At 47.1% G+C, this 61,570-nt stretch overlaps 2 protein-coding genes across 2 annotated transcripts in view; both read left to right on the top strand.

Annotated features, from left to right (window-relative positions):
- The first annotated feature begins 20,541 nt into the window (after positions 1-20,541).
- LOC141408716 (SH3 domain and tetratricopeptide repeat-containing protein 1-like) lies at positions 20,542-49,195 on the top strand. Its single transcript, XM_074018091.1, has 3 exons — positions 20,542-20,750; positions 45,776-45,817; positions 47,539-49,195. Exon 3 carries the CDS (start codon positions 47,922-47,924, stop codon positions 48,240-48,242), a length of 321 nt encoding a protein of 106 aa, XP_073874192.1. The 5' UTR covers positions 20,542-20,750; positions 45,776-45,817; positions 47,539-47,921; the 3' UTR covers positions 48,243-49,195.
- Positions 49,196-53,516: 4,321 nt separating this feature from the next.
- LOC135967594 (SH3 domain and tetratricopeptide repeat-containing protein 1-like) overlaps positions 53,517-61,570 on the top strand; it is a 9,441-nt gene continuing 1,387 nt past the window's right edge. The window contains exons 1-5 of the mRNA XM_074018075.1: positions 53,517-53,527; positions 54,233-54,382; positions 57,364-57,625; positions 58,332-58,488; positions 59,453-59,649. Of these exons, the coding sequence (XP_073874176.1) occupies positions 53,517-53,527; positions 54,233-54,382; positions 57,364-57,625; positions 58,332-58,488; positions 59,453-59,556 (684 nt within the window). The 3' untranslated portion in view covers positions 59,557-59,649. The remainder of the gene's footprint in view (positions 53,528-54,232; positions 54,383-57,363; positions 57,626-58,331; positions 58,489-59,452; positions 59,650-61,570) is intronic.

The following is a 61,570-nucleotide window of genomic DNA, read 5'->3' as shown; positions in this document are numbered from 1 at the left end:
CTTCCAAGGCAAGTCCCACAAGCAAGAAGCAAGACTCTCTTAAGACCCCCAAGGTCTTAAACTCTTCTGATGCTCCTTCTCTGGGAAAACGCATCCTCTGATTGGCTTCCCCTTATATAGGAAAAAACAATTAATGAACCTAATCAGCACTACATTCCAAGAGACATGCCCTGATTGCACAGATACTGAACCTCATCAAAACTTCATTCTGGAGACGCACCCGGGTCAATTTGATTGGATTTTTGAGACAACTACTAAAAACCCCACATCAACTTGGAAACCAAAGAGTTAAGGCTATTTTGAAGGAAAAATAGGAAGATTCATTCCTTTTTTCATTCATAAGTACTTTTTTATTTTATTTTATTTTTTTTTTTTTTGAGATGCAGTCTTGCTCTGTCGCCCAGGCTAGAGCGCAGTGGTGCGATTTCGGCTCTCTGAAAGCTCCGCCTCCGAGGTTCATGCCATTCTCCTGCCTCAGCCTCCCGAGTAGCTGGGACTACAGGCGCCCGACACCACGTCCGGCTATTTTTTTGTATTTTTTTTAGTAGAGACGGAGTTTCACCCGTGTTAGCCGGGGTGGTCTCGATCTCCTGACCTCGTGATCCGCCCACCTCGGCCTCCCAAAGTGCTGAGATTACAGGCGTGGGCCACCGCATCCGGCCTTATAAGTACTTTTGAGTGTATTATATGTACTAGAAAGCATTCGCAGTCATGGGGTACAGCAAGAAACCAGACAAACTCGAGTCTTATGGAGACTCTATATTCTAAAATTATTTGGAAGTAAACTGGACTTGAAAACAAATGGAAAGTGAATAGATCTAAAAAGTTTCAATATTCATGATGATGTAAAAAAATAAAATATATTGCAGAAATGAAGTCAGGAAGTGTTAGGGGGCATATGGTACTTTTAAGGCCATTGGTATCCTCTGAAATTCAAGCAGGCTGAATACATTTGCATAACTAAAAGGAAAGCAGATGCTAATAGAAGACAATGAAGAAAGAGCCTGAAAGACATTTCAGAGACCTTGGCTGGTGGCAGCCCCTCCCTTCAAAGGTCTGGAGGCCTATAAGGGAAGACTGGTTTTGTGGGCTGGGCCTAGGGCTGCACCACCCAGGGCAAGCGCAGGACAGTGCTCACAGCATTCTACCTCCCAACCACTCCAGCTCCAGCCATGGCTAAAAAGGCCCCAGACACAGTTTGGATCACTGCTTTGAGGGTGCAAGCCATAAGCCTTGGCAATTTCCATGGGATATTAGACCTGCAGTTGCACAAAGTACAGGAGTGTGCTGCTGATAAAGACATATCCGAGACTGGGCAATTTACAAAAGAAAGAAGTTTCATTGGACTTACAGTTCCACATGGCTGGGGGGAGGCAGAAGGCGAAAGGAATTTCTTACATCACAGCAGGCAAGTGAGAGAATGAGAGCCAAGCAAAACTGCTTTCGCCTCATCAAACCATCAGAACTCGTAAGACTTATTCACTACCACGAGAACGATATGGGAGAAACGGCCCCCATGATTCAATTATTTCCCACTGGGAACGCTCACAACATGTGGGAATTGTGGGAGTACAATTTGAGGTGAGATTTGTGGGGGGACACAGAGCCAAACCGTATCAGAAGCCTTCACCTGGATTTCAAAAGATGTATGGAAAAGCCTGTATGTCCAGTAGAAGCCTGCTGGGGTGGAGACCTCATGGCAAATGTCTACTATAGCAGTGCAGAGGGAGAATATGGGGTAGGAGCCCCCACAGAGTCCCCCACTGGGGCACTGCCTAGTGGAGCTCTGAGAAGACGGCCACCATTCTCCAGACCTCAGAATGATAGATCCACTGACAGCTTGCACCCTGAGCCTGGAAAAGCTGCAGGCACTCAACGCTAGCCCTTGACAGCAGCCATGGGGACTGACCCTTGTATCCAAAAGAAAATAATTGTTCTACCATAAAGACATGTGCACTCATATATTTATTATAGCATTATTTGCAAGAGCAAAGACATGAATATTTTCTCTATCATTGGATAGAGAAAATGTAGTATATGTACACCATGGAATACTATGCAACCATTAAAAAATTATGTCCTTTGCACCAACATGGATGCAGCTAGAGACCATTATTCTAAAATAATGCAGGAAGAAAAAACCAAATACCATACGTTCTTAGTTATAAGTAAGAACAAAGCGCTGATTACACATGGATGTAAAGATGGGAACAACGGATACTGGGGACTGCAAGAAGGGGAAGGGAAGGTGGGGACCAAGACCTGAAAAACATATACACCATGAAATACTATGTTTTCTACCTGGGTTACAAGATCATTCATACTCCAAGCCTCAGCATCACACAATGTGCCAATGTAAAATCCTGCACATGCATTCACTGAATCTAAAATAAAAGTTGAAAATTTTTTTAAATAGGTGAAGATCTGAATAGACGTTTCCCAGAAGAAGAGATGCAAATGGCCAACAAATATATGACAAAATTCTTACCATCTCTAATTGTCAGGGGGATGCATATAAAAACCACCATGAAATGTCACCTGACACCTCTTAGAATAGCTGTTATCGAAAAGATGAATAGCAAGTATTAGTGAGGATGTGGACAAAAGATAACCCTTGTATACTTGTGGTGGAAATGCAAACTACTATGGCCATTTTGGATAATAGTATGAAGGTTTCTCCAAAAATTTTTAAATAAAACTACCTGCTGATGAGGCTGTTGAGATATAGGAACACTTTTACACTGTTGGTGGAATGTAAATTAGTTCAACCATTGTGGAAGACAGTATGGTGATTCCTCAAAGACCTAGAACCAGAAATATCACTTGACCCAGCAATCTCATTACTGTGCATAAACCCAAAGGAATATAAATCATTCCGTTATAAAGATACATGTACACACATATTCACTGCAGCACTAGTCACAATAGCAAAGACATGAAATCAACCCAAAGGTCCATCAATGATAGACTGGATAAAGAAAATGTGGTACATATACACCATGAAATACTATGCAGCCATAAAAGGGAATGAGATCATGTCCTTTGCAGGGACATAGATGGAGCTGGAAGCCATTATCCTCAGCAAACTAACCCGGGAACAGAAAATCAAACACTGCATGTTCTCACTTACTAGTGGAAGCAGAACAATGAGAACATATGAATACTGAGAGGGGAACAACACACATTGGGGCCTGTTGGGAGGCAGGTGGAGGGAGAGTATCAGGATAAATGGGTAATACATATATGCATTGGACTATTATTCAGTGTTACATAATAATGAAATCATGTCATTTGTGACAACATGGGTGGACTTCAAGGGCATTATGTTATATGAAATAGGCCAGCCACAGAATGACAATTACTATATGATTTCACTTGCATTTGAAATCTAAAATAGACAAACTCACAAAAGCAGAGAGGAGAATGGTGGTTGCCAGGGGCCCTGGTGCAGGGGAAATGGGTAGATGTGGTTAGAGCACAAAGTTTCAGATATACCATAGAAGTAAGTTCTGGAGGTCTCATTTACAGCATAGTGCTTAGAGCTAAGAATACTGTATTGCACACTTAAAATTTGCTAAAGGGTGGATTTTGTGTTCTTACTAAAATTTCTTACCAGTAATAATAATAATAATGGGGGGGACTTTAGGAGGTGAAGGATATGTTTCTAATCTTAAGGGTAGTGGTGTTCATGATGTATACTTATCCCCAGACTCACTGAGATGCATACCTTAAACATGTACAGCTTTTTAAATGTAATCATAGCTCAACAAATTGGGTTAAAAAAATAAAAAGAGGGGGTTGGTTAAAAAATTTAAAAGGAGGGTTAGATGTCCCCTTGTTTTTCTCTCTTGGCTATTTTCTTTCCTGTTGCCTGGAATTAAAAAATGATAAGTGGGCATTTAGCTGCCAAACTGGAGCCCCTTCTAAAGTACAGCAGAGCAGACAGCTGGAAGGGGCCTGCGTCCCTAATGAATTTGGCAAGCATCTGTACCAGCCATGATAGGTGTAACTATAGATTTAAGTGAGAAAGAAATAAACTTCTGCCTTGTTTAAGCCACTTTGTTCAGACATTAATTTCATATGCATATAGAGAATATATGCTCCTTATGAGTAGGAAAAATGTTTATGCCATATGGTCATAATGGCTGTTCAGCAATGTAGGATGATGCTGATTATGATGACAATGATGACAAACAGCATGAAATAATAAGTAATGAAAAAAAGTGGTTTAATAGTTGTATATGGTTACTTTATTTAAAGATTCTGCTGCTAATATCATTCAATGTATTTGTATGCCGGTGGGAGTTTTATCAGATGTAGACTAAGAAAGTTTACATTATTTAATGAAAAATACTAGATCAATTTTAAAAAACAGTAAAAATATCATGAGATGGAACTAAGCATCTGTATTACAAAGCAACTGTCCCAGTTGATTTTATGCATAATAATGATTGAGAATCCCCTGATCTAGATCCAAGAGATCTCAACCTTTATAGGTGCTATCAAGGAAGCACCTAAGGAAGACAATTTTCCTGACTATATCCATACCTCCAGTTAGTAATAGATCTAGAGATCTAGAACCCAAATCCAGACCTCCTGCTTCCATGTGCAGTGGTCTTTCACTGTTTTGTTTTGTTCCACTTGGTGAAGAGGATTTGAGAATAAATGGCCGCATGATTCAACTCCCTCCTCTGCTCTGAGGAATATAACCTTGTCCTAGCAAGCAAGAAGCTCATACAGTCGTGGAAGAGGCAAATATACATTCACTAATCTAACATACAAGGCAGTAAGCACTGTAACATCAACAAAGCACTTTGGGGTTTCAGACCAGGAGCAAGTGGGGTGATTAATTCTTAGCAAGGCTAGTAAAGTCTGGGAAGTGTTCACTAACAAAATGTCTGGTCATTAACGAAAGCAACTGGTTTCTCAACACAGTCTAATTTATTGTAACAATATAAATGGTTGTTTGTTCATAAACTTTCATCTTTTGCCAAAATGTTTGTAGCTTATGTTCCCATTTAACAAGGTTTTCTGGCCAAAATTGTGCATCCACATCAGTCCTCCCATCAAAGCAATTGTGCATGCATAGAACACCTCTATCTATGAATATCCCCAATGAGGTACAGAAAGGCTCTTCTTGTCCAAACAGAGACATTCCACTGGTGCTAGAGAGCCATGGACGGAAGTTTTCTCTGCCTCCTGGAAATGAAGCCAAACTTTCTTCTTTCTTCAGCCATGAGGATTCCTGTCCTCCTCTTCACCATTTTCTTCTTTATGAGCCAAGTTCTACCAGGTAACAAAATAAACTTGGTAAGAATGGAGCGCCTAACACCTTACAGGGATTCAGAGCAATCACCATCATCTATGACCAGATAGGGGATCTCATAGGAAATCTGGAAGACACACCAGTCTCCGGCTCCCTGGTTAGGCCCAGTTCTGTCCAACCCACCTGTACAGGCCCCGCACACCCAGTGCCCACCAGGTCCTGTCAGCCAGGAGGACCCGTGCTCATCCCCTGAAGTATCCGTGGGAGCCTGCATCCCACAGGGACCCACATCTCGGGGCCAACCTCTATGGGGGCCTCTTGGTTATGGTGGCGGGGGAGGGTAGTTGACCTCCAGCCCTCCCATCCTGGCCACTGTATTTTGTGGGGATCATTCAGTCCTGGAAACTTCCTGGGGACCCCAGAAGGTAGAGAACAGGGTGGTCATGGCAGCCTCAGCTCCAGGCTCTGGGCCAGAAGTTGATAACGACCAACTGAGAGCAACCACTGAATTCGATCCTCTTACAGATACACGAGAAGTTGGCGAAAAACTGAATGTCGACCATTCTGTGGTCATCCAGCATTTGAAGCCAATTGGAAAGCTGAAAAATCTTGATAAGTGGGTGCCTCATGAGCTGACCAAATATTTTAAAAATCATCCTTTTGAAGTGTCATCTTCTCTTATTCTATGAAACAACAATGAACCATTTCTCGATCAGATTGTGACATGTCACGAAAAGTGGATTTTATACAACAGCCAGCTCACTGGTTGGACTGAGAAGAAGCTCCAAACCACTTCCCAAAGTCAAACTTGTACCAAAAAAGGGTCATGGTTACGGTTTGGTGGTCAGCTGCCGGTCTTCTGATCCACTACACTTTTTGAATCCTGGTGAAATCATTACATCTGAGAAGTATGCCAAGTTAATCAATGAGATGCATGGAAAACTGCAGCACCTGGAGCTGGCACTGGTCAACATGAAGGGCCCAGTTCTCCACAACACGTGACCACATGTCATACAACCAGAACTTCAAAAGTTGAATAAATTGGGCTATGAAGTTTTGTCTCATCTGCCATATTCACCTGAACTCTCACTAACCAACTACCACTTCTTTAAGCATCTTGACAACTTTTTGCAGGGAAAACACTTACACAACCAGCAGGGTGCAGAAAATGCTTTCCAAGAGTTCATCGAACCCTGAAAGCATGGAATAAACAAGTTTATTTCTCATTGGCAAAAATGTATTCAATGTAATGGTTTCTTCTTTTTTTTTTTTAAGACCTAGTCTCACTCTGCCGCCCAGGCCAGAGTGCAAAGGTGCAATCTTGGCTCACTGCAACCTCTGCCTCCTGGGTTCAAGAGATTCTCCTACCTCAGCCTCTTGAGTAGCTGGGATTACAGGCACTTGCCACCACACAGGCTACTTTTTGTAATTTTAGTAGAGATGGGATTTCACCACGTTGGTCAGGCTGGTCTCAAACTCCTGACCTCCTGATTCACCCGACTCAGTCTCCCAAAGTGCTGGGATTACAGGCGTGAGCCACTGTGCCCAGTCCATTGTAATGGGTTCTATTTTGATTAATAAAGATGTGCTGCAGCCTAGTTATAAAAATTTAAAATTCACGGTCCAAAACCACAATTACTTTGGCACCAACCTAATAATAGAAGAATTAAAAGAGGCCTTTATATTAAAGAGCCCATGGATCATAAAATAATAAAGAATATTACAATCTCCATAACCCACAAACTTGGTAAATTAGACCAACTGGATGAATTAAAAGACACAATCTGTTAATACTAAAACATAGGAGAAATAGGTAATCTAAAAATATTGATATCTACTTTAAAAATGGAATCAATACCTAATAACCTTACAGAAAACCTATATATTCCAAAAACCTGACATTCTGTCATGTTATTCTAACTGGTGGTATTTGGGGATTTCCATTTTGATAAGAACATAGGTGAGTCGCACACACTTATTTTAGTGCTCATTGGTCAGGAAACCTATGTCCACTATAGGATACTGCAGAGCGATGCGTTTTGGAGAATTTAGGCAAGATAATATTATTTGCAGAGTTAAAGGAAGGCAACCTGTTTTATGTACAGTAATTCCTCATAATATCACAGGGGATACCATATTTAAACTTTGGGGTATCCCCAGGTATAATGCTTATTTGAGCCACATGTGAATTTCAGATACGGAGGCTTCCCGACTTTGGTGGCTTTCAACAGATGTAGAAGTTAATTCACAACCTACTTTGTGGAGGCATAAAATTCAATGAGCACTCATTTAGCATTTTATTTGAAATATTATTTTTGTAAACTTTGCATTTCCAATTAGGTGAAATTTTAAACCTGCTTCAGTTCTTATCCACTTTTTTTTTCCCCCCTGAGATAGAGTCTTGCCCTCTCACCCAGACTGGAGTGCAGTGGCATGGTCTTGACTCACTTCAACCTCCACCTCCCAGGTTCAAGCAATTCTCCTGCCTCAGCCTCCCAAGTAGCTAGGATTACAGGTGCCCACCACCACGCCCGGTTAATTTTTGTATTTTTAGTAGAGATGTGGCTTCCCCATGTTGGTCAGGCTGGTCTTGAACCCCTGATCTTGTGATCTGCCCACCTCGGCCCCCCAAAGTGCTCGGATTACAGGCCTGAGCCACCGTGCCTGCCCTCTCCACTCTTTTTAGGCAGAGGGGAGTAAGGTTTGCTTTAAGTTAGGAGGGACTCCCGTGTACCCAATCCATTTGTGTAAATTTCTTCCTTCAGAGTTCTTCAAATCAGCATCACCATTGTTGAAGGCCTCCCACATGGTAATAATTGTGCTACAGGGTTTTACGCACATGAAGTTTATGTTTGGCTGAATTAACCTCCTTGCTGTGGTGCAAGGGGGCCATAGGTGTTTTCACCAATTATGAAGCGGGTTCACTGTGTAATGGCTACCAACTTTTCTGAGTACAATGAGACCAAACACATTCATACATAAATTCCATAAAGTGAATTTATTACTTACAAATAGTAAACAAAAGACAACAGAAGCCTAGGATTCAATATGAACCGCTACCACAAGATCAGGAAGGCTACCCAGAGCAGATGGATGGAGTTTTGACTGTAAATGCTTCACTTGCACTACAACTGAGGGACCCCAGAAAGCAGCCCACCTTGGGTTTTCTCCCACGATGTTGTTTGCTGGACACAAGCGTTAAAGGCCACTCTGTTTCGAGCAGGGACTCTAACAGAACCTGCGCTGTTCTGACCAATGTCCCCTGATTATCAGGATATTGCATTCCCAGCATATCATACAGTTATCTTGAGAACTACCAGTAGGAAAGGGAGGAAAATGGCCCTGCACCCTTCAAACTGAAGGATCAGGATATTTGTTGTGAGAGAGGCACAGACAGTAGTGACAGAGTGTTCTTGTGAGCCATCTACTAGTTCTCTTGAACCATGAGGCACCATGGATGTACACCTCATCAGGAGGGTGTAGGGGACAGCGGCAAGGGGAGCAGCAGCACAAGAAACAAACAAGGCCACTACTTCTGCCTACATAATTGCTATTGTCTTAGAGTGTACAATAATTAATAATGTTCACATGGCTGCCCTCAGCATACAGAGATGGTGACCAGAGTAGATGCAGGGACTACAGAGATACAGCCTGATTCTTGCTAATTAGGACTGAAGTGTCGGCTTATGTGCTGTGCTTCTGTGCATTAATAATCCAGGGCCTCAAAACTGCCTGTTAAGCACAGATCAAATGTCATGCTGGGGTGCAATTAAACATTCATGTCTAGGAGATGAGAGCATTTTAGTGTGGGAGAAGATGACAACACCTGAAGACCACAAAACACTGTGCAGAACAAAGGGAAGGCCCTTCGTCAGCTCATGGTTCTGACTCAGGTGACTGCTGATGTGTTACGGAACCATCAGCCGACAGCAGGTAGGTCAAGTTGAGCAGGTGTCCTGCATGAGGGCTGGTCCATTCCATTCGTGTTGCGTTGCCAATTGTTTCAATAGCGTCTCATGCACCCCACTGGTGAGGAAGGAATGAGCACCCTACGTTTACTGGCACCGTTAAACACATAATATCTATTACTAAACAGATAAGCCAGACATCAGTTATTAATTACATACAGAAAGATGGCATAAGCTCCCACAGGCCCAAACAGGGATTAACTTGGGAGCAGGGAGTGGTATCACATTAAAAAAGTGAGGATGTTCCTTTTTTTTTTTCCTTTTTTTTGAGACAGAATCTCGCTCTATCACCCTTGCTGGAGTGCAGTGGTGTGATCTCGGCTCACTGCAAGCTCCGTCTCCATGTTCATGCCATTCTCCTGCCTCAGCCTCCCTAGAAGCTGGGACTACAGGTGCCCACCACCATGCGTGGCTGATTTTTTGTAGTTTTAGTAGAGACGGGGTTTCACCGTGTTAGCCAGGATGGTCTCAATCTCCTGACCTCGTGATCCGCCCGCCTCGACCTCCCTAAGTGCTGGGATTACAGGCGTGAGTCACTGTGCCCAGCCGAGGATGTTCCTTTGTTCCTACAGGAGTACGTGATTGGTTTGTCTGTTGGCTGGTAGGGAACTGAATCATGTGACACTGACTGGTAAGACTGTAATACTCTAAAATACAATATATAAACTATCATACCTTAATGGTGTAATACGATCTACTACAATACCAAAGGGATCGATGAAAATCCCAACGCTATCATATGTGACTGAGAGACTGAATGCTTCCTCCCTCAGATTGGTTACAACGTATCGTCCTATCACAGTCCTCTCTCCTTCATTCAAAGTGAACGATCCAAATAACAGACAGAAATAATAAAGAATAAAGGGCAACAGATGCAAAGAACTCATGAGATGATACTCCATGATAAACTTTATGTACTTAGGAATTAATACCAACTCAGTATTAGTAAAAAATAAACATCTTTACATCAAGAGTATTTTTCCTTTAATAAAGAAAGGTGGAATGTGTATAATGAACAAGGTATAATCAAAGTTTACCAAATGAGGCTAGTAAGACTATCTCAACAATTCATAATCATTATTCACTGGTTCATTAATCACAGGGCAATACATACAAATGAAACTTACCTGACCGGGCACGGTGGCTCATGTCTGTAATCTCAGCACGTTAGGAGGCCGAGGCAGGCAAATCATGAGGTCAGGAGTTCAAGACCAGCCTAGCTAACATGGCGAAACCCTGTCTCTACTAAAAAGACAGAGAATTAGCTGGATGTAGTGGCGGGCGCTTGTAGTCTCAAGTACTCAGGAGGCTGAGGCAGGAGAATCGCTTAAACCTAGGAGGTGGAGGTTGCAGTGAGCCGAGATTGCACCACTGCACTCCAGCCTGGGCAACAGAGTGAGACTCCATCTCAAAAAAAGATAATAGTGAAATAAAAAAATTGAACTTACCTACATATTAGAAAAACATCAAACTTCAACCATGAATCCAGCAAATTATCAAATGAATAGACAAAAATTCTACCAACAAACTTAATATCATTATCTATGAAACTCAAGTACTACTGCTTAAAGAGCATCTACAGAACTCTCACGTCAAGGTTTCCCTGCAAAACAACGAGAAATGCATACTCAAGAATCTTTAAGAATGAGTCACTGATAAAAACAATATACTTGTAACTTGTGTAACATTTCATACACTTTTTTCAAACACTGCACGATAATTAATTTGCATCTGGCTTTCCAAATTAGAAAAGCTTCACTTATAGAGCTTCTTTCCCATGGGAGTTTTCACATGACTTTTCAAGTAAATGTGAAAACTGAAAATATTCTTGCAGTTTCTAAACTATTAGAGTTTTAATCCTGTGTACGTTCTTGTATTTACAAGGTCCAGCCAGCTACAGTGTGCATTTTCATATGTCCTTGAGTGGGTATGAGAGAAATGAAACATTCCCATTCTGGACATTCATAGGGTTTTTCTCAGGAATGAGCTGATGTCTTCAAATGGAACTAACACAACTGAAGGCCTTACCACAAATTTAAATTCAAAAGGCTTTTCTCCACTCTGAGTCCTCCCAAATCTTCCAAAACAGGAAAATCTGAAGGCTTGACCACATTTCCTACACTCTTAAGGTTTCTCTGCAGTGTGAGCCTTTTCATGTTTATGAGAGAATGGGAAAGAGTAAATGTTTTACCACATTTCTTACATTCAAGGGGCTTTATTTATTTGTTTGTTTGTTTATTGATTTATTTATTTAGAGATGGAGTCTCACTCTGTCACCAGGCTGGAGTGCAGTGGCACAGTCTCGGCTCACTGAAACCTCCGCCACCTGGGTTCAAGTGATTCTCCTGCCTCAGCCTCCTGAGTAGCTGGGATTACAACCATATGCTACCACACCCAGCTACTTTTTGTATTTTTAGTAGAGACGAGGTTTCACCATGTTGGCCAGGATGGTCTCGATCTCCTGACCTGGTGATCCGCATGCACAGGGCTTTCCCCCAACCCCCTGTTGCTTTTTATGTCCTTGAAAAAGAACTAAGACCACTGAAATGTGCCACCATGCCCAGCTAATTATTTTTATTTATTTATTTATTTATTTATTTATTTATTTATTTATTTGTTTGTTTTGAGACGGAATCTCGCTGTGTCGCCCAGGCTGGAGTGCACTGGTGCGATCTCGGCTCACTGCAAGCTCCGCCTCCTGGGTTTACGCCATTCTCCTGCCTCAGCCTCTCGAGTAGCTGGCGGGAGCCACCGCGCCTGGCATTATTTTATTTTTTGTAGAGACAGGGTTTCACCATGATGCTCAGGTTGTTTCACATTGTTTTAATCCAAGCTGGTTATAAACTCCTGGGCTCAAGCAATACACACTCCTTGGCCTCCCAAAGTGCTGGGATTATAGGCTGAGTCACTACACCCAGCCTCTATATCATGACTTCTTTCATGGCGAGTAAGGCGACTGGAACGAATGTAGGCTTTACCGCATCTCTGACATTCATAGAGTTTTTCTTCAGTATGAATTCTTTCATGGAGGTGAAGGGAACTGAGGCGACTGAAGGCTTGGTCACATGGTTTACATTCATAGGCTTTCTCTCCAGTATGAGTACTTCCATGGTTACAAAGGGAACTCAAAGGGCTAAAGGCTTTGCCACGTTGTTTGCATTCATAGGGTCTCTCTCCAGTATGAATGCTTCCATGGTCATGAAGGGAAGTGGAACAGCTGAAGGCTTTATCACATTTGGTACATGTATAGGGTCTTTCTCCAGTGTGAGTCCTTTCATGCGTCTTAAAGGAACAAGAAAATCTGAATGTTTTTCTACATTCCTTACATTCGTAGGGTTTCTCTGTAGTGTGAGTTCGTTCATGTATTAGACAACAACCGGAAATAGTGAACGCTTTACCACATTGTTTACGTTTATAGGGTTTTTCTCCTGTGTGAGTTCTCTGATGTCTTTCAATTGAATTGAGAACATAAAAAGCTTTCCCACATATCGTACATTTATAACTGGATTTCCACTGTGCATTATCATGTGTCTTCTAACACCTGGAACAGAAACGAAGAGTTTCCCACACTGTTCACTTTTATATTGCTTCTCTCCATATGGTTTGTATCCTGAGTGAGCTAGGATGTGCCTATTAAAGAGAGAATGACGTACAAAGACTTTTCCACAAATACTTCATTCACATTGTTTTAATCCAGGAGAAATGCTCTCATTCAGATCAAGCTTTGGAATTTGGCTGACAACTGTCCATACTGACTACCTTCTTTGCTTTCACGCAGTCTCTGTATCATATAATTTCTGTAAAAAAAAAAAGACAAGCACATTATTATTGCTTGGTTTAATAACTTTCTACTTATTAATAGGTCTTTGACTTACACTGCTACCAATACCAAGGAAAATGCTTTTTATTTTTTATTTTTTTGCCATGACTGAATTATTTGAAAGTAAATGGGTTACTACTGAAAACACAGCTACCACTTCCATGGCTATGACCAAATTAGTAACATTCATGTACACAATTTTGTAGTACATTTTCAAGTAAACTGTTTTCCAAACACTGACTGCTACGCTGAAGTACATTACATTTTGGGTGAAATTTTTCTAAAAAGAAATAAATTTCAAGTGACTCTTATTTGTTTTGATCGCTTGTTTTTAAGTTCATGACAAGCTAAGATTCCTTCAGAGGACTTTATTTCCTCTTCTCAGTGCAAATTATCTTATCTCTTTCCCAGATTTTTCAAAGTGATCTTCAATATTCTGGCCTTTCCATTTGTTTCCTAAAATACAGACCCACAAAATTATCACAAATTATTACAAACTATAGAAACATTACTAGATTTAATGTTCATTGTACATAGTGCCCATGCCTGATTTCTTCACCAAATCATTCCCTTGCCACATTCCAAATCACAAATAGCACTGATGATAGGGAAATAGTTCTGTAATTAAGTGAAATGTGTTCTCATTCTCACCTACAGAAGCCAGGTTCCTGCAGGTTTCCTGCATCACTTCTCTGGAGAGAATCTTCTGAGAAGAATCTAGCAAAGCCCATTCCTCCTGGGTAAAGTTCACAGCCACATCCTCAAAAGCCACGGAGTCCTAGAACATCCCACACATGTGGATAGAAGGATGGGTGGGACTGACAGCACTGGGAATCTATAGTCAATCCATAAGCTGTTTACATGATTCTAAAATTTCCAAGCATTTATTCTGTGACTTGATTGTCACAACTCTTACTCTGTTCACACATACTCCCTCCCACACAGCAATACTAATGCTACAATTGAACTATTCAAAAAGGCAACAGCAAAGTAGAAACACCCATCTTATTAGAGAATCCAGGGAGTAAGATGTGCTGCTAGGAGTTACCTTTTACCTTCACTTTGTACATTTCTAGTATCTGTCATAATAAAGTCCTACCTGATGTGCATAAGGGAGTTAATATTATCAGTCCTGAGACTACTTATTCTTAAAAACGCCTGCTCACAAAGTTTCATCTTTGTTTGTATTAGTAACTTACATTTTGAAAGGGATTCCACCAACCCAAGTAATAAGAATGACTCACTGCATCTAAATGGCTTATGCAATATATTTGCCAAAACTTTTTCTGCTGAAGGTCCATTATATTGTGTCACTGCAGTGGTGCTTAGGGAACCAGACACCAAAACACAGTCTGAACACTAAGTGTTCAATGAGTTTCCCTGGTAGACAATATTTTACACGTGCTGTCACTTGTTAACTGAGGAATTGAGCCCATTCCATGTGATTACACCAAGACAGAGTAGGCTCACTAAATTTAACTGAGTAGTAAATTAAACCAATAATTGATATTTGGTAATACTAATGCCACAATTTTAAAAATTTCCATTGCACAATATCAAGGTAGAAAAGAATAAGAGGAAATGTGACTCATGTTTTTTAAAATGACATTTATATCACCACTTCCAGATGTAATTCCTATGAAATCACATAAATTCCCAACTCAGGTTGTTTTTAGGCAAGAAAAACTACTTTTTCTTACGTAGTAAAAATGACAAATGTCTAATGATTTTTAGTCATCTAAAAAAAGAGTGATGGCTTGTCTAACATACTTCTAAGATTTTCAAACGAAAATATTCAGGACAGCACAGTATTAGCAGAGAGATGAGCAAGCAGATCAAAGGGAGAAAAAAGTGTTAATGACCCAGCATTCATATGGAAAGTTGATGAATGATAGAGTAGGCACTATAGAAGAGAAAAAGAAATCACATGGTTTTTAAAATATGAGACAAACCAGGCTGGCATCTACTTGAGAAAATGCATTACATTCTTCTCTATTCCATGAACCATAATCAACTTATTATATATTCAAATATGAAAGATAAAACCAGAACACTTTCAGAAGTCACAGGAAGATTTTTTTTTTTTTTTTACGAAGGATTAGGCAGAATTTCTTTTCTGTAAGAAAACAGAAATAAAGGAACAGACAAACTCAAACATATTAAAATTTAGGGAATAAAAAGAAAATAGAGTGGGCAGGGCATGGTGGCTCACGCCTGTAATCCTAGCAGCTTGGGAGGCTGAGGAGGGCGATCACCTGCGGTCAGGAGTTTGAGACCAGCCTGACCAACATATCAAAACCCTGTGGTTTTGTTGTTTGTTCGTTTGTTTGTTTTTTGAGACGGAGTCTCACATTGTCGCTTGGGCTGGGGTGCAGTGGCAACATCTTGGCTCACTGCAACCTCCACCTCCCAGGTTCAAGCAATTCTCTTGCCTCAGCCTCCCGAGTAGCTGGGATTACAGGTGCCTGCCACCAGGTTCAGTTAATTTTTTTGTATTTTTAATAGAGACAGGGTTTCATCATGTTGGTCAGGCTGCTCTGGAACTCCTGACCTCATGATCGGCCCACCTTGGCCTCCCAAAGTGCTGGGATTACAGACCTGAGCCACTGTGCCAGGCCTAATACCCCGTGTTTACTAAAAATACAAAAATTAGCTGGGTGTGGTGGTGGGTGCCTATAATCCCAGTTAATCGGGAGGCTGACACAGGAGAATCACTTGAACCTGGGAGGCGGCGGTTGCAGTAAGCAGAGATGGCGCCGTTGCACTCCAGTTGGGCTGCAGAGCAAGACAGTGTCTCCAAAAAAAAAAAAAAAAAAAAAACCCTCAGATATCCAGAGAAGAGGATACAGAGGTGTCCACTGTCATTAATTCTTCACCATGCTACAAGAGGGAAACTGACATTTTGGTGAATCTTTGTAAATCATCAATTTATCTATCACACTTTTATTTCACTGGTAGCATTGACAAAGCTAAGTCCTACAATTCCATTTGAAATCACCCTTGAAAAGAACAGACCTTTAAAACTTACTACACTCACTCCGGGGAAGAAATAAATACGAATTTTTAGCAAATAAAATACATCATTTTACTTTGCCTCTTTGGAAATAGTATGTTTATCTTTCAAGCTGTACAGGTAAAATGTATCTTACAGTCAATGAAAAACTGAAACTCAAATCAGCGGACAAGCCTTTTCAAGGTAACAAATTCAGGGAGAGGCAGTGCTGACTACAACACAGACCTTTGTAAGTGTCACGGCAGCCATTCTATCCCTCGGGACACCCATCCTGTTCAGTAAAGTACTCAGTGACCACCTAGGAGGCACTGGCACTGCTCTTTGTCCTCCTGTGTGCCTTCAGTGCATTTTCATGTTCAGGTTGTTGCACATCCTCTCTGTTGTGGGTTTTCCTTGTCCTTTGGGACAGTTTTTCTCTCTTCACAAGTCTGAGACAATCTAGAGAGCAGAAATCATTTCTGCCTTTTCCTCTCAATATCAGCATCCCACTGGCAGACCATCAATGTGTCTCCGAGGAATAAAAACTCTGGCTGGAGGAACAGTTTTAATGACCTAGCTTTAATGACATTACGTTGTATTGTCCATTCATTTTAATGTCCTAAAATTTTAATAACCCTAAGGGGTCACCATTTTAGATGAAATTATACCAGGAGATTCCTGTAAGGCCAAGAGCATCCAGCTACTCCCCTGAGAGACTCTACCCCCTACCTCAGGCTGTCCTTGGCGATGAGATGACCCCGGGGCTGATAGTCACTAGACCCTCCAATAGACATGGCCACTGTGGGTATCCTGGGTCATCCCCAGACAGTTCTAAAACTCCAGGAATAGGAAAAGACAGGAGGGTGGCTGAGAACACAGCACCCTGTAAAGTTTTCACAGGGGGACCTCAACCTAAAGACATTTTGGTAATATGTACACTTAGGAAAGATGAAAAGAAGAGAGGCACAAAGATTTTTTTTTTTACAGTAGAGTGTCAGATGATTTATTCTCCGCTTTCCTCTCCTGTAAAGTGCTTGGAAACAGAAAAATATTTTGGCCAAGGTGGTTCGTGCCTGTATTCCCAGCACTTTGTGAGGCCGAGGTGGGAGATAAATTAAAGTCAGGAGTTTGAAACCCACCTAGCCAACATGGCAAAACCCTGTCTCTACTAAAAATACAAAAATTAGTTGGATGTGGTGGTGGAAGCCTATAAGCCCAGCTACTTGGGAAGCTGAGGCAGGAGAATTGCTTGAACCCGGGAGTTAGAGGTTGCAGTGATCTGAGACTGCGTCATTGCACTCCAGCCTGGCTACAGGGCGAGACTCCGTCTCAAAAAAAAAAAAAAAAAATATATATATATATATATAAATATACATTTAAAAGTATTACATGTAGATAGTATTTGAAGTTATGGGACTGACTGTAGGTAGAAACAAGAGAAGGCAAGGAAAGTTTTTATATTTATATTTATATATAATTATACAAAATTAATATACATAATTATAATATATAAAGATATCATATAGGCTGGGCACAGTGGCTTACACCTGTAATCCCAGCAATTTGGGAGGCCGAGGTGGGCAGATCACTTGAGGTCAGGAGTTCGAGACTAGCCTGACCAACATGGAGAAACCCCATCTCTACTAAAGATACAAAAATTACCCAGGCATGGTGGTGTGTGCCTGTAATCCCAGCTACTCAGGAGACTGAGGCAGGAAAATCACCTGAACCCGGAAGGTGGAGGTTGTGGTGAGCCCAGATTGCGTCATTGCACTGCAGCCTGGGTGACAAGGGTTAAACTCCGTCTCAAAATAAATGAATAAATAAAACAAGAAATATATATTTACGTCTAAATACATAATTGTAATACATAAATGTATATATAAATATACATTTATTATAAATTTATTGATATATGAAATATGTTTATTTCTGAGATAGTGTCTGGCTCTGTCACCCAGGCTGGAGTGCAGTGGCACTATCATAGCTCATTGGAGCCTTGAACAGATGGCTCAAGCGATCCTTCCACCTCAGCCTCCTGAGTGGCTAGGATTGCATGCACACACCACCATGCGTAGCTAATTTTAAAATTTTTTGTGGAGACAGGGTCTTCCTTTTTTGCCTAAGCTGGTCTTGAACTCCTGAGCTCAAGTGATCTTCCTGCCTCAGGCTTCCAATGTGTTAGACGTGGGCCACTGCATCTGGTCTAATGCATTTTTTAATTTGCGACTTCATATTTTTTGATATTTTTAAGTAGTGAATGTGTTGAACAACCAACTTGCAGAATTCTTGAACAATGGATGGTCAGCTCTCATGTCCTGGTTCAAATCGCCCCAGCACACCATGGCTAGAAACCTTTCAGCCAACTTCCACTTATGTGTCCTGGGGCAGGACAATGTCACTTGGCCAATCCCCACTAAGAGGGACTCCAGAAAGGCAAGAAACTATTCTGTTCTCTATAATGGAACCTGACCAGGGAGAAGGCAGCTGGGAGGGCCAGCTGGGTCCTCCAACCAGCAGCGTCCACCATCGACCCACTGCCCTAGAACTACACCGTGCTGGGCATTTGGGGCGCTGTTATGAGCAAGAGTTTCCATTTTTCTTCTCATGGGACCTTCATGCTAGTGGCAAGAGACAATTTTTTTTTTTTTTTTTTGAGAGCGAGTTTTGTACTTGTCACTCAGGCTGGAGTGCAATGGTGTCATCTCGGCTCGCTGCAACCTCTGCCTTCTGGATTCAAGCAATTCTCCTGCTTCAGCCTTCAGAGTAGCTGGGATTACAGGATTGCACCACCACGTCTAGCTAATTTTTGTATTTTTAGTAGAGATGGGGTTTCACCATGTTGGCCAGGCTGGTCTGGAACTCCTGAGCCACTGCACCCAGTCAAGAGGGAGATTTTAAATCAATAAGTAGAATTGTGATGAATGCCAGAAAGAAGAATGTGTGTGATGGGGAAGGGACCTAAGTTATTGTCTCATATTTTAACACTTTCACAGGCAATAACTAAAAACTTAGAAGCTTAAAACAACACACACTTTTAAGCCAATTTTGGCAAACTAGGAGTTGAGCAGATTTTAGTGGGTCCTGTGCTTGGGATCTCACGCTAAGCAGCTGGGCTGCATCCTCATCGAGGCTCCACCAGGGCAGAATCCATTTCCTGGGACCCAGTTGGCAAGGGCCCAGCTTTTTGCTTCCTTGCCTACCGGGCCCCTCTAAAGGTCTTTTCTCAGCACATTATCTCCCTCCGGCAGCGCCTGCAGGCGGAACATTTCTCTCAAGTGTGAGAAGATGACGCACTGTGACAGTGACATCCGATTGCTTTTGCCAGGCTCTATGGGTTAGAAGCCAGTCACCGGTTTTGCTCGTACCCAAGGTCAGGAAGACTATACAAGGGCATAGGTTATTGGGGGGTCAGCCACTTTAGGGTGTGGCTGCCACCACAGAACTTGGTGAGAATTTAAGGGTTGGTAGGAGCTGGCCAGGTACAGGGGTGAGGGTGTGTCAGGCAGGAGTGAGGGCATGGAGGGGGATGCAGAGGCCTGCACCCTGGAATGTCCTTTCACTCCCTGAGGTTTTGTTCTCCTGATCCCTGAGTACATCCCAGAACACGGTGGGGCCCTAGCAGGGGAGAGGTAGGGAAGCATGTGTTGTTCATCTGGGGAGCTTGTTAGGCAAATCAGATTAGGGGCCAGGCTTTCAGTGGTGGGTGCGAGCGTGGGAGTGATGAGTGTTCAGGTGTGTGTGGGAAGAGCGATGGGGATAGGGTCAGCCCCAGCCACCATGAAGACCCTAACTGTGCATCCACCCATCCCAGCAGCCTCCCTGAGTGAGTGCCTTCAGGGTGCAGGTCCTGTTTTACACAGGTCCCAGTAGCTGGGACCACAAGTATGCGCCAGCACGATCGACTAAGTTTTTGTATTTTTAGCAGAGAAGGGGTTTCATCTTGTTGGCCAGGCTGGTTTCGAACTCCTGGCCTCAAGTGATCCACCTGCCTCGGCCCCACAAAGTACTGGGATTACAGGCGCGAGCCACCGCGCCCGGCCCTACTTCACTCCTAAAGCCCACCATACGTGCTTCCAAATGTTTGCTGAATCACAAAGTGAACGAGTGAATGGGACTACGTGACTTCAGGCAGCAGGCAATCCTATTCCTTGGACCTCAGTTTCCCTTTTTGTAAAGCAAGCCTGTCTCTCGCTCTCTGCCCTAAAAGCCTGAGTTCTGGGCTTGAGATGAGCGCGTCCTGTAGACCAGACTGCAGGTGGACGTTGAGCTGGGGCTTCTAGGAGGCCAGGATCCGGCCAGCTCTTGGGTCCGGTCCTCCCGCGGAACCCTGTACGCCCAATCCCAGCGCCGCCCCGCCCAGCCTCCATTTGTTCCCCTAGGCCCCGCCCTCTCCGCGCGGCTCGCTCCGCATTGGCCGGGGGGCGGGCCCTGGGCGCCAGGCTCCGCTGGAGGCGGTGCGGCGGGCGGCAGGCGGGGCCCTGTGCCCCAGCATAGTGTGTGTTCCGGCCGCAGCCTCGCGCCAGCTGCAGCTCCTTGATCCGAGCCGGATCCTGAGCGTGGAACACGGGCTGAACCCGCGGCAGCGGCCCCGCCCCGGCACTCCATTGTTGAGCCTGCCGCGGCTCTGTCGGCTGCTCAGCTGCGCTCCAGTCGGCCCAGGCGCCGCGGCGAGGAGCGAGCACTCGGAGGCGGCGGTCTGAGGTGAAAACGGGTAACGAGGTCTCTGGACCGGGCGGGGGTCTCTGCCCCGGGCGTGGCGGCTCCGAGCTGGGCTCCGCAGGGTCCGAGATCGGGATCCGGGGTCCTTGCGCCTGGGCTTTGTCTCGGCCTCGGGTGGCACCGGGGGCTTCGCCCCTGCTACGATACCACGTGGGCCCGCGCGGGGGTCCCGGTCGCCCTGCCGGTAGGGGCCGGTCCCCACTGCTCCCCGGCTCCCCGCGTCTGCCGCGGAGGGGGCTGCATGGACCCGGGTGCTGGCTTCTGAGCCGAGATGACGTCACTGCACTCCAGCGTGGGCGACCGAGTGAAAAAAAAACCTGGTCAAGTGTTTTACCCAGTGTTTTTTTTCTCGGGGAAAAAAAAACCTGGTCAAGTGTTTTACCCAGCCTAGGTACGTGTGGTAGAGCCGAATGAAAGCTTAGAAAACGATGACTTGAGAACTAGCCCAGCAGAGGAATCAGGCGGGATGTGTTGTTACTAAGTGAAATTTGCACCTGTTTTCTCCCAGGCCTTCTTGAGTTGTGTATAACAGAGAGCTCAGGTGTTGGGGGCAGTTGACCGGTTGAAGAATGCATTACCATTATGTGAGAAACATTGGCCTTTGAAAAAGCAGAACTGGATCCACGTTCTTGCCTGGTAACTCTAACTATCATCTAGTTTGTAAAGGGGAATGCAGTTCACTGAAAAATTCTTAAGACAGTGGGGAAAGGATTGGGGTGTCTGCATTGGTTTGTGTAATATAGGTCATATGAAAGAGCTTTTAGGCTGGAGAGAGACTTTTCACCTCTCTAACTTTACTTTCACAGGACAATTCCATCATGATTTGAAGATTTTTGGGTGAAAACTACATTGTTCTGCTATGTGTTTCGGAGCAAATTTCTACATACAATTTGCTTAAATATTTCAGATGATACAAGAATATATGTGTGGGGTAAAAAGCTGAAATTTGCATTCCCCCTTCTCTAGAAGTAACCATTGTGAATAGTTAAGTCTGTTTTCCAGCTATTTTGTATACTATAAATACACTGTGAACATTTGAGTGTATATAGACATGTATGTTACACACAGTTTTAGAGATGGAATATTTCTCTGTTGCCCATGCTAGTCTCAAACTCCTGGGCTCAAGTGACCCTCTCGCCTCAGCCTCCCAAAGTTTTGGAATAACAGGCATGAGCCACCGCGCCTGGCCTGCATGAGTATATTTAGTAATTACTAAGTTACTTTGTTCAGTACGTGTCTATTGAAGTCCCCCATGTACCAAGCATTATTCTGAATACCTTATATGCACGAACTGACTTAATTTTTAGAGCAGCTCTCTTATTGTGGCCGTTTTACAGTGAGGAAACTGAACCACAGAGAGGCTGGGGACGTCGTCTAACATCACACAGCCGGTGCTGTTGGAATTGAGGTTTGAACCCAGACAGCTGGCTTCAGATCTCTTAGCTGTTATCATAGATGGCACACCCAAACCTTAGGGCCGCCTCCCAAGCCTTGCCTGAGCTCTGCCTGAGCTCTGCGAGAGCCGTGTATGTGAGGTTTCTTTCCTCTTTAAGAACACAAGTCTTGGGATTGTCCCAGACCCTGGTAGGACCTCTTGAGGACCAAAAACGGGGATTCTTCAAGCCTGCCCCAAGGGCCAGATCTCTGATTTAGCTACTTGGAAGGTAGACGTGGAAGACAGTAATTTTACCAGAACAAAAAGTCAGGATGGCTGGGCTGACTCGGCCAGACGCAGTGGCTCATGCCTGTAATCCCAGCACTTTGGGAGGCCGAGACAGGTGGATCACCTGAGGTCGGGAGTTCGACAGCAGCCTGGCCAACAAGTTGAAACTATGTCTCTACTGAAAATATGAAAATTAGCTGGGCGTTTTGGCGGGTGCCTGTAATCCCAGGTACTTGGGAGGCTGAGGCAAGAGAATTGCTTGAACCCGGGATGCAGAGGTGGCAGTGAGCTAAGATTATGCCACTGCACTCCAGCTTGGGTGACAGAGGGAGACTTCGTCTCAAAAAAAACAGAAGGAAGGGGAAGGGGAATGCCTGGGCTGACTCACAGGGAAGAGGCCCTACAGCAGCCGTAGGACCTTGGCCACTTGGGTGGAAAAGAAGGAAGGAAGAGCTTCACCCATGGCGGTGACCTGGACTGCAGAAACCACACTAAACAGTCCACATCCTGGAGCCTGGCCACCCCATTTGCTTCTCTTCTCCTTGGGTAGAGGGCGTGGGGAGCTTTCTACCCTGGAGGCTGAGCAGCGCAGCCTCTAACCAGGGTAGGCGTTTGTCTGTCCCTGGGAATACAGACAGCATTCTCATAAGCAGCCCAAATCCTCCTGAACAGCTTTTTGTAGGGTGGGGCGGGGCAGAGGATCATTTTGACTCGTAGGTACATTTTCCACTTTCACTGCTGATAACTGTGTTACAGATTAAAGTTTTGTTTTTGACACTGAAGAGGGCTTAAGAGAGCGAGCTATTATGGCACATCTAAGTCTCCTAAAATAGAACCACAGGGTAGTGTAGGAAAATCTCTTCTAAATTATGGATCATATATGGTGAACGTTAGAAGCCATGTGTACCTAAGTTGAAAAATCAAACCATGTCTTGTATTTGGGTGACCCCGGTAAGTCTGGATGTCACTGCGCCTTGTGTGAACACAGGATGCTGAGGTGTAGGGATCAGCAGGCTTTTTCTGGACATCTTCCGCTTCTCTCTTGGGGTAAAGTGGGGCGGCAGTAGCAGCGCACAGCTGTTGGGCCCCTGATATTTGTCAGCTGGTTTACATGTGGGATTCCATTTAATGCAATCTTGGAGGTAAAATTATGTTATTGAAGATGAAGATAGAGGCTTAGAGAAGTTAAGAAAATTGTTCCAGGTCACATCATTTGTTTTGTTTCGTTTTGTTTTTGAGATAGTTTTGCTCTTCTTGCCCAGGCTGGAGTGCAATGGTGCGATCTCGGCTCACCACAACCTCTGCTTCCCAGGTTCAGGTGATTCTCCTGCCTCAGTCTCCCGAGTAGCTGGGATGACAGACATGCGCCACCATACCAGGCTGATTTTGTATCTTTAGTAGGGATGGGGTTTTTCCATGTTGGTTACGCTGGCCTTGAACTCGCAACTTTGGGTGATCCACCCGACTCAGCCTCCCCAAGTGCTGGGATTACAGATGCGAACCACCACGCCTGGCCAAGGCCATGTAATTTCTTAAGTTGAAAGATGAAGTACTGGATGAACTCAGAAGTTTGACTTCAAGGCCCTTGATCTTTCCATAACTCGTGGTTCCTTCCCTGGTTGGTGGGAGTGACTGAAGAACTCCAGGAAGCTGTGTTTTGTGGAAAGAGGACCTGAGGGGTGTATGGTCTTTCCAGGCTTGGAATCTGGCATGCTGGGCTTCTGAATTGTATAGCTTGACCATATAGAGAAGCCCCTCATTTAAGACTTATTCTTTGGGGAAAATGAAGGAAAGCCGCCCACATGAGACAGGCAGAGGCGACTTTCTCAGAGCTGCTGTGGCAAGAGAGTCGGCACCGTCACTTGCGTGTGGCAGAGACTGACATGCAAGTGAGTGGCGGATGAGGAGTGAGGAAGCTTCAGGATGGAAAGAACAGCTCCCAGTGGAGGCTGTTGTGGGGGCCGGAGGCGGCTGTGCAGAGGTGGGGTGTCCTGTGTGATTGGGTAGGGGCATATTTGGCTTTCTCTGAATGATCCTAACTGGAAACACTGGGCCAAAATTAGGGTGGCTGTCAGTTTTGAGTCAAGTCCTGGTCACCTGGGACAGAGTTGTGGTTTAGTTTCTGGGTTGTGGAGAGAGAGCAGTCTGGCTTTCTGTCTGATGTGCTAGCCTGCCTGGCCTCCTGGCTGTTGACTGTAGATAGGGGATTGGTTTCCTGGGTGGGCAGCTACAGGTTGTGATCTGAGTTCTGTCTTTCTACATATGATCAGGCATGGTCTGTTTGTATATTCAGTCCCTCATTTTTCTTGTCAGTAAAAATATCAAGTGACAAATTGGATACATTGGGAAGATTTTAGATGTCTGTGTCCCCTGGAGGAAGTTTTCACATTCACATTGAATCAGAATGAATATAAACAATGGGACCATTTATCTTGAAGATTTAAAAGAGGAAATCTTCAACAATACTACCTCGGCGCCATTGCCTCTCTGTCCATCGTTAGGGAACGTGTTTTTATGCACCGCCAGCTCATCGTCCACCAGTTTGTGGTTGATCCAGTTCTCTATACGTCTTACCTTGTGTGTATCTCATTGTTTGCTAGTGTTACCTTTCCCCTTCGTCAGTGTAGTTTATTTGTGTAGCCTCTGTTGGTAGGAAGTTATTTGTGGAATTTGTGAATGGAAGGGACCTTGGAGGTCTGCTAAGTCAACCAAGTGATTTTAGAGATAAACGGAAATACAGGGATATGTTCCAGCTTTTTTGGTGGCAAAACCAGGAATAGAAAGCAGTGTTCTTTGTGCCACAATGTCATTGGAAGACAGTTCAATGTGGGCCTAAAATGCAGAGTAACTAACTTTCATTTATCTCTGCTTCTGACTCTTGTTATCAGACATTTTAAATTGACCTAAATGTGTTAGCAGAAATATGAAAAGTCTTGACTTGTTTACATATAAGGTACTTTGTCGCCTACTCATTTGGTTGTTTTTTTCAACAGGATTGAAAAGACATTGTTATAAACTGAATGTTTATGTCTCCCCCAGATTCTTGTACTGGAGCTCTAACTGCCTGTGTGATGGTATTAGGGGGTAGGACCTTTGGGAGGTGATTAGGGTTAGATGAGGTCATGAGCGTGGGCCCTGGTCTGACAGGATTAGTGCCCTTAGAAGAAGAGAAACCAGGCCGGGTGTGGTGGCTCACACCTGTAATCCCAGCACTTTGGGAGTCCCAGGGAAAGGGGGCATGGAAAGGAGGTCTCTGAACAAACCTTGCAACATCCATTTCTGCTGAGTCCGGTCCGAGGTCTGGTTCTTGACATGTACACTGTTCAGAGATACTTGGTTTCGATTTTTATCATGGCTCACCTGAGCAGCAATGGTTTCGAACTGCCTGGAGATGTGGTCTGGAAGGCCAGTGCTATGGCCATCCTTCCTGCTCCTGCAGTAGAGGAGTCATCCTGGGACTAGGGGGCTTCGCCTGTAATCAGCTATCTCATAATAAGTGGATTTGATGCTGGTTTTGCTAGGTCAGGAAATTTCCCATTTGGAAGGAAAACGGATACTTGTTTTTGGGTTTTGCTAAGGAGCCACAGAGTTTAGAGCAGGGAGTGGAAGTTTGTTGAGACACGCGTGAGTGCACTCAAACATCTTCCATGAAACATGGAAATAAAGGCAGTGTTCCAGAGAGGTCCTTGGCTTTGGGATATAAATATTTCTGTAACAGAATGGCACTGGATGTCTGCTGTATTTTTTTCTCTGCTATTTTTGCAAGTTTTATTTGGGTGTGTGTCTCCTGTACAGAAAGTATCGCATCAGTTTTTGCCACCAAGTATTTACAGCCGTTGGTTACCTCCTATGTGGGTCACTTTTGTGCCGTGGTTTCTTTGGGGAAATTGTAGGTCTCCTACCCAAAGCACATTGCCCATTTCAAGGTGCTCCTGGTTTCTGAACACCTGTGGCAGTGCCTTCCACGTGGGTGAAGCCCGCCGAGAAAGTACCCCTCCCCAGGAGGTGGGGACTGGTGATTGCCTGAGTGAGGAGGCCGGGGATGAGCCCTGGACTAGAACTTGTGACCGGCTGCTTTTTCTTCCCCTCGTCTCCCTCCTATTTTTCTACCACCCCCACTTTTTAAAAATTTCTTATAAAAAATTAAGCAAGTATTTTGGTTTCCTTTATTCGCTATTCCTTGCTAATCGTATGCAGAATGAGCCTGGGAAAGTGGGAAAGAAAGTTGTACTTAGGTTCAGATGATCCTACCAGCCCCGCATTGAGGGGCTTCCGCCAGGCGGCATTGTCAAATGGCGTTGTGGAGGTTCTCCTTTCAGTCCTCAGCGTTAACCAGCAGAGGCAGGTGGCACTTAGTCCTGGTTAATGTTGAGGAAATTGAGCTCAAAGTGGCTAAGGGAACTTCCCAAAGTCACATAGGAAGTGGCAGAGTAGAACCAAACACAGATTGTCTCTGAATCAGGCAGGTCGTCAGATTCCAACATGCGCTCTTAATTTTTGGAGGTCAAAAAGCTGAACAGACAAAGCTATTTCTTTTTTCTTCTTCTTCTTCTTTTTTTTTTTTTTTTTTTTTTTTTTTTTTTTTTTTTTTTTTTGAGCTAGGATTTCGCTATGCTGCCTAGGCTGGTCTAGGCTCAAGCTGTCCTCCTGCCTTAGCGTTCTGAGTGCTGGGCTTACAGGTTTGTGTCACCACACCCAACAGAACAGACATTTCTTTAAAGAAGACATACAAATGGCCAAAAAATATGTGAGAAAAATGCTTAGTATCACTTTTAATCAGAGAAATGCAAATCAAAACCACAGTGAGGTATCATCTCACCTGTCAGGATGAGTATTACCAAAAAGACAAAAAATAACAAGTGCTGGCGAGGATATGGAGACAAGGAAGCTCTTACACACTGTAGGGGGGTGTAAACTAGAGGAGCTGGCTGGGCGTGGGGCACACGCTGACATCCCAGCACTTTGGGAGGCCGAGGTGGGCAGATCACCTGAGGTCAGGAGTTTGAAACCAGCCTGGCCAACATGGTGAAACCCCGTATCTACTAAAAACATAAAAATTAGCTGGGAGCGGTGGATCACACCTGTAATCCCAGCACTGTTGGGCGGCTGAGGTGGGTGGGTCACTTGAGGCCAGGAGTTCAAGACCAGCCTGGCCAACGTGGTGAAACCCCATCTCTACTAAAAAATACAAAAATTTTCCAGGTGCAGGGGCGGGTGCCCGTAATCCCAGCTACTCAGGAGGCTGAGGCATGAGAACCACTGGAACCCGGGAGGCAGATGCTACAGTGAGCAAGCCGAGATTACACCACTATACTCCAGCCTGGGCAACAGTGAGACTCTGTCTCGAAGAGAAAAAAGAGAAAGAGTAAGAGTAAGCTAAGGCACCCACTATGGCAAACAGTATGGAGGTTCCTCAGAAAACTGCAAATGAAATTACAGTGTGATCCAGCAGTCCCACTACAGTGTAGATACCCAAAGAAAAGGAAATCAGTGTCAGAGGGGCATCCACACCTCCGTTTCCTACAGCACTCTTCACCATAGCCAAGATATGGAATCAGCGTCGGTGTCCAACAGCAAATGATGGATAGAGAAAATGTGGTCTTCATACACAGTAGCATACTATTCAGCCATAACACAGGATGAAGTCCTGTTATTCTCAGCAATGTGGATGGAACTGGAAGATATTATGAAATAAGCCAGAGACAGATAGTTACACAGCACATGTTCTCTTATGTGGAAGGCAAAAAAGAGTGGATCTCATGGAAGTTGAAAGTAGAGGATCCTAGAGGGTGAGAAGGGTGTGGGAAGAGGGAGATAGGGAGAAATTTGTTAAAGGATACAAAATTATAGCTGGATAGGAATAAGTTCTAGTGTTCTATAACATAGGATGACTATAGTTAACAAGAATATATAGTTTCAGACTGGGAGTGGTGGCTCATGCCTGTAATCCTAGCACTTTGGGAGGCTGAGGTGGGTGGATCACCTGAGGTCAGGATTTTGAGACTAGCCTGGCCAATGTGGTGAAACCCCGTCTCTACTAAAAATACAAAAATTAGCCGGGCATAGTGGTGAGTGCCTGTGTAATCCCAGCTACCAGGGAGGCCGAGGCAGGAGAATAGCTTGAACCTGGGAAGCAGATGTTGCAGTGAGCTGAGATCACACCACTGCCCTGTAGCCTGGGCAACAGAGGAAGACTTTGTCTCAAAAAAATATATATATTTATATATATAGTTCCAGATAACTGGAGGAAGGGTATTGAACGTTACCAACACAAAGAAATGATAAATATTTGAGATGGTGGATATGCTAATTATGCTGATCACCTACAATACATGTATTATAACATCACCATGTGTACTACATACATATGTACAGTACACAATTATGTGTCAATTAAAAAAGAAAAAACTGAACTTAGATTGGAATGGCTATGAAGTAGCTAGCTTTTTCATATTTTTTATATAGACCCTAGGCATTTATTTTAAGTAAACTACGCTTGGCTTCAGGAAATGTGTAGTATTTGAATTTTAGCCTTGCATTTTATAATACAGAGAAGTAAAACTGTAGGCTTGCTTTAGATACAGTCACAGGGATTTGCCGTGATGACCTTTTTATGTAATAAGGGGGAAATATACCTTAATTAATAGGCATACATGCTCAGTTTTCTCCCTCGTACACATTTTTAGTTGTTGTCCCGGCATTGTGATACTTATGTAAACTGTATGCGATATCTTAGGTAGGAATCAGAATTTTAAGGTAAGAATACTTAAAGTTATGTATTTTTCAAACTTTCAAACTGGATATTTTACATGTCCATTATATAACTGTAATTAAATTATCAAAAAGGCAATACCTGTCTTTAATATGGGTGATGCTCTAGCTTTTCTTTTTCCTTTTTTTTTGTTTTGAGACAGGGTCTCACTTTCTTCCAGGCTGGAGTGTAGTGGTGCGATCATGGCTCACTGCAGCCTCAGCCTCATAGGCTCGAGAGATCCTCCCACCTCAGCCTCCCAAGTAGCTGGGACCACAGGTGTACAACACCGTGCCCAGCTAATGTTTAAAATTTTTTGCAGAGACAGGGCCTCCCTCTGTTTCTCAGGCTGGTCTGGGATTCCTGGATTCAAGTGATTCTCCTGCTTCATCCTCCCAAAGTGCTGTGATTACAGGCATGTGCCAGTGCCTGGCCCCATATAAGTGGGATGATGACTTGAGCCTAGGAGTTCCACACCAGCCTGGGTAACATGGCACAAGACCCTGTCTCTACAAAAACTAAAAAAATTAACTGGTCATGGTGGCACCTGCCTGTGGTGCCAGCTACTCCAGGAGGCTGAGGCGGGAGGATAACTTGAGCCCAGGAGTCAAGGCTGCAGTGAGCTCTGATCTTGTCATTGCATTCCAGCCTGGGTGACAGAGTGAGACCTTGTCTCTTAAAAAAAGTTACTGGCTACCTGATTATTCATAGGAAAAAAACCTGAACTCTGCTCTAAACCTCATACCTAGTACAAAAATTAACTCAAAATGGATCATGGACTAAAATGTAAAATGCAAAATAAAGATGAAAAGAGGAGCTAGAGACTGGGAGAAACTATTCGCAAACCACATGTCTGATAAAGGACTCATATCTATAATATATAAAGAAGTATCAAAATTCAGCAGTGAAACTGAATCATCTATTTTGAAAATGAATAAAAGACCTGAAGAGACATTTCAGATAACATATAAGCACATGAAAAGCTGTTCATCATGAGCAATCAGAAAAATGCACACTAAAGCCACGTCACTATACACCTATCAGAATGCCTAAAATAAAAAGTAGTAACAAGACCAATGCTGGTGAGGACGCAGGGAAACGGGATCACTCACACTTGGCTGGTGGGAATGGAAGACGGTACAGACATCCTGGAAAACAGCTTGACAGTTTCTTAAAAAACTCAATGTGCAATTGCCATAGGATGCAGCACTCACATTCATGGGCAGTTATCCCAGAGAAATGAAGACTTATGTTCACACAAAAGCCTATATGTATCTGTTCATAGCAGCATTATTTATAAAGGCTAGAAACTGAAAACAACCTGGAGACTGCTCAGCAGGTGAATGGTTAAACAAACTGGTGCACCCAGGCCCCAGATACCACTCTGCAGTAGTTAATGACATCCTTGTTCATCAGTCTTTCAAACTAGAAACCACTATTGTGTTTACTCCCCTTGTTTCCATCCTGGGTCTGAGTGGACTTCATTTTGCATTTCTTTCCAATGCATTTTCCCTCTGTCCTTTCTGGTTGCACCTCATGCCTCATTTGAACCATTGTAAGAGCCACCGAATTGTTTCTCTGCCTCATCATGGAATCCTTTCTACACTTCATGCCCCACATTGTCATTGGAATAATCTTTCCAAAACAGGAACAAACTAACTTAAAAGAAATATCCCAGGTAGCCTTCCAAATAAGTATAAGCTTTCTGTTAGAAGTTTGACTTCTTGTCTATAGGGAACCCCAGGACTGTAGAGAGACGGATTTGCTGTCTGCATTTTCAGATCAGCCAGAAATCCCTGGAGGGGCCCATGTGGAATAGTGGCACAAATACCGGTTCTAGAATCAGAAGCCCTCATATCCTGGTTCTAACACTAGCTGGATGTTCTTGGGAAAGTTTTGATTTCATAACCTCAGAAACTCCATTTCTTAAGAAATGGAGATGAGAAAACATACTCAAGGGATCACACAAGGATACTGGGAGGAGCAGATGAGGGGCATGGTGAACATGCTGTGTAATCCGTGAAGTACGTCGTATGTGTGAGAAGTGGAACTGTGTGGATAACGGTTCTGGAATCATTGTATGAAAACGATGGAAAGCACATTCATAGTTCTGCCTGATGATAGCACTGGGCACCTGTGTTGTACATGCCTGCAACATGGGTGAGGCCCGGGTCAGTACAGCTCACAGTTTGGTTTTCATGCAGTTAGAAAGGCCCGAGAGGACCCTTCCCCTCTCCAGCTGTAGGAAGGAGGTGGCTGTCTCCTGTCTCTATTTGGTGGGATTGTCTGTGGCTCCTTGGTGACAGGAATGCAGGAAGTGGGGGAAGAAAGCCGGCCTGACTGCTCACTAGTCAGCCTTCCCCCAGGAAGGAGTGGAGGGGTCATTTCGTGGTAACTTGCCAAGTCGTTCTTAACCCATCTGCTCTTTGACATGACCAGCATGACAAGTAAAAGACCCATTAGAGACAGATGGGCTGTGTGTCCCGTGCCTTTATGGCTTTGTGGCCTCAGAGCTGCCAGAACTCGATAGCTTTCTGGGGAACGGTGGGTCAACCAAGGGGCTGAAAATAGTGAGAGGAAGAAAATTCCCCCTCGCTGCTCTGGTCTGGGAGTGATTACTGAGGACAGCATCATGGAGGGCCCAGCCGTGGGGTCCCTCTCAAGCACACCCTCATCGCATTGGGAATGCGGGTCTCAACCTCCCTAGGCCTCCGTGATTTTCGTCTGTCACATACTCACCTCCAGCAGGGACGTCTATGGTAATGAGATGAGGGAGCATCCTAGCACATGTGGCACTTAGTAGGCTTGCGGTGAGTGGACGCTGGTGTCAGTGGAACAGGAGACTGGGAGCTGCATGTGGACGCACTCACGTGCTGGTGGTATGGGTGGACAGAGGAGAGAGGGGCGCTCTGCAGTTCTCCTTTTGGTCTGTCACCCCTCCTTTTGTGAACAGAATACGTGAGTGTATTCTGTTGCCCCAGTCAACTTAGTAGGCTGATTGCTCAATTTTCTGCTTCCACTTTTGATTTCTTAAGAATGGGAAAAGGAATACTTCAGTTACTTTTCTGGTTGATGGCATACATTCCTTGATATCACCTTAATGCTTTTTGATTTCTGTGTATTTTGGATGCTGGAGCTTGCCTGACATCTGTGTTTTTATGCCTCACACTCTCGCGTAACTGTTGGCCACACCAGGACCAGAGAGAAGTGACCAGACCGATTGATAGCAGGGCTAGGACTGGAATTCCCCAGCCTATTGATGCCCAGCAGGCTCTGTTTTCTGTATTGCACTGCTCTTTCCTGTTTCGACCCCTGTTAGGACAGTGGATGTGAAATGTAGCTGGGCGCTTTTGGGGGTGTGATACAAGTATGGCAGATGCCTCAGACTGGCATTTTTCTCTGACTCTGAATTCTCATGGCTCAGAGTCAGTCTCTAGGCTACTGACCGGGAAGATACAGGAAGCTGTTCTGTATGGCAAACGATGCCAGGGCATTTTTTTCACCCGGCAATTTGTTTGGTTTGGACTGGAATAAATCTCTGATGTTGGTTTCTTTGCCAATATTATTAGGGAGTGGAGCCTGACTTGTTAACTTAGCCCAATTCATAGTGCTTAGAATCTCAGTGAGTGTGTGTTGAACTGAGTGGAAGTGTGAGAGCATCTTGGACAGTGGTTTGCAAACGTAGCTGCATCTGGATGGCTGTGAAAAAAGCATGCTTGCTTACTCCCGACCAGTTGAAATAGAATCTGCAGGAATGGAGCCTGGGCAGCTCAAGTGCTGTTAAAAACCCCCAGGTGGTTCTGATATACCGTAAAGGTTGAGATCCACTGATCCACAGTGAATTGGAGGCCTGGATCATAGACATGCCTTACGCTTTCACCAGCTTAGAATGGCTCTTGTGCTTTAGAACTGTGAAAAAAAAAATTGTCACCCAAACAAATGTGGAAACAGCCTAAATGCCACATCCTGTTACTACCTGTCATGAAGTATATTTAGCAGTTATTCACTCTATTCTGATCTCTACCCATTCCACCTTTTCTTCATGGAACAATAATTTGACAGTTGGTTATGCAGAACCAGACTAAGTCTAGTTTGATTGGCGGGAAACGATTTTGGGTATGAAGTACCCTTTAGGCATTTATTGAACTCTTGTTTGTACCACCGCTGTGCTGGACAGTTTATAAATATTACTTCTTTAAACAAGGCCTATTGAGTCAGGCTGCCTGGGTTTTGCTAAGTAGTTGTGTCATTTGGGGTAAGTTTTTAAGCTTATATAAACCTGACTTTCATCTATGAAATGGGATGACAAGGGGTCATTATCATCTCACAGGATCGTGCAAATGTGTGTGTAAAGTGCTTAGTTTCGTGCCTAACACATAATAACTAGTTAATAAAGTTATTACACCATCGTCGTCATATTTAAATGTAAATATTAAGAGCTGATAAATTTGTAAAAGGTACTATACCTTTACCCCTTGACTACTTTAGTTTTAAGTGGTTGGGTTAATTTATCCCTTAAATATTGGCCTCTTGAATACCTTGAATTTCAATTGAACGTAGCCAGAGGATTTCATAATTGGACCGTTGCCTCTGGAAGTTGGAGCTTTGTTTGTTCGTTTGGTTTCACTTCCTACACTAAGCATGTGGTTGTGCACACCTTTATGGTGACTTCTGGTACTGGGGAATCAAAGCTTCATTCGCTTCTTTGGAGGAGATGATCTTATGTTGTATGAAGCACTCAGACTTTGTTAACTGTGTACCATCCAGACAAGACCAGGTGCTTCCCATAGCAGCCTGTCCTTTTCTTAGCTCTCTCATCAATCTAGCCTGTTCCTTCTATTCCTCTTTATACTAGAACTTCTCTTTGAACAAGGAATGTTGTTTTGTCACTGCTAGGTCCCCAGCAATTTGTAATACCTAGCACATACTAGGTGCTTCCTGAATGTTAATAGGTGATAATCTAGCAGAACACAAGATAAATCCGCAGGTTGAGATTTAAGCTGTGTGGTATGAACGCTGCATTGGCAAACTTATTAAATCAATTTTGTTAATACAAATTTAACATATCTTAGTAACTGACTTAGTTCAGGAATCATTTACTGAGTGTCTTCTAGGCCAGACATTGGGGACAGAAAGGTAATAATATATGATCCCTGCCTCATGCACAGGAAGTCTAGTGTGATGGAGGGCACGTGCCAATGGCTGCCATGGAATATGGTGAGCATTAATATAAAGGGGCACCCTGTGTGCCCTTGGAGCACAGAGCAGGGTTTGAGTTCTGGGAACATGAGCTCCATGTGAAAACACAATTTAAATTTTCTTTCTTTCTTTTTTTTTTTTTTTGAGACAGAGTCTTGCTCTGTAGCCCAGGCTGGAGTACAGTGGTGTGATCTCGGCTCACTGCAACGTGCTTCCCCCAGGTTCAAGCAATTCTCGTGCCTCAGCCTCTCGAGTAGCTGGGATAACAGGTGTGCGCCACCACGCCTGGCTAATTTTTGCATTTATAGTAGAAATGGAGTTTCACCATGCTGACCGGGCTGGTCTTGGACTCCTGACATCAGGTGATCCTCCCACGTCGGCCTTCCAAAGTTCTGGAATTATAGGCATGTATGTATTCATCCTTTTAAATATCTGCGGGTAGAACTTCACTTTAAATGGGTACTAATTAAACTATTGAATGACTTCAGTATGGATTGAATGACTTTGCTTGGGCCTCGTTTTTAATTTCCTTCATTAGAGAAAAAAAAAAAAAAAGCACGTTGAATATCCCTCATCCAAACTGCTTGGAACCAGAAGTGTCTCAGGTTTCTTTACATTTTTGGATTTTTGAATATTTGTATTATACTTGCTGGTTGAGCCTCCTGAATTCAAAAATCCAGAGTCTGAGCTGTTCCAATGAACATTTCATTGAGCGTCACGTCGGCACTCAAAAGTTGTGGATTTTGGAGTTTCTGGTTAGGGAGACTCATCCTGTATGGGTGCTGGGTTGTTGCAGGAGTTCTGGACCAGAGGTTGGGTGACTAGGGTTTGGTTTTCGCTTTGTTACTAAACAGGCTGTTTTCTTCCATAAGCTCAGCTTTAGATCCCCCGGTTGTCAAAGAAGGGAATGGGCCATCTGATGTTTAAGACCTCTGTTAGTTCTGACTTGGAGACACCTGGCTTCAGTTCATCTTCCTTAGGAGTGGACAAAGAATATGGGAATTTTGAAATTGTTAGTCAACATCTACAGGGTCGTTGCAGCCTGGTTTTGGGTAAAGGTCATCTTTAGTGAGCCCAGGGAGAAACAGTGGTTTAGCTGTCAGCTGAGAGGGGTAAGCGGTCCTATTAATTTTCCTCTGTGTTAGTGAAAGCATTGTTAAGGGTCACAGCGTTAGTGGAGCAGGCTGGAAAGAGGAGGGGAACTCACTGTTACAGGTCATATTGAATGTCTTTTCAGTCACTAAATGCTTTTTATGATATGTTTTTCAGGATTTCAGTGTGGTATGATTTCTCTGTGTTAAGCACAGGAAATTTAACATCAGCAAAAGAGAATGCTCTTTCTTTTTTTTTTTTCTTTGAGATGGACTTTCGCTCTTGTCACCCAGGCTGGAGTCCAGTGGCGTGATCTCAGCTCACTGCAACCTCGACCTCCTGAGTTCAAGGGATTTTCCTGCCTCAGCCTCCTGTGTAGCTGGAATTACAGGTGCCCGCCAGGATGCCCGGCTAATTTTTGTAGTTTTAGTACAGATGGGGCTTTGTCATATTGGCCAGGCTGTTCTTGAACTTCTGACCTCAGGTGATCTTCCTGCCTCGGCTTCCCAAATTGCTGGGATTACAGGCATGCGCCGCCATGTCTGACCTTGAATGTTCTTTCTATGGGAATCTACGAAAGCCAGCTTTTGAGTCTAGAGGCAGAAAACCTCTTCTTCATTGTTGAGCTATGCTGTGAGCTTGGAGGGCTTCAAGCCCAGCTGAAAAAGCTGTAGTATTTTATGTCAGTTGGCTGTCTTGGAGAACTTAATGAGCACTGGGCTGGAGTGATACTGTCAGAGTTCATGAGCTGTTTGAGACTCTCAAAGCCTAGATACTGGGGTTGCCCAAATACATTGGCTGGACTCACTATTTGTCTCGGGAGTCGGGGGATGGAAAATGCTGTGGTCTTAACTCTTCTCTTAATTTTACAGTGCTGTTATTAATGCTAAGAATGATTTCATACGGTTGCATTTTGCTTTGTAATTCACAGAGAATTTTAAAATCCATTATCTGATTTTATTCCCTCAGCAGTTCTGTGAAAAAGGTAGAGCACTTTCATATCTTCTGTTTTCCCGTGATTCTCTTGTGGCTCACAGAAGCTAAGAGCCTTCACCAAGGTCATCGGGTGAATGAGTCGCAGAGCTGGGAGCAGAGGCTCAGGTTTCTAGTGACCCTGTTTCTTCCTTGATAGCTCGCTCTGGTGGCGCTATGTTCAGGTAACTGCGCATGTTCGGTTTGGTCTTTTGTAAATCCCTGCCCCATTTCGGGGGAGGTTCTTGGGAGGCTTCTATTCGTTTTGGAGCATTTAAGTATCTTGTCCTCTCTCCCTCTTCCCAGATGCATGGGCATTTCTGCAGGCCCCCAGGCTGGCCCTTGTGCATGGGGACGTCTCCTGCCTCCATGTTGCTTGCACGCCCCCTTCTGAAGGTGCTTTTCCCCGCATGGAGCCCCCTCGTGCCTGCCTCCACACTGCAGGCTGTTCGGTAAATGTTCCTAAGTCAGCATCGTTGTTTTCTAGAAATGGGACGGGGTATGGATGCCAAGTTCTTTTCTGTGTGAAGTCTTCGATTGTATCATCTTGCCTTCCCCGTGTGTGCTCCTTGAGGGTGTCGCTGTGTGGCGGTCATCTGTGTTCCCTAGGGTGCCTCCCTTGGAGTCCTGGCCGTATTAGACATGCAGTCAGTGTTCATGGCCTAAATGAGAGAAAGGCCAACAGAGTCATTAAATCTGGAAAATGACAAGTGAAGGAAAGGAATTTTTATTGAAGGCATGTGAAAAAGAATCTTTTTAGAAAAGTTGACCTGTTTCTCAACTGGAGTTGAATTTCAGCTCAGAAAAACAGCTGTGTGCCCAGAGGGCTTTGGGATTTCAGTTTGCGACAGATGAATTGAATTTGTTGTTGTATGAATGTGTTATCCTTTTGTGGTTTTATTAGGCCTTTCTCCCAAATGGAATCGATTTTTCTATAAAACTCACACTTCCTTTTTGAGAAGTGTAACACTAATTGTATGGGATGGTCTCCCAAGAAATTACCAGCCAGGAACCAAACACACTGCCTCAGACTCACGGCCCCTGGTTTCTGCCTGTGCAGCTGCAGGGCAGAGAGGCACGCTCGAGCCGAAATCAAGACGCATGTCTGCATCTTCCCTTTCTTGACTGCTGTTTCGTCTCTGAGCTGGCCTGCCTTCAACGTCTAGGAGCTTGGTGGGTGTAGACACATTACGGTATGAAGGAGGGATATGGCGTTGCCACAGCCAGGAGACTCGCTGAAGTCTCTGTTCTCTTCCTGCTCACTGCTCTGACTTTGTATAAGTCACATTTGTAGGGCTGTGCACAGTGGCTTACACCTGTAATCCCAGCACTTTGGGAGGCCGACCTGGGAGAATCTCTTGAGCCCAGAGTTTGGAACCAGTCTGGGCCACATGGTGAAAGCCCATCCCTACAAAAAATAAAAATTAAAAAATTAGCCAGGTGTGGTGGCTCATGCCTGTAATCCCAGCTACTGGAGAGGCTGAGGTGCGAGAATCACTTGAGCCTGGGAAGTCGAGGCTGCAGTGAACCATCATCACGCCACTGCACTCCAGCCTGGTCAGAGCAAGACCTTGTCTCAAAACAGACAAAAACAAACAAACAAAAACCCATGTGTAATAGTGGCAGTAGTTAACTTTTGAAAGTTTGAAGAAAAGTTTCTAAATCACCTGTGACCATGGACAATTTACTTAGCCTTTCTATGCCTCAGTTTCCTCATCTATGAAAAATGAGAGAATATGGTACTGATCTTACAGGATCATTAAACCATTGCCCAGATTGCTTATAGAGCTAGAGCTTTTTCCTTGAAGTACATGAGTATGACTGTCAGACATCTGAAACCCGAAGCCATCTTACAACATCATTTGGATGCTACCCCCTCTCCGCCCTTTTTTTCCATTTGTAAGGGACAAGGATCCAGGAAGGAAAGTATCAGCTTACAAAGGCTTTTGTTACAATTAATCCTTCATGTTCTTTCTTTTGGTATCTTATTCTCTGTTTACATTTTTTTTTTTTTTTTTTTTTTTTTTTTTTTTTACATTTTTTGAGACAGAGTCTTACTCTGTCACCCAGGCTGGAGTGCAGTGGCACGATCTCGGCTCACTCCAACCTCTGCCTCCCAGGTTCAAGTGATTCTTGTGCGTCAGCTTCCTGAGTAACTGAGATTACAGGCGTGTGCCACCACGTCCAGCTAATTTTTATGTTTTTAGTGGAGACAAGGTTTCGTCGTGTTGGTCAGGCTGATCTTGAACTCCTGAACTCAGGTGATCTGCCTGCCTCAGTCTCCCAAAGAGCTGAGATTACAGGTGTGAGCCACTGCGCCCGGCCGCTGTTTCCCTTTTGTAACACTAGCGTCACCCCAGTGTAGGGTGGCTAGGGGTATTCTTCTTTCCTGTTTCCTGGTGTATTTTCCTCTACAGTCTTGATCACTCTTTAACATACTTTTTGGTTGTCTGTCGCTACCTACAAAAATATATGTTCGCTGTTATATCACCAGTGCCTGGCACATAGATAGTCAATATTTGTTGAATGAATGAATGAATGGGCTGAAAGAACCTTATTCTTCTTTCTTCTGTCACTTTACACCAAATGCTTTTGGAAAATGTTATGTGAACAGGGATCGTAAGCAGCAGAGGTTACACACACGGCTGTGGGATAGCCCATCATCCTCAGATACTTGTCTGGAAGGAGGTGGAGTACTTGAGTAGAAATGATACAAGATAACTTCTGCAGGAAATCAGCCAAGTGTCACAGCTTTTCACACAGGCGTGTGATGTTAGTGTATGTGTGTATGAAGAGCTGTCGTGGCCTAGAATCACGGGCCTTTGGATCCCTTGTACAGATAGAAAAGTAAAGGCGGAGGCCCAGGAATGCTGTAGGCCACCGAGGTAGAGTCCCTGTCTGTCCTTCTCAGTGTCCGGTCACTTCTCACTGCACTCCCCTCTTTACTCCTAAAGCCACTTTCCCTGACTCTGAATGTGTAACCACGAGGGAGAAAATGTCCTCCAGGCTCACAATTTGTGGAGAAAAAGCCCAGCACCTAAAAATAATGTTCACAAAGTTTGTACCTAGAAAACGTGGCCATTTCTATCATGTCTTTGATTTTCCCTGTTTCTCATAAATTTTATAAACAAGACAGTAGAAGGAGATTCGTGAACAGCAACTTTAGAACAAGGGGGAAAAAATCAAACCTAGAGCATTCCAGTTTCTGTTTTCTTCTCAGTTTAGGGCTGAGGCACTTTAGCTTCCTGTCTAAGGGACTACTCAAATCTGATTAGAAGCCATTGTGGGCTGGTAATTATCCATAATTTTAGGAAGACAGATGTAGCACCAACTCTGTTCTCTAATAGCAGGCTTATTAATTTTAAATTTGCATGGCAGGAGAATCAGATGGCGAGGTGAGATAAGCATTCAGATGCTTGGTCAATGATAGCTGTTTACTTCCATGTATCACATGGGGATTTGGGACCGGGGAAGCCCGCTGAGAACTGATGATTATCTGTCCGCTAACCAGCTGGGTTCTTTTTCCTCCTGAGCTCAGAAAGATTGCTCCTACTGCAGCCAGGGAAGACAGGTTGTTGACTGGTTAGAAATCATGGTAGGTTATTTTCTCCACTCGCAGTTTGCAGTTGGAAAGCAGAGCTATCAAAAAGTTGTCTCTGTTGTATTTCAAATCTGGGTGTTTAAAAAATTATGTAAGCAATTTAATCATTTCTTTAACAGTAGTTGTGTGTGTTCTTGATGCGAATGAGAGGTGCATTCCCTTGTAAAATCCCTGGGACTTTATAGGAGGATGTGAGCCTTAGAACAGAAGTTGGTTTTCTAGATGATGATGTAGACATGATGCTGAGCACTAGACAAAGATGTTGATCGAAGTGATTTAAAAAAATTTTGTCTGAGTTCAGATTTTACACCAATATTTAGAAAATCAGCAAAAGAACTTGGAGGAATGTTCTCAGGCATCCAGTTCAGCCCCCTGCGCACATTGTCATAAAATCCGAGTGTGTGTACAGGGAGACACATTCCTTTCTGTTCTCATCACAGGTCCTTCCCTGGCTCTGCACCTGCCTGTCATGCGCGTCCGTGTGAAGAGACCACCAAACAGGCTTTGTGTGAACAATAAAGCTTTTTAATCACCTGGGTGCAGGCGGGCTGAGTCTGAAAAAGAGAGTCAGCGAAGGGAGATAAGGGTGGGGGCGTTTTATAGGATTTGGGAAGGTAAAGGAAAATTACAGTCAAAGGGGGGTTGTTCTCTGGTGGGCAGGAGTGGGAGTCACAAGGTGCTCAGTGTGGGAGCTTTTTGAGCCAGGATGAGTCAGGAAAAGGAATTTCACAAGATACTATAATCGCTTAAGGCAAGGACCGGTCATTTTCACTTCTTTTGTGGTAGAATGTCATCAGTTAAGGTGGGACAGGGCATTTGCACTTCTTTTGTGATTCTTCAGTTACTTCAGGTCATCTGGGTGTATACATGCAAGTCACAGGGGATGCGATGGCTTGGCTTGGGCTCAGAAGCATGACATTGTCCTCTTCCCGACCTTCCCTACCTTTTCCCTCCTGTGCGGTTCTCTCACAAAGTGAATGGCCTCAGCCACAGCTTCTCTGCAGCTGCATCAGACTGTGGCGACAGGAGTGGTGGCTCCTGCAGGGCCTGCTGTCCCCACTGAGCCCAGTCTTGCTTGCCGCTGGAACCTGGTCATCATTTTGCACTGAAAGTATGTAATTCTACGGAATGAGAGCCCACATGCTGGGAATGGAGGCGTCTTTATCACGGTGCTCTGCATATTTTAATCTTGGGTGGAAAGTATGGAAAAGTATGTGATACCTGTTGTTTCATGTCAGAAGGACGTTGTGAACTTGACGTGGACTGAGGATGTTCAGGTGCAACAGGCACCCTGGCTTCATTAAATGAGACTTCCCCATCTCCCTGCCAGGCACGCACAGGTGTATGGCCACATCTTATGTGTTATCCTTATCTAGAGTGCACCTTGTCGTCACGTTTAAAGTTACATGATGATATTCTGCCTCATAGAGTAGGTCCCAAACCGCATTCAACACAGAAATGCACTCTTGCTATTATACATGGAAAGTGCTTTCATATACCAAGTGGGAGAGCAGTCCTAAAATCTGGGCTGGAATCACAGAAGGAAGGATTTGGGAAGCAACAGATTCCCTAGTCCAAAGCTGGTTTTTGATGAACCTAGAAACAGGACCAAGAAAAGTGAATTTGCCTAAGGCCCTGACAATGTCACACGGTAGCATTTGAACCTAGCAGTTTCTTGACCTATTTCTTTAAATGATTAGTCATGCTTCCTCTGATTCCTATATAAACGTATTCCTCATTCATTCTTTTGTTTCAGTAAATTATTGCGGTGCTACCACGTAGCAGTATTTGAGTCAAAATGTGGCAGTGTTTATCCCTTTCCAAGGTTTTTAGTTGCACAGTTTGTCAAAGTTGTGCTAACAGTTTCTTGTTGGTTGCAAGGTGTCCTTTCAGAAGCCAACTGTGTGGTGTATTTATATTGATTGTTGGAGGTAGTTTGGTTAGAACCTACTTTGAGTGGCTGGCGTGGGCCTGGGGGACAATAACAGCTGCCTGCTTCATGGGCAGAGATAAAGTAATTGCTTCCTGGGAAGTACCATCCTCCTGGCCACACTCTCCAGCCCATTTCCTTTGTGGTGGTTTCCTCGCATCTGCATGGTTCTGGCTTCATGTGAGTCTCATTTATTTTAGCATATGACTTCAGGCTGTGGGGAAGAATGGCCATTTTAGCACAGAGATGCACACAAAGGAACAACTGGCTAAATGTGAGGGAAGACATTCTTGGGGGGGGGGATTCATTTCTTTTATTCTGTAACAGGCAGTCTGGGAAGCATTCTGGACATGTGGCCTGTGGCCTGCACTGTCACAGTTCCTCCCTGCAGGATCGCAGATGTTTGGAGATTGTAGTGATAACTGTTATCATTGAGAATGTCATTCTCACAGGCTCTAATAAGTCAGGATTTATTCAGTGTTAATTTGTTAAAGACAACTGTACTTCTAGCCAAATCCATGGGAGACGTTTCTCCCGGCAGTGTTGCTGGGGGTATTCCCGTGGCTTAGTCTTAGGGAAGCACACGCCTTTGAATACTGCTGAAGCTGGGAGTACCCAAAGCGCACCGCAGTACTTTTGCCATACGGGGTGTTAGTCACTGATACACGTCTCAGTCAGACCTGATGGATTCTTGACCCCTTCCTTTCTTAATTTTTTAATTTTTATTTTTTATTTTTGTTTTTTAAGAGCACAACCCCTCAGGTGGCCACCATGAATCTCTGGTGTTTTCGGTTGGCTGCAGCCTATTTGCTATCTCTGGTTCAAACGTATTCGAAGTCTGATGATGCTTCCCTCTGTTGTTCTTCTGCTGTGTGACCTCCACGCACGCAGGGTTCAAGACTGTCAGAGCTGGGAGCCACCTTCACAACTACCAGGGTTTCCGGAACCTCCTTTATCTAGCCCTGGGGATGGAAGAGATGTCATCAGAGACGGAGGCTTATTAGGTTTACATGCCATTGATAACGAATGAGGAGGTTTTCTTTTATATAAGCGGAGCTTCTTATAATGTGCTTTAGTAGGGTAAAGAAGCTTTTGAGGTTTGCTTTCTCTGGAAAGATAATTTGTGATCCTGCTGTTGCTTTCAACAAAAATATAATTTGCATACCAGTGCATGTTGTACTGCTGAGAACGGGCTGACAAATGGTTCTTAACTCGTCATTCACTCCGCCACTGTTTCTTGAATGGCATATGTGTGCCAGCTGTAGTAGGAACTTGCTAGGCTCTAGGACTAACCATTATGAAACGAGGGTCCTGGGGGAAGCAAATGCATATAACTATAAAGGTTTGAGGGGATATCAGAGGGGGTGCCTATAGGTGGAAAACTTCGTTCATTCATTGCCCCATCTAGGAGGTTTTGTGTCTTAGCAACGTGTTCCATAGCAACACATTCCTCTATCATAATATTCATTATATTAAATTGAAATTCTCTGCTTAGGTATGTATTTTTCCAACTAAGTTTAGAACTGGTTAAGGACAGGCTATGGGGTATGTATTATATATATCTACACACACACATATATTTATATATATACACATTACCATTGTAAATATACAATATATATTTATATATATACACATATATATTTCTCCCTCTCTATATACACATACAACCCACACATATATATACACACACACATATATGAAACACACACACACACACACTTCTACTGCCAAGCACAGAAAATCAAAACTAGGTAACAGTTCTTTTAGTGTTTATGAAAAAATAGATGTGTTAGTTGAGAGCGTCGTTAAGTTGCCAGGGGAAACACAGGATGGATTCACAAAGGGAGATAGTGTTTTTGTTTTTTGTTTTTTCTTTGTTTAACTCTTCAATTCGAAATAATCCAGACTTATGGAAAAGTTGCAAAAATAGTACGGAGAATTCCCATATACTCTTCCCTCAGATTCCCCAAACATTTCACCCCATGTGTACTTTCTCTCTCTGTGGATATAATTTTTTTTTTTCTGAAATGTTTGAGAGAGGAAGGTAGAATGCAGGGCAGGGTGAAAGGCGGAAGGAGAGAGGTGGGTTGGGAGGCTTTTTTTTTTTTTAACCTCCTGAGATGGAGTTTCGCTCTTGTCACCCAGGCTGGAGTGCAATGGCACAATCTCGGCTCACTGTAACCTCTGTCTTCTGAGTTCAAGTGATTCTCCTGCTTCAGCCTCCCGAATAGCTGGGAGTACAGGCACCCATCACCATGCTCGGCTAATTTTTTGTACTTTTAGTAGAGGGGTTTCACCATGTTGGTCAGGCTGGTCTTGAGCTCCTGACCTCTGATGATCCACCTGCCTTGGCCTACCAAAGTGCTTCGGATTACAGGCATGAGCCACTGTGCCTGACGATTGGGAGGCTTTTGCAGTAACTCAAAGTGCTATGATGAGGGCTGGACCTGGTTGCAAATGATGAGGAAGGTGAGAAGTGGTTAGGTCTGGCATATATTTTGAAAGGAGAGTTTAAATGGGTTGGATGACAAGAGAGAGAAAAAGAAGTTTTAAGGATGATGTCAAGGATTTTGGCCTGAGTAACTGGAAGACTAGAGATGCTGTTATTGGGATCGGGAAGACTATCGGAGGAGTGGGTTATAGCAGGGGGAATCAGAAATGTGTTTTCGGCATGCTAAATTTGAGGTCCAAAAAGAGATGTCAAGAAGTGTTGGCCGGACGCGGTGGCTCACGCCTGTAATTCCAGCACTTTAGGTGGCTGAGGTAGGCAGATCACCTGAGGTCAAGAGTTCGAGATCAGCCTGGTAATTATTAAAATCGATCATTGATGTTTACTAATTAATCATATTATTGCTCTTAATACTGCAGGGGGTGTACACCTACCTGTGATGTTGTTCCTAATATCCAGGGACAGAGAACATGATGTTAGTTTTAATATCGCAGTAGGTGTGCACTCACCTTGTGACACTGATCCTAATATCCAGGTGGTAGAGTATGACATGACTCCCAACATAGCAATGAATGGACAGCCACCCGGTGATATTCCTCCTAATATTCATGGAAGAAGCACATGATATTACTCCCAATATCGCAGGGAGGGTACAGCTCTTCTGTGATATGGTTCCTAGTATCCAGATGGGGAGAGGATGATAATAGTTCCAGTATCGCAGGCTGTGTTCACCCGCCCTGTGATATTGTTATGAGTACCCTGGAAGGGATATGACTCCCCATAGAGCAGGAGGCGTACATCCAGCCTGGGATATTGTTCCTATTATCCATGGAGAGGAGAGGCTGATATTACTCCCAATATGGTAGGGGGTGTACATCCACCCTGTGATATTCTTCTTAATATTCCAAGGCTGAGAGGTTGATATTACTCCCAGTATCGCAGACACCGTACACCCCCGTGTGATACTCTTCCTGATATCCAGAAGGGGAGAAGATGGTATTAATCCCCATATCGCAGGAGGTGAACACCCACTCTGATATCTTTCCTAGTATGCATGGGGAGAGGGGATAATATTATTCCCAATATTGCAGAAGATGTACATGGCCCCCCATGATATTGCCCTTAATATTCCAAGGCACAGAAGACGATGTTACTCCCAGTATCGCAGAAAGTGTCCACCCCCCAGTGATGTTGTTCCCATGATCCAGGAGGGAAGAGGATGATGTGACTTTCAACCCCTGCACCCTGCAATGCTCTCACTCTGCAACACCGACACCAGCTCAACCTGACATGGGAGCAGAGGTGCTGGCTGGGGGTGTTCATTGCTTCTCTTTTCTCCCTTGGCAGACTCAGTAGAGGAATCTGTGACCGAGCAGCCGCAGGAACAAGGTGGGTTTTGCCAGTGGCTCAGGCTTCCTCTGGTTATGAGTTGGGCCTTGGAGTAACACCGGGGGAGGGGACAGAGCTGAGTACAGTGGGCATTGGATGCGACAGTCACCCCTCTGTGGTGCGGGCTGGGGGCTTGGGGGACGTCGCCTGAGGTGGGCCTGAACCTCCCGTCTACTCTGGCACTGGAGGCTGTGGGGTCCCACACTTCTTCCAATGAACATGCTGACCCCCGCCTGGTCCCCGACCGAGGTGGGGCATCCTTTCCACTGCTGGGGCCCACATGTAGCTGTGGGTTCCTTTTTCATGACCTGGAGAAGCTGCAGCTTGCCCTGTGCTCTGCCTCAGAGATGGGAGGCCACACAGCCCTCAGCGGGTAGCAGAATTCAGAGCCTTAGGTTGCAGGGGCCTCAACTGAGGTCCCTGAAGGGTCTGCTCCTTCCTGAGGGGCTGATTCAGGGAGGCTCTCCCATCTCCCCTCTGCGGCTCTGTCGCTTCCCCTCACACAGGGCCCGCATGTGGACAGCCTGGTGATGTGAATGCACCAAGGGCCCTTGGAAGTTCCCTGGTAATGGGATCCATCCCAGTACATTCGGGATGCAGGCACAAGGTCCCAGAGGAGGCCCGGGAAGCCAGTGGGGAAGGGAAGGCTGTTGTATGTTTGCCTCGGGGAGGGGTTGGTTCCACCCTCTGCCAAAGTCTCTGGAGCAAAGGCACGTGGCTCTCCAGCTGCCCCGGAGGCCAGGGTAGTGGCTGGGAGGGGCTGTGGGCCTCTGCCGGGTGGGGGAGATTTCTTAGCTCATCTAGTGTAGTCAAGTCACATTAGCCTCTAAATCATATTTATTTTTTTTTTAATGCCAAGGCTTTACAGATGAATAAGGAGGCAGTTTGTATTGAAAATAGTTTTTGCATGTGAGCTTGAAACAGAGGGTCTGTTTAAATCTAGGTTTTTTCCTTTCCAGTAATGCCTCCTTTCATCCCAGGTTTTCCAACAGGAAATGTGCTTGTTTGCTCACCTCTGGGAGGGGGCTTTGGCTAGGAATCCACCAAAGCCAGCAGGCACCAGTGGGTTGCTTGAGCAGGCTGGCCTTTGTTAGGAACCGAGGGCTTCAGGTTTTCAGACCATCCAAGGTGAAGGTGGCCACAGGGGCCTGGAAGCTTTCCCATCCTTCCTGCAGGGATGGTCCGTTTCCCTGCACGGAGCTGGGTACATGGGTACAACACCCCTGTCCTGTGCCGTCGGTGGCTTTACCAATTTTGCATAGCAGCTTTTGAGCTGATCAATAGCTCTGATTGGCTGTTGAGGATTTCATGGATTCCTGTACCCCACCGGGGGGCCCAATATGCTGACAAAAGTTACATTTGTAGTTGTAGTGCTGCATATACATGGGTCCAGTTAGAAGGCTTTGATTCTATCTAAAGGGAAAGGCATCTCTGAGGGATCACTGAGCTGACATAGTCTCCTAAAACCATGCTGTGAGGTGGCGACAAAGCAGGACAGGAGGGTGATTTTGTAGGAGAGTCGGGCCACGGGCCTGCGTGTTCTCTGTGTCCCCGGAGATCGTACGTGCTCCAGACCCTGGGTTTGCATTGCGCATAATTCTCAAGGGCTCATGGCAAGCTGCGCCAGGGACACAGAGGACGGGGATGCGGGGATCCTGCCCCATGTGGACCAAGGACTCACTGTTGGACTCTAATCTTCTAGGTGTTTTTGTGACTTGCAGAAATACCTCCACCTTGCCTGGGCCTAGAGCCACAGGAGACCCTGCCGAAGGTGAAGAATGTTCTGGAACAATGCAAGACCTGCCCAGGCTGCCCCCAGGAGCCAGCGTCCTGGGGTCTCTGTGTAGCATCCAGCAACGTGAGCTTGCAGGACCCCGAGGAGCCCTCCTTCTGCTTGGAAGCTGAGGACAACTGGGAGGATCCAGAGACCCTGAGCTCACTGCTGCTGTTCCTGAACACCTCTGGATTCAAGGCCAGCTTCTGTGGCCTGTACAACCTGGCGCTGCCATGGCTGAGCAGCATGTTCAGCAGCTTTAGCGATGAGGAGGAGCTGACTGGGCGCCTGGCACAGGCCTGAGGGGCGGCCAAGAAAGGTGGCCTCCTCATGGCCCTGGCCAGGCTCTGCTTCCTTCTGGGGCGGCTGTGCAGCAGGAGGCTCAAGCTGTCCCAGGCCCGGGTGTACTTGGAGGAAACACTGGGGGTCCTGGAGGGCAACTTCGGGGACCTGTTCCTGGTGGTGGCTGTGTACGCCAACCTGGCCAGCATTTACTGGAAGCAGAACCGGGAGAAGTGTACACAGGTGGTTCCCAGAGTCATGGCCCTGCTCCTGGGGACGCCTGGCCACATCTGTAGCACCGAGGCGGACGGGGAGCTCCTGCAGCTGGGGCTGCAGTGGGCGGTGGGTGGCCAGAGCCAGCAGGCCTAGGCCCGGGCCTGCTTCCTGCTGGCCAGGCACCACGTGCAACTCAAGCAGCCTGAGGAGGCCCTGCCCTTCCTAGAGCAGCAGCTGTTTTTGCACAGGGACTCGGGAGCCCCAGACGCTGCGTGGCTCTCAGACTGCTGCCTACTCCTGGCTGACATCTACAGCCGCAAGTGCCTGCCCCACCTGGTGCTGAGCTGTGTCAAGGTGGCCTCATTGAGGACACAGGACTTGCTGGCTGGTTCGCTGAGGAACGTGAACCTGGTGCTCCAGAACGCCCTCCAGCCCCAGAGCCTCCCCACCCAGACTTCCCACTACCTCAGGCGAGCGCTGGCCTCCCTAACCCCGGGCACAGGCCAGGCGCTGTGCGACCTTCTCCACGCCAGCCTGGCCCAGCCGTACAGCCACCATGGCTACCATGGCCCAGCCATCACCTTCATGACGCAGGCGGTGGAAGCCAGTGCTGTTGCCGGAGTACGTGCCATCGTGGACTTCCTGGTGGCCCTGGCCTGGCTGCATGTGCTTCATAGGCAGAGCCTGGTGGCCCTGAACATCCTGCAGTCTGTCCAGGATGCAGTGGTGGTCAGCGAGGACCAGGAGGCTGTGATTGCCAACATTGGTGGCCGTGGCTCTGAAGAGGACGGGCCAGACGAGGCAGGCAGCCGAGGGCTACTACCACGCCCTACGGGTGGCTTGGGACCTGGGCCAGCGGAGGAACCAGGCAGTGGTGCTGGCCAACTTTGGGACCTTGTGCCTGCACGCGGGTGCCAGCAGGCTGGCCCAGCACTACCTCCTGGAGGCTGTACGTCTGTTCTCGAGGCTTCCCTGTGGGGAGTGTGGCCGGGACTTCACCCACATACTCCTGGGCTACCTCTTCACCCGCCAGGGCCCGGCCCAGCAGTGCAAGGGCTACTACGAGTGGGCCCTTCTGGTGGCCGTGGAGATGGACCACGTGGAGAGTGAGTGCCCCAGTTCCTCCTGTGCGCCTTCTGGGGCCACTTGGGTCAGGGCACACCTGGGGTTTGTGATTCGGAAACAAGTGGTGGTTTTTCCACCATCGAAAGCACTGAGTCATGGCCAGCAGAAGATGTTGGCAAACGCCCTGGAGACAGGCCGTTCCCATGCAGGGCCAGCCGCTCTGTGCCCTACTGAGTCAGGCAGCTCTTCCTGGTTTGCCCAGGGACCATCCTGCCTTGAGCACGGAAAGTCCTGCGTGCTGGGAATCCCTAGACATAACCCTGGGATCAAGGCATGTTGTGCTGAGCTGGGACTTGGGGCCCCTCCGTGAGCCAGGCCCTGAACGCCAGTTCTTGTTCCTGTGTTTGCTTGGTATCTCGGCAGCCCTGTGCACCGGTCATCCCACTTCACAGAGGACACAGGGGTGGGTGATTGGCCAAAGCCACAGAACAGTTCACGCAAAAGCAGCTCGTGCTGAGTGTGCCAGGCCCCACCCACAAATGGGGCTTGTGGGGTCCTCGGGAGGGAGGTGCTGAGCATGGGAATGTGAGCTTCAGGCCAGAGAAGCCACAAAAGGGTGAGTGGCGTGATGGCGGGGCAGAACTTGGCCCCGGGTTAGGGAAGCCTCTTTAGTCTGGGACCAGAGGGTTGAGAGGATTTAGTCAAGTAATAGGTGTGGATGAGGGGCTGATGGTGTAGCCTGTGTGAAGGCCCAGGGGTGAGCGAGTGGGGGTGAGTCAGCGAGGATGGGTGGGGTGTGAGTGGTGGTGAGGGAGCGGGAGTGTGAGTGGGGATGAGTGTGGTGTGAGTGGGGGCGAGTGAACGGAAGTGGGAGCGGGGATGAGTGGGGTGTGAGTGGGGGTGAGTGAGCGGGAGTGTGAGTGGGGATGAGTGTGGTGTGAGTGGGGGTGAGTGAGCGGGAGTGTGAGTGGGGATGAGTGTGGTGTGAGTGGGGGTGAGTGAACGGAAGTGGGAGCGGAGATAAGTGGGGTGTGAGTGGGGGTGAGTGAACAGGGCTTATGCAGGGAGGTGCAGAGTTGGGAGGGGGGTGGGTTGGGTGCTGGATGGTGAGAAGCTCTTCTGGAGAGCTAAGCAGGGCCTGGGGCCTCAGACTGTGGCTTGGCCTTTTCCCCAAGAGCACTGGGGAGCCACGGAGTGCTATCGAACAGTCACTGCAGACCGAGCAGTGAACCGACAGTAGCTGGGCAGGGCTGTCCGAAATCTAGGCCGCAGAGAATAGATGAGGAAGTTGAGTGCAGGGAAATGGCTGACACAAGGGATACTGCTGAGTCCCCTCTGCCTTGCAGCGCTTTGTCATGGCATAGTGACACCACTCAGAGGTGCCTCTTGTGGCCTGGACCAGAGCTGCAGGGGCTGTGCCCAAATCTGAATCTGCTCATTTCCCAGCACAGGCCTGGCACCCACTCCTGGCCCTAGGAGTGATGAGATTTTGGAAAGGACCGTGTGAAGGGGCCCCGGTCCCACACATCTGCCCAAGGAGGGTTGGGGGGTTCAGACCCAGGCTTCTTCCCCAGGGACATTCTGTGACTGGAAGGAAACCCTCCAGGAACCCAGCGCCCCAGCCCCCACTGCAGCCTCCGGTGGCTCCTGGCACAGTAGCCTGTGGTACCACCTCCTACGAGGCCCTCCCCTGGGTGCTGGGGGATTCAGACTTGGAAATGCAGGCCAGGGAACGGGGATCATGCTTCCCTGTCTCCCCACCCTGAGCTGAACGGTCAGGGAGACCGAGGGCGGGGCTGATACCCCACATGCTTCCTTGGGGTCATTTTTGAGTCACTTTCGGTAGTTTGTGTCCTAAGAGTTTGGCTGTTGTGTCTAGATGGTCTGGTTTGTTGGTGTACAATTGTTCGTAGTGTTTTCATGGAATCCTTTTATTTCTGTCAGGTCGGCAATCATGTTTCCTCTTTCATTTCTGATTTTAGAAACTTCGGTTTGTAATTGTTTATTTATTTTTATTAGAGATGGGGTCTCATCATGTTCTCCCGGGGGGTCTTGAATGCTGGCCTCAGCGATCCTTCCCCCTCGGCCTCACAAAGTGCTGGGATGACAGGCGTGAGCCATGGTGCTCAGTCTCTGATTTTAGTCGTTTGTGCCCCATCTTTGTTTTCTTGGTCAGTCTCGTAAAAGATTTGTCACTTTTGTTATTATTTTCAAAAAACCCACTTTTGGTTCTGTTGATTATCTCTTTTGTTTTTCCATTCTCTGTATTTTTACTTCCCATTTCCACTCTCACGTTTATTATGTTCTTCCTTTTATTCACTTTGGGTTTAGTTCATTTTCTAGTTTCCCAAGGTGGAAAGTTAGGCTTTTGATTTGAGATTTTTCTTCTTTCTTTGAATGTAGACATTTACAGTTATAAATTTCCCTTTCAGCACTGCCTTAGCTACATCTTGGTGTTTTTGATACACTGTGCTTTTTTTTTTTTTTTTTTAAAGTTTTGCTCTATTGCCCAGGCTGGGGTGCAGTGGTGCAATCTTGGCTCACTGCAACTTCTACCCAGGTTCAAGTCATTCTCATGCCTCAGCCTCCTGAGTAGCTGGAATTACAGATGTGCACCGCCACACCCCGCTAATTTTTGTATTTTTTTTTTTTTTTTATAGAGACAGGGTTTCACCATGTTTCCCAGGCTGATCTCAAACTCCTGGACTCAAGCGATCCTCCCGCCTCGGCCTCCCACAGTGCTGGGATGAGAGGCTTGAGCCACCGTGCTGGCCCGGGCTGTGCATTTGTTTGTATTCTTCTCAAATTAATTTTCAGTTTCCCTGATGGTCTCTTCTTTGACTCACTGGTTGTTTAGGAGTGTGTAGTTTTCACATATTTTGGAATTTCCCACGTTTCCTTCACTGTCGATTTCCAGTTTCGTGCCAGTACAGCTGAAGAACACCTCTGCTTTGGTCTCAGTCCTTCTCCCTTCACTGAGGCTCATTTTGTGGCCTGGCACATGGTCTGTCATGGGGAATGTCCCATGGGCGCTCAAGAGGACTGTGTATTCAGCTGTTGTTGGGGGGCGTGTGTGACAGATGTCCATTCGGCGTACCTGGTTTCCTTTGTTAATCTTCGAATGTTTCTGACACTAGAAAATCAGAAGCTTTCCACCGTTCCCAGCGCCCTGGCTTTGGGAGAGGCCAGTGAGCCTGTGGGTTTGGAGCCTTGTTGCATGAGAGAAGCATGTGTGGAAATGCCAGGGGCCGGCTTTGAACCCCATTCCCCCAACATGATGCCGTGTGTGGCAGACGTGATGCTTGGCTTTGCTCTCTCAGGGTTCCATCTGCGAGAGGGGCTACTTGTGTCCCTGGTCTCATCATCTCAGGCTGAAGGTGGCCCTGGTCCTGGCCAGAGGGGCTTTGTGAAGCAGAAATAGATGGCCTGGTGCAGGGGCCGAGCCTGGCCAGGACCTCGGCCCTGGGAGTTGTAAAGAAGGCCGGCCTGTACCATGAGCATGTGCACCAAGCTGTGCCCATGTCACGGTGTGCTCGGCGCCTGCCCTTGCACAGGTGCATGGCCTGTCTGAGCCCAGGCTCCCTGCCTATGGGGCCCAGGTTCACAGAGGTGTGAAAGAGACAAGCACAGAGCAGGGGCCTCTGAACCCAGCCAGCCTCGCTTCGATGCTGGGAGGCTGACGTCTTCCATTTTGTCTTCTGCCCAGGCCAGCTGCGGGCCGTCCAGCGGCTGTGCTACTTCTACAGCGTCGTCATGCCCAGCGAGGCCCAGTGTGTCATCTACCACGAGTTCCAGCTCTCCCTTGCCCGCGAGGTGGCCGACCAGGTGCTGGAGAGGGCAGCTCCTGGAGACCACCAGTCAGCTCTACCTGTCCCTGGGCACCTAGTGGTGAGGACTGGCTTTGTAGTGGTGGGGGTGTGGAGGGGTGCAAGGGGGTTGGGGTGGCAGGGAGGGGGGCACAGGGAAGCTGGCCCAGGGCCTCCTCAGCCCCTTTCCTTTGGATCATTTGGTTCCTTGTCATCAGATGCTTTGAGCTGGTGGGTCTGGGGTCATCCCAGGGCTGCTGCTGGCTTGTGAGTCCCAGCTTGAGTCTCCCTTGTTGGGTCAAAGGTCATCTCAACCCCAGCAGAGGCAGTACGTGCACTCTGGGCTGTTCTTCCTACTATGGTGGCCTTTGTCATCTGACCTCTGCCTGCCCCGAGTCTTGACTCCTGGCCTTCATCTGTCCCCTTAAATGTGACCACAGCAGCCACCTGTGGCTTCTCTCCCACAGAAGACAGAGCCAATTGTGTCACCTGCTTCCCCGGGGCAGGGTTTCAAGGTCTCACGTCCCATATGTGGCCCACTCGGCTTCCCCCGAGCATGCTGACCTGGTGGGGTAACCATGGCCCTGGCCACCCCACCCACAGGGCCTGGTGACATTGCTGCAGTCACAGCCCCTCAAGTGTTGGACTTACTGAGAGAGCAGGGAAGGGGCCAGATACCATGGGGACCCGGGAGACTGGCTCCAGTCTTGGCCTCAGGTTCACAGAAGGAAAATGGGCCAGTGTGCTAGAGCCATGCTTCTCAAAGTGTAGTCCCTGGACCAGCAGAGCAGCATCCATGTCACCTAGGAGCCTGTGGCAAGTGGGAGTTCTAGGGCCTGCCCCAGGCCTGTGGAGCCAGAAGCTCTGGGGGCAGGGCCAGCAAGCTATAAGGACAGGCCTCCGGGTGACTGTGATGCCTGAACACCTTGAGAACCATCGGCCTAGATAGCCTCTGAACACTAACGGCTCTTGGAGCGTCTGGAGAAGACACAGGCCATGTCTGGGAGGCAGGGGAGATGGACTAGCATATTTCTCCTGCCACAGGGCAGCATGATGCTCGATTCCCTCAGAAGGATGTCCTTCATCTTTTCCATGCCGTGTGTGTTCACCCTGGCCCTCCCAGCAGCCTGGGAAGGGCAGAACACTGCACACACAAGAGGGCCGTTCCCAGTCCCCACATTCCAGATTCATCTGTCACCAGACCCACGAGAGGAGGCAGACTGGTTCCAGGAGGATGAGAGCCCTTGTTCTGACACCTGTGTCTGATTCTAGTGATTCCAGGGCCTACAAATCCTCTCTGGACTACACCAAACGAAGTCTGGGAATTTTCATTGACCTCCAGAAGAAAGAGAAGGAGGCACATGCCTGGCTGCAAGCAGGGAGGATCTATTACATCCTGCGACAGAGCGAGCTGGTGGACCTGTACATCCAGGTGAGTGGCAAGGGATGCAGGAGGACCCCTGTGCTGTTCACTCTCTGTCCATCCACCCATCCATTCATCCTTCCATCATCTATTTACCTGTTCATCCTTCCATCCATCCATCCATCATCCATCCATCTGTCCTTTCATCCATCCATCATTCATCCATCCTTTTATCATCCATCTATTCACCCGTCTATCCATCCATTCACCTGTCCATCCACCCATCCATTCATCCTTCCGTCATCTATTTACCTGTTCATCATTCCATCCATCCATCCACCATCCATCCATCCATTCTTCCATCATCTTCCCATACACCTGTGGGTCCTTCCATTCACCCATCCATCATCCATCCATCCATCATCCATCCTTCCGTCCATCCATCATCTATCCATCCATCCCTTCGTCCATCCATCCCTCCATCATCCATTTATCTGTCCATCCATCCATCCATCATCCATCCACCTGTTCATCCTTCCATCCATCCATCATCCCTCCATCCATCCATTCTTCCATCATCTTCCCATACTCCTGTGGGTCCATCCATCCATCCATCCATCCATCCATCCATCCTTCCATCATCCATCCATTCATCTGTTCGTCTTTCCACCCATCCATCATCCATCCATCCATCATCCATCCATCCATCATCCATCATCCATCCATCTTTGTATCCATCCATTCACCTGTTCATCCATCCATCCATCTTTCCATCTATCTTTCCATCATCGATCCAACTGTTCATCCTTCTATCCATCCATCCATCCATCCATCCATCATTCATTAATCTATTCACTTCTTCATCCATCCATTCACCTGTTCGTCCATCCATTCATCCATCCATCCTTCCATCCTTCCATCCTTCCATCCATCCATCCTTTCATCCATGTTTCCATCCATCTTTCCATTATCCATCCATTCAGCTGTTCATCCTTCTATCCATCCAACCATCTTCCATCCATCCATGATCCATCCATTCACCTGTCCATCTATTCATTCATCATTCATCTTTTTATCATCCATCCATTCACCCATGTATCCATCCATTCACTTTTCATCCATCCATCCATCCATCTATTCTTCCATCATCCATGCATTCATCTGTTCATCCTTCCATCAATCCATCTTTCCATTTATCCATCCATCCATTTATCCATCCATCCATTTATCCATCCATGCATCCATCATCCATTCGTGTCCATTCTTCCATCCATCGTTCATCCATCCTTTTATCATCCATCCATTCACCCGTGTATCCATCCATTCACTTTTTCATCTGTACATCCATCCATCCATTCATCCTTCCATCATCTATGCATCCTTCCATCATCCATCCATCCTTCCATCCATCCATCCATCCATCCATTCATCCATTATGAATGCATCTATCATCCATACTTCATCATCCATCCACTTGCCTCCTGTTCATCCTTCCATCCATCCATCTGTCCATTCATCCATATATCCATTCATCCATCATCCATCCCTCCTTCCATCATCCATCCGCTCACCTCCTGTTCATCCTTCCATCCATCCATCATTCATCCATCTATCCATTCATCCATCCATCATTCATCCATCCTTTTATCATCCACCCATTCACCGGTCTATCCATCCATTCATCTGTTCATCCATCCATCCGTTCATTGATCCTTCCATCATCCGTCCATTCACCTGTTCATCCTTCCATCCATCAATCATCATCTATCATCCATCATCCATCCATTTATCCATCCATCCATCATCCATCCATACTTCCATCATCCATCCATTCACCTTTTCATCCTTCCATCCATCCATCATCCATCCATTCATCCACCCATCCATTCATCCACCCATCCATCATCCATCCACCCATCCATTCACCCATCCATTCATCCATCCATCCATCCATCATCCATCCATCCATCATCCATCCTTTCACCCATCCATCCATTCACCTGTTCGTCCATTCATCCATCCATCATTCATCCGTCTACCCACCAATCTACCTATTAATCCATCCCTCCATACATCTATCTGTCCATTTGTTTATCCATACATTCGTCTATCCACCATCTATCCATCCACATGTACATACATCATCTACCCTCCACCCATCCATACATTATCTACCCACGCATACATACATACAGACATACACACATCATTCCACCCACCCACCCATCCATCCATCCATCCATCCATCCATCCATCCATCCATCCATCCATCCAAGTATTCATCTATCCACACACCCATCCATCCATCCATCCATCCATCCATCCATCCATCCATCCATCCATCCAAGCATTCATCTATCCACACACCCTTCCATCCATCCATGTGTCTACATCTCCTCATCCATTCATCCATCCATCCACTCATTCCTAAGCCACTGCTGAGCACCTGTTGTGTGCCTTTTCCCTCCCTCCAACTGGTTCCCTCACATCCTCCGCCGGTGGCCAGCATCTTCTCCCTGAGGGCAGAGGCGCGGCCCCTCACAGTGCACAGCACCTGCTGGTATACAGCACATGCTCAAATAATGTGACCACTCAATTAACACACAGAAGAACTTGCTCCAAGCGACATGTGGCACATCTCCTTATAAAATGAATCTATCATAGTGGCTGTTTTCAGAGGCTCTCCCAAACACAGTGTGATCTGGAACAAATTGAGAAGCCCATGAGCCTGATGAAGCTTTCATTATTGAGCACCTGCTATATACTTCCTTGAGCTGAGGAGAGGGATGAAGAGCTCATGGCCAAGAGGGGACCAGGCCCACCCACAAACACTGCTGATGTGGCAGGGATGTGGCAACGCAGAAAAGAGCCAGGGGCTGGGCTCCCAGCAATCTGGGGGACACGGAGACTGGTTTGAGTGAAGGGGGAGTGGGCTAGGGCTAGCCCTGTTGGTAGGATTCACAGGTGTCGGGCTTCTGGGCTGCAGCTGCTCAGTCACCTCCTGGCACTCAGGAGCATCAGTTCATTGTCCTCATGCCAGTGGTGGGGGCAGCCCTAATGCACAGGGTCTGAAAAATGCTCAAGTGTACCTGTACTGTGTGAGAGGAAGGAGCCTGGCAAAGGTGCGCGTAGCCACCTCGCTAGGTGTGGGTCTTGAGGGAACTTCTGTCTCCTTTCAGGAGGCACAGAATGTGGCCCTGTACACAGGCGACCCCAACCTGGGGCTGGAGCTGTTTGAGGCAGCTGGAGACATCTTCTTCAATGGGGCCTGGGAGCGGGAGGAAGGTATGTCCTTCTACCGGGTGAGCTGGCCTGTGGGCTGATGTGGGTGGGCCTCAGTGGGGCACCTGGAGGGCTGAGGCACAGGTGTGGCAGGGTAGAGGCCTCCCAGATGGAGGCAGGGCCACCCATGCACATGATTAGTTTCCAAGTGGTCTCACCGGGAATGATATTGACCATGCCCCTGCCTGGGACAAACGCTCGGGGCCTGGACGTGACAATGGCTCTACCCTTGTACCTGATAACCTCAAGCAACCATGAGTGGGAAGTCCTGTCCCCATCTTCCAGATGAGGAAACTGAGGCTCAGAGAGGCACAGGGACATGTCAAAGGACACACAGCGTATCAGTGGGAGGCCCAGGTCTGCATGCACCCCGAAGTGGGATGGCTTCTCCCTTCCTCTGAGCTCACGGTGTGGCTCAGCCCCGGGCACAGATCAATGTGGGGTTTTTAGAGCAGAGAGGAGTGCTGGCTCCCCCCAGTCAGACCCCCGGTGCCCAGGTGGGAGAGGCTGGTCTGAGGCTGTCGGGTGTAGCTGAATGGGCCTCAGGTGACTCTTCAGCCCCCAACTTGGGTGTCTGAACTGTGTGTTATCCCAGAGCACAGAGCTGTGTCGAGGTGCAGGGGTAGCTGGGGTGTGGGAAGCTCCAAGCACGTGTTTGAGCTCTGAGGAGGGCGCTGGGCAAGGTGGGTGCTGCGGGAAACCTGACCCCACCTGCCTGTGTGGTAGGACCGGGCCCTGCCCCTGGCAGTGACTACAGGCAACCGCAAGGTGGAGCTGCAGCTACAGCTGTGCAACAAGCTGGTGTCACTGCTGGCCACACTGGAGGAGCCCCAGGAGGACTTGGAGGTTGCCCACATGGTCCTAGCACTCAGCATCACTCTGGGTAAGTCCCCTGAGCCTCCGCCCTGCCAGGACCCACACTTTACCAGAGCCCAGCCTCCAGGTCTGCAGGCCAGGAGCTGAAACAGCTACTGGATTTTCCTGGTCTCCTGTCCAGGCAGGCAGCTCTGCCCAACTGGCTTCCCCGTCCGGCTGTGGGGCACAGCCCGAGGTCTCTCACGCAGTGCAGAGCTCCCTGCCTGACTGAGCTCTGCTTCCTCTGCCTGTTCCCGCTGCTGACCACAAGGGCCACCCAGTGTGCCCTCTGCCTTCCAGACATGCCAGGCATCTCGTTGGTCCCTGTATGTGCCAGGCTGAGTGGCACATTCCCTTTCTCTTATGCCCTTCCCACCCTCATCAACCACATGGCTCTCTGGCTGATAAAATCCCAGTTCCCCTTCCAGCAGTCTGCCCCTTAAGGCCGTGCATCCCCTGGTGCTGTGCCAGGGTCGTCTGTCCCCCTCCAGAGACAGGGAACCCTAGGCAGGCCACATGTCCCAGCGCCTTGTGCCCCGTAGCCCAGTACACAGTAGGTGTGCAGCTGACTCCCCAAGGTAGGGGGCTCTGATCATGACACACCCAGGAGGAGTCGGATGTCACGTCTGTGGGTTGCCTGGAGCCGGGGAGCCCGGGAGCACCTGCACTGCATGGCTTTTGGGCTCCCCTGGTTAAAACCAGTGAGCAAAGGCAGGTGGCTATGTGTAGGCACAGAACTGGGCCATCCAAGTCCGACTTTGCCAAAGCCTCTCAGTAGACAGGGGCAGGCCTTATTAGTTCTGCTTTGCAGATGGAAAAGTGAGTCTGGGAACCTGGAAGGGAATGGCCAGAGCTGCCCAGGTGACCACAGGTGCCTGGAGACAAGCCACGTGTGCTGCCTGGGGGTCTGTATACCTGCTCCTGAGGGGCATGTTCCCTCCCTGCCCCAGAGAGCCACATCCTCACACCTGCCCCTTTGGCCTGCACCCCAGGGGACCGGCCGAACGAGCGTGTGGCCTACCACCGGCTGGCCGCCCTGCACCACTGGCTGGGCCATGGCAAGCTGGGGGAGCACTTCTACCTCAAGGCCGTTTAGCTCTGCAACTCGCCGCTGGAGTTCGACGAGGAGACCCTCTACTACGTGAAGGTGTACCTGGTGCTCGGTGACATCATCTTCTACGACCTGAAGGTGGGTGGGGAGGGGCAGGGCTCGGGGTGTTCCTGGCCCCCTTGGAGTGGGATCTCCATCCGGACCCCAGAGGCCTGGGTTCCAGCCTTTCTTAGGAATGGTCCAGTGGCCTCCCTGGAGCTCTACACCCAGCTGGAGGAGCCGGCAAGGTTAGCAGGTAAAACCCAGCTCCCCAGATGGCCAGGCCCCACCCTCAAGAACTCAGTCTCAGCCAGGGAGGCTGACACATGAGTGGGCAATGGTGGCCTCTGGGTAAAGAAGGGGGATTGTAGTCAGGGGGCCCTCCTGGAGGAGGTGACACCAAAGCTGAGTCTTGACAGTCAAGTGTCAAGGTGCATTTAACAAAGAAAACAGGGTCGGGAGAGTGACATTTCAGAGGACGCCATCATCCTCACATTGAATCCACGTTGCAAGATCCAACCCAAATCTTGGCGCCTCCTCTAGGAAGCCTGCCCAGGGTGCCAGCCTGCACTGAGCAACTCCTTCCTGGAGTCCCGAGACACCTTGAATCTTCCCATCACTCAGGAAGGGTGGGGTGGGACCAGTGTCTTACCATTGAGTTCACAGACAGGGAAACCCCAGCTCAGGGCAGGTGCAGTGGGGCGGGGCCCCAGCCAGCCAGGCTGAGGCCTTGTTAGGTCGGGTGTGTCTCGAGGGGAGGTGCTGTGCTCCCTCTGCCCCCAGCCCTGCAGGGGTGGAGAGCTGGGATTGGCAGACTGAGACCTGTGGTGTCTCCACCCATCTGCCCAGCGGACACCGCCCCTCCTTAGCATCACACCAGCCTCGTGTCAGTGCTCCTTACGGGCTGAGGGGCCAGGGCACTCCAGTCCAGGGGCCGAGATCTTGGGGGCCTTAGAACAACATGAGGAGCTGGGGCGGACCTAAGACCCTGCCCCGTATACCCCACCGCAGGCCTGGGGCTGCCCGCGAGGCCCCCGCCCAGTACTGGCGACACCTGGTGGTCAGACGTGGTTTCTGTGGCCTCCCAAGTCCCAGCCAGATAGGGAGGTGCCAAGTATCAGGCCCAGGGGGACGCTGTTCACGGCTCAGGGGCACGCCTGGGACCCAGGGGGACGGGCGTCCCAGAAGAGGCCTTTATCTCTCTTGGTCAAGCCTGCCGCCCACTCCGCCTGTCCAGGAGAAAGGAAAGCGCCAAGTAGCACATTCCTCCTTCCCATGCACAGCCCTGCTTCCCATGCACAGTCCTCCTTCCCGTGCACAGCCCTCCTTCCCATGCACAGTCCTCCTTCCCATGCACAGCCCTCCTTCCCATGCACAGTCCTCCTTCCCATGCACAGTCCTCCTTCCCATGCACAGTCCTCCTTCCCATGCACAGCCCTGCTTCCCATGCACAGCCCTCCTTCCCATGCACAGCCCTCTGGGCCTCATCGTGACTATGCTGTCAGCACAGGCCAGCTTCCCACAGGGAGGCCCCCTTGGAATTCCCCAAGGGCGGTGTCTTTCCAAGGCTACACCCTCCTCCATGTATAGGAGGCTCTGGACCCAGGGCCCAGAGGAGTGGGAGAAGAAGCCAGGCTGTATGGGACCTGGAAGGCTGGCAGAGAAGCAGGAGTAAATGGGCATCTATGCCAATTGCCTCTAAAATGGGGTCCCTTTTACTCTACACATGAGAGTGAGCCCTGGAATAGGGTGGATTAGGTGTTTACTGGCTCAGGCTGTCACTCACTACAGGCACATGGAAATGCACACGCAAATGCACACAGGCACAGGCACACGCACACACAGGCGCGCGCACACAGACGTGCACACACAGGCATGCACACAGGCACACACACAGGGACATGCACGCACAGGAACACAAACACGCACATTCACATGCACAGGCACACGCAGAGACATATGCATTGGCTGGCTCCTTCCTGTTTAGTTGGGAAGCCCCCACCCCTTCAGGAAGCCTTTG

Source organism: Macaca fascicularis, chromosome 15, assembly GCF_037993035.2.
Source record: "Macaca fascicularis isolate 582-1 chromosome 15, T2T-MFA8v1.1".
NCBI lineage: Eukaryota > Metazoa > Chordata > Mammalia > Primates > Cercopithecidae > Macaca > Macaca fascicularis.
This window is presented reverse-complemented; position numbering and strand designations above follow the sequence as displayed.

Bases quoted from the DNA above. Each gene is read 5' to 3' on its own strand.
- LOC141408716 (XM_074018091.1), top strand. From the start codon at position 47,922: ATGGCCCTGGCCAGGCTCTGCTTCCTTCTGGGGCGGCTGTGCAGCAGG.